This window comes from Oreochromis niloticus, linkage group LG1 (genome assembly GCF_001858045.2).
Source record: "Oreochromis niloticus isolate F11D_XX linkage group LG1, O_niloticus_UMD_NMBU, whole genome shotgun sequence".
In the NCBI taxonomy this organism is placed as follows: domain Eukaryota; kingdom Metazoa; phylum Chordata; class Actinopteri; order Cichliformes; family Cichlidae; genus Oreochromis; species Oreochromis niloticus.
In genome coordinates, this window is record NC_031965.2 from 10,769,495 (window position 1) to 10,835,206 (window position 65,712).

Sequence of the window (65,712 nt, forward strand, 5' to 3'; positions counted from 1 at the left end):
TCCTGCAGCTTATCACACATCTGATTTCCATGTGTGCAAGTGTCCAGAGTGAGGACAGACCGAGGGACCCACTGCTGCACATCATCTGTGAGGCTTTGCACCCCTGATGATCCACCAGGACAAACTCAGCAGTGTGTGAGGAAGAGGAGGAGGAAGAGCCAGCAGCAGCTGACAGATGGAGAGAATAGACAGACTGTTCCCTGTTTGTGAAGGACTGCTAGGAAAGTTTAACATAACTAATTGTCTGTCCTGAATCAGTCTTATTAGGTAATGTTCAAATAATTTTATCATCCCAGTGTTTTCAGTGTGGGAGAAAGTACTCAGGGCCTTCAGGTTACACACTATGAAAGGCAGCAACAAGTTTAATATTCAGAAACCTAAAGTATGTATCAGCAGCAGAATGGAGCTAAAAATAAATGTTTGTTTCAGTTCTATGAAGCTTTGAGTATTTTGGATTAGTAGTACTGCTGTGTTTGTTGTATCATGTTGCTGTAATTGTTTATATGCTTTATATATTCTGAGGTAAGTTGATCTATAGTGTTACATCATATTCTATAAGGATGTTATGTGTTTGTATACTTTCTGCCCAGTTTGACCCATTTAGCAGAAGTCAGCCTGTTCAAGGCTCTGATATCTATTCTGTATGACTTAAAGCAGTTATGACATGGTCTGATTTTCTCACCTAATAAAGGAATATTTAATATATCAGTCTACTCTTCTATCAGAAACAGTTAGCACAGCTCGTACATTTTCTTTTTATACATATATGTAAGCATTGAGCCAAATTTAGTAATGCCAACATAATAAAAGAACAATATTTGTTTCATATATATCATACATCTATATATACACTGTCAAAGATACTTGCCATTGAGTGAAGATTTAAGGTGATAGGAAATATAAATAACTGCAACTTGAATCTTTACTGAAGCTCAGCATTTGACACAGAGTTCAAGTTCACTGCTGTAATAACTAATCATGATTAATATAATACTAACTTTAATATTGGCCATATTATATTTAGATCACCAAAGTGAGATGGCTTTAGTCTCATGAACAACATTAGCTAATTGTTATCTACTAACTAATCTTAAAATGACTGTTCAGTACAGAAATGAAGCCCAGCAGTCATGTTTTACAGTGCCGTGGTCTCAGTCCCAGATACTTATCAAATCAAACAAAGCTCATACAAATACAAAAACAAATGAACAAAAGATTTTCTCCTTCATTTCTGTCAACCAATGCTGTATGAAACGTTTCCAGTGGTTGGTGTCATGGTTGCTAGGCAACCTGAGCAGCGCGACGGAGGCTAGAGCGTCCCATTTCACAGGCCTCGCACTTCCGGCCTTAGCGGTCTTTGAGTGCGCGGCCCTTGTGGACTGTTAAGGCTGCAGACCTTGAATTGGAATACAGCCTTTCTGTGTGGAGTTTGCATGTTCTCGTGTTTGCGTGGGTTCTTCCCGGGTACTCCAGCTTCCTCCCACAGTCCAAAGACATGCAATTAGTGGGATTAGGTTAACTGATCAATCTAAATTACCCATAGGTGTGAATATGAGTACGAATGGTTGTCTGTCGGCCCTGCGACAGACTGGCGACCTGTCCATGGTGTACCCTGCCTCTTGCCCTATGACAGCTGGGCTAGGCTCCAGCACCACTCGCAACCCTGAAAAGTATAAGTGGAAGGGAATGGATGGATGTTGGTCATTTGTACAAGGCCAAGCTAGGGGCTGGTTTCCTGATGCAGGCAGGCTTCAAACACCAGCCATGAATGCTCTCCCCCCCCCTTCTTTAAAACCATGGCATTGCATCTGCAGTACAGATCACTTTAATTACACCAACTACTTTGTGTGATTTGACTCAGCCCAGTGAAATTACATTATTACCAAATGTTTTCATTTGTTTAGTAGAAACCTCAAGTCTACTCAAGGTTTCGAGTATTAAAGTTTTTAAAATCAGATTTTCCTTGGCCAATATTTCCATTAACAATTCAGTGTATGCTTAATGCTGTGTAGAAAAATCGGTTGCAATATGTATGATGTAAAAGAGGCTATAGAACTAAAATTTATAAAGTAGAACTTCATTTAAATGTTAACTTGGTTACTTTTACTTGCAAACACTGCTTTAGAAGCACCTGATTCAGTTAATACCACTGCCCAACTATTGAAGCAGAATAGTGTTATGCGAGTACTTCAAATTCATACTTGAGTACTTAAAAGTACCATCGGCATACTGTGGATTCCCATGATGCAATGAGCCTCTTCTCTATTCATTTACCACTACCCATCCAAAGCGCTTCTATTGGCTTTCTCAGTAAGAGCAGTTTGGCTGATGAAAATGTGCACTCCTTAATGTTCATGTATGTTTTAGGAAAGATCAAAGAGGCTTTAAATTGAACATTTTTTAACAACTGTCTTTATTCAGAAGCTATTAAACATGATTTTAAAGTCCTCGTGGCGTCTTGAAGTTCATCCCGATGGATGGCTGAGTGACTTGAAGATTGGAAAGGCCACCAAAGTCCTACAAGAAGAAAGTTTTAGTGATTTAAATGACCAAGTTAAAAGCTTTGACACGACAGTTCAGCTAGCAATGACACCACAGACTAAATAAAAACTAATGATAAACATTAAACTGAAATAACTCAATTTTTCAACAAGTGACTTTGTTGCTCAGACTATTTCTCATTTTTACTCCGACTGGATTACAGGTGGATGCAGCCATTGTGATGCCAGTCAGTGTTTAGTAAAGTCCAATTATGAAGCCTCTAGATGAACATTTCCATCATCATGTTAGCGTTTTCCACAGGATGTAACATGTCCAGGACATTTTTCTGAGCCCATAAACTCAGAAAAATGTTTACAGAAGTCGCAGAAAAAGGAGAAGACATGCCAGTGTTTTCTGTTTCTATATTTGTTTTCTCTGCTTATTAATGTATTGGATTCTTAATTTTGCTCACCCTGCTCTAACCACACACCAGAGCTCATCAGCCTAAATGGACGCATGACATATAAATATGGGTGTACTTTAACTCTGTTCAAAAACTCAGTCAGTTGTCAGTTAAAAATGTAAATGTCAGTTAAAGAACAGGTGATTGCTCCACCCTTTTAATGCACTCATTTAATGTGTGTAGAACTACTTCCTTCCCACGCCCACTAAACACACTGGTACTTAAATGGCCATTATTGATAAATTACATGTGGCAATTTCTTTGCAATGTGTCCATTATGTTCTTTATCAAAATATTAAGTGTTACTAAAGGAAATCATATGTCAGGGTTCTGCTGCAAATTCAGGACTTTCAATTATGTGGCAACCAAGTAAATCAGCAAATAACATCTGACACTCACCAACATCTTGAGCATTTCTTTTGTGTCTGGATCCACCTCAATGATCTCCTGGTCCAGAGCAGAAATCTACAGGATGAGAGACACAAATGAGCCACCTGAACTGTCCTTTCACCTCCATGTTTACTCCAGCAACAGCTGGAGAGAAATGTTCAGTGACAACAAAGATGCTTAAGGAAACCCGTGGACACTCGAGCGGCAGCAGCTCAATGTAGCCCGACACAAGGTGTGCAACCTAAGGCACGGGGAGGACAGAAGACAGTGAACTGACCTCTGGGACGTAGTTGTCCCTCCTCTCTCTCTCCTCCTCCTGCAGCTTGATTGAGATTCCTCTGACTGGACCACGCTGGATACGCTTCATCAGATGTGTCACATACCTGAGACACAAGTGAGCAAACACACAATTAGAAACCTACAGCAGATTAGTACACATCATTTTTTTCTGACTGTAAGCAGTTCACATTTCTATGTACTCCAAACCTCCAGCAGCAAAATAAAAATGTTTCTCAGTTTATAACAGAACAACTTTTATGATTTAACTTTTGTTCAGCATGTCTGAAGTTTTAGCTAATTCAGACCAAACACATAAAATATTCAAAACAGTAATGGTGGAGTTTAAATGAGTGGCTACTGTGCACCAGCTCTCAGGTTCATAACAGAAGCACATCACACACACAGAATCTAACAATCTGAGAAAAACGACTTCAGCTAAAAACAACCACTTCACATGAATCGTCTTCCAAGCTCATCAACTCGTTTCACCTGCAGAAACATGGTTTCACTCATACCAGCTGAGTATTTTTTTTGCTTTTTTTTTTTTTTTTTTTTTTTTTTTTTTTTTTTTTTAAATTAACCAACTAACCAAAAATCCCCCAAAACAACCTCCCCCCGAATCACATCAGGCTGACAGGCAGGGTACACCATGGACAGGTCAGCAGTCTGTCACAGGGCTCATTCCCACTCACATGCACACTTAACTGCATGCCTTTTGAGTGCGAGAGGAAGCGGGAGTACCCGGAGAGAACATGCGAACTGCCTAACAGCAGACTTGAACCAGACCTCGCTGTAAAGCAAATGCACTGTCCCTAACCTGAATCACATTTAAACTTTATTGCCAATCTGGTTCTTCACCGCCTTCATTCAAGAGACACAAAGAAGATATATCTTATAAACAGAGCTGGGCGATAGAAAGATAACGATATGTATTGCGAAATAACTTTTTCTCGATAGAAAAATTAAACTATTGCGATAGACATCTCTCTTGTCCTCTTAAAAAAAAGAAAGAAAAAAAGAACAGCCAATCCAAATTAAGTAGCGCAGAGCCGAACCAATCACAGCCACAGCGTCACGTCACGTGACTTGTTACGTGCAGCACAAGTGTCAAGGCGCACATGTGTATTTGTTTGGGAAGCAGCCAGCCGGGCTGCCCAGGTAATGAAGGAAGTGAGTGTGCTGACTAGAGAAAAATCAACCGAGGGCGTGAGCGAAGGTTACCGAAGAAAAAACGATGATGGTTCCAATGCCGGAGAGCTTGTCGAACAGAAGGGCCATAGAAGTTCCGTAGTGTGAAGGTATTTCGGCTATTTCAAGTCTGACAAAAAACAGTAGCGCGCACTGTAAATTGTGCCGAAAGCAAGTCTGGAAATACAATAAAGCGGTGCATGCTCAGTCTCTGACTGAAAGCGTCATTCGGCTTTTGTCAGACTAAAGTAACTGTTAAAACTGTTTGAAAAGCTAAGCTATACAACAAGGAGAGATTGAGAATTTCCTTTTAGTTATCAGTTTATTTGATATTGACAAAAGTTAGTCAATTTTGTCTGTTCTTCTGTAAAACAAACTAAGATTTATTTTTAGAATTAAAATTTTGTTTCTTATTTTGAAACTTAAACGCTTTAGCGGCTGCGTTTTGTGTAGTTTGCAATATTTGCCTTTATTTATCCGAAACTGAAGTCTCATGTTCCTTAAGTACATCTACCCTGTTGAACTTATTATGGGAAATAAATATTTAAATTAAAACAAGCTGCTAATTATTTCACATTTTACTTGTGAGCAACGGCACATTTAAATCTTACAAATGTAGTTATTTGGCTTATATCGTGATATATATCGTTATCGCCTGAAATGAAAAAACACATCGTGATATGAAAAAGTCTTATATCGCCCAGCTCTACTTATAAATCATGTGTCACCTTTTTCTCAAAAAAATGAGAAAACCCAAAAAGCAACCCCCCAAATAATAATAATAATAATAATAATAATAATGATTAAAAAAAAAAAATAGTAGATGCCACTCATGTAAAACACAACATATCAATCTCATTCAATATCAAAAAACAAACCTGCACAAATGAAGACAAAGCCTGAATTCAAGAATAAAACAGCATTCATGTTTCATTGACATGACGAGCTGCAGGAAATCAGAGGGAGGAATTCTCAGAGGTTCTGACTTTGAGTGCACCATCTCTGCACCCCAAACATGCAACAGCTGATTGGAAAACTTCATTTTTTTTTTTCCCCCAACAGCTCCACCACAGATTTGCTGCTTTGCAGTCCTTCAAAATCCTTACTTAACATCACTGGAAACTGATGACATAAGCATTTGCCTAATTCTGATTGGCTGACAAGGGGCACAGATTCGGGAAGTTTGTTTTCACCATGAAAAACAACTTCAGAGATACGGCATGAAAAGCATAGACAGTGTACATTTTTCACTGTTTTTAAACAATCTGCTTCACTTCAGCTCTTTGTTTGTTCCAACTTCACTCTTCTCCATGGCCAATGGGCCACCAGTAGACAAGTAAGAGTGGCCCACAGACCGGTTATACCACATACTTTGTACACTGCCTCCATCTGACAACAAAGCTCACTGCAGGTAGACGGGCCATCACTGGACTGCCAGCGAACTGCAAACACCCTACCCCTGCGGTCAGACTGAGGTCAGATAAAGTTCAACATAAATTAACCACTAGAGTTTTTGTTTTTTTACATCCGTTTTGAGCCACTTTAGCACAAAGGAACCACACCAAGGGGAAAACCAAGCCAGAGTTTGATTTAAAGCTACACTTGGAAAAAATTACTACCATCTACAAGTCAGCTAGCTAAACGCTTGGCCCCACCAGACCTCAAATACATCTATGTGGGCTGCTCTGACATTCTCCTGTGCGGTGTGCTCTGAAAGGGACAGAGGTTCATAAATAATGTTTGATCTCTCAGGATAGTGAAGCTGTGCTGAAGAAATAACAGCATGCTGTATCTGAAATCCTCTGCCTTAAATCTGTGCTTAACAAATCATGATCTCAGGCTAAAGCAGGAGTGCACACAGCTGAAACCCCACTCACCCTGCAATCTTGTTACGCAGAGGTTTGCTAGGGATGATGGCGATCTCCTCGCACACCCTCTTGTTGGTGTGGAAGTCATTGCCCAGTCGTGTGTAGTACTTCTCGATGATCACCCTGGCGGCCTTCTTGACCGTCTTGGTCCTGACTCGACCCTGAAGGAGGAGGAGGGGGCACACAGACTTTTTAGATTTCACCTGTATGAATTGCTGAAGAAGGCATTTCAAATATCTTCACTGATTCCCCCCAATAACACTGTCTGCAGTTTAAAAACTTTGGCATAAGAGAAAAGGTATGACAGCTTTTAGTGGCAAAGTGTGTCACGCTTGACTACATGTTAAAATCACGTAGTGACAGATTATATGACGGAATGTCAAGTGAGTTTAAACGTCTATAAATCACATTTAACGGCTTATTTAACAGACGAAACTTATATATTTAGACATTAATGGCCAATAAACGTTAAAACATATTTTGAGTACACTGAACACAAGCTCATCACCATCCTCAAGTCACCGAGCAGCTAGACCCCGTGCAAAACATTACCACGGTAAAGACGGCTAAAGACTGAAGTCAAGTTGTCCTTATGAACAAACTTTCCTCCAACAACTAACAGACACAAACTCGGTATGAGAAGCATACAAACACGAGCGGAGCCAAACTGTTGCCGACTGCCCGTAAAGGTGCACCGCGAACCTGCGGCTTGGTGCCCGGTTACTTCGGGAGCAGTCAGTCTGTGTTTACATGGTTAACGCCACCAAAGTGCGTCGAAAACCCGCTTTTATAAATCTTCGTGTCGCCTGTGTGCAGACTGACGGTAGTAGCCGCTCGGTGACGGGACAGCCAGTGAGGATTGTGAAGGATTGTGGAGGACGACAAGATGAAATGCTTTCCGGGGACCCACCATGTTGACTCGGACCGGTGGAAAAGGGTTAACGAACGCTCACACCGGAAGTTTATAGTTTAGAGGCAGCGCTGCTACAGCGTAGCGAGCAGTGTCGCCGCCCAGCGGTGGGAGGAGAAAACTTCACGTTACTGTGAACTATTTTTGTGTTACGCACACAAATCAAGATTTGGATTTCTATCTCAAAATTTCAACTTAATAAATCAACATTAGAATTAGGATTAGTGTCAGGGTCATGGTTAGTGTTGAGCTGAGCCTTAAAAACTCAAAATGCTGAGAAAATAACTCAAACTGACACACACACACAAAAATTAAATCAACATTTTGAGATTTGAACCTCATTTTGTAATTTTGTCTTACAGATGACAAGTTGTTTTAACAGCACAAACATTCGTTCATATGCATACACTACTTTGCAGCAATACAAAAATTGAGAAATAACCAGTTACATTTTTTTAAATTACAGTCACCTTTTTATGTTTTTAACTAATTAGACTGATACAGTAAATTAAAACCTGGAGTGCACTGCTCAGAGGTTTAACATTTTGCCACAATATGAAATTATTTATTTTCAAATATTTTCTGTGCAAAGCAGCCCCATGGGACTAAGAGTGTCTCAGTCCAAGATGGATTTGGGGAAATTTGATTTTAGAGCATGAAATATATTTCAATTTTTTAAGTGACAGTTTTCAAGCTGTCTAGAGCAGCAAGATATAAATCTTAGGATTATAAATATATTCATATATATATAAATAAATAAATTTAAAAAAAAGAAATCTGACCTGTCTTTGTTAAAACCATTTCACAACTTACATGATGCTGTAGCTGCTGAATTAGCATTTAAAACTACGTGCAGTGCCTTATTGATTGTGACAGATGCAAAACAAAGCTTTTGTACCTCCAGCACCAGTTTGTTTTGAAATGGTCCGTTTACATTGGCCGGCCATAATGGCATTAAAAATCTTTAAAGAGCAAAATTTGAGTTTGTTATAAAATTCCAATTCTAACTCAAAACCTGCAGATTGACCTTTCCACATCTTAATTCAAGTGAGCTTATTTGTGTATTTTCTTTCCTCAGCTATTTGATGGTAAAAGCTTTATTTTTAATGAGCCACATTCTTGTTTTGGCTGCTGTGACACAAATGTCCATTTTTATCAACCCATCCAACTTATTTGCAAGCCTAATATTAGACATTTGCCAGTCTATAGGTATCAGCATTAATATCAACCAATACAATTAAGAAAAAGATGGGAGAAACACCCTTCAACCTTGTAAGAGCTGGTGTTGCACTGTTTGTCCACCAGAGGGCAGTATAAAACTTCCACGTAAGGAAAAAAATATTGGCTGATATATTGGAATATCAAAATTTTAAAATCTCTAAAATATTGGTATTGGTCTCCTCTATCAAACTCTAAAACAAACTATAACTTGTCTTTAAACAGCTGAACTGATAGAAAGCGTCAGAGATCCTTATGCAGACACTGAGCTGAAAACAGTTTCCTGTTTTTGAATATGAAGGTCCAAATCTGCTGGGTTCATAAGTTACACACATTAAAAACTTGATCAAAGTCAAAACATTTCCTGAAGCAGACAGTACAAAAATCACGTCACAAGAGACATGCCCACAAGGTGGAGAGATCTTTTATTTTACATAAAAAAGGGTGCAAATTGGAGTTTTCCCTTTAGGTGTGGAGGGAATAAAAAGTGATTTTTATAAGGTTCATGTGTGACACATTGTATTATATGAATCCAAGGAGAAAAACAAAAAACAAAATAAAACATAGGCATCTCAGATAAAAAGGACCTTTACCTTTCTGCAAATCAAAAATATGAAACCATAAAAAGAAATGTGGGTCCTTCATTCTTGAAGCCCTTGACTAACTCATTCAAATACATTTTTGAAGTGACATTCATATTTCAGCACAATAATATCTATTTACAGTTTTAAGATTCCTCTTAATCATAGGCTCTAAAAAAAACAAAAACAACAACAACAAAAAAAAAAAACTGCCGAGGGAGGAGGATAAACTCTGGAGCTGTACAATTTGATTTTCCACAGTCAGGGAAAAAAAAAGAAGAAAAAAAAAAAAAGGAAAAAATGATCAGAGAATGCGATTTTATATGGATTCCCAACAGAAAACAGACTACAATTGTGAACTCTGTACAATTTACAGTTCAAATAATCATCACAATATTGTAGCAAATGTCACCCAAGGCCTCTCCCTCAACAACAACAACAACAAAAAAAAAAAAAAAAAAAAAAAAATACAGTAAATCCAACACACAGTAAGTCTACAGTACAGCAACGAGGAAAAAGTGCCAGAGAACCCAAAGAGACCGAAGCCGTTCATTCACACTTCACACCGTCCTCTGCTTTGACTAAGTTACACACATCCAAAGTCTGACTGAAGTGAACTGTGTAAGAAATAATGGCCGCTGAAAAGGAACGAAGACATGAAAATGTTTGATGTATTTTACATGAGGCCTGGAAGCCAAAACTGACTCACTGACCCAACAGTATACGAGCCCTACAGGTGAGGAAATTTGCTGGAGACAGAGAGAGAGAGAGAGAGATCGTCTCCAGGTAAGCCATGCAGATACAAATCACACAGAGCACTCCTATACCACTCTGCATGAGGCCAACAGCAAGAAAAGCGGATACATCAGAGTAACATATCGAGCATTTCAGCCGGGAGCTGAAGAGCTGGACAACCCGCAAGCTTTAACGGAAGAAGAAAATGTCGCAAAGATGATCAGTCACAACATCCGACTCGGGAATAATAAACCTGGTGTCCGGTTTCTCTCCAGTGACATCGTGAATGAAAGAAACCAATGGGAACGACTCTTGAAACACTTTCACTGCAACGCTTTGCTGCGCTGAGCCACGTTTGCTGGAGGATTCTTCCCAAAAATGACAGCGGACCCCTTCAAGGACACAAGGTGGAATGCGATGATCCAAAGACAGAAAAAACTAAAATAATAAAACATTCAACTTCATATTTTCCTGGCACAGGTAAAAGGCATGGGCTAGTAGTAGTCTCAGGAAATGGCACTCAGGGAAATCCATGGGGGGGGAAAGACTGAAGGCTACAGTCTGGATATCCATATCAGAATACTTTGAGTTTTTTCCTCAGGCAGCTGGAATGAAATGGCCAAGCCGCTGCTGATGAAAGCAGGGGCAATCGCAGGCAGCTGACATCACGTGTTTGTCTGGGGAAAAAAATAAACTTTAAGAGGCATTAAGACATATCAGAGACATGAATACCTGTCATTCAGATAGCCTGGTTTTCCCACCGTTCCCCTCAAATCCTATGTGTGGAATTACTATGGTAACGCCCGAGAAAAGAAAAGGGGTAAAAAAAGAAAAGAAGAAAAGGTCCCGTAGATTTTCAAATTCAAGTACTTTCAATAACACAATAACTTAGACCCCAGAGTAACCAACGTGTCAGGGGTTAAAAAAAATAAAATAAACTGGAAGCTATACAGTGTAAATACATATAACAAGCAGGTTTACATACTGATTCATTGAGAAAAATCTGCAACATCTACAACATCATATTTCTAAAGATGATGGAGACAAACCTGAAACTCCACTCATCTTGGTCTTGGATGAATGAGTGTGTGTGTGTGTGTGGACAGAGGGAAATGGAGTGAATGGAAGCTGTCATGGCACACACACACACACAAACAAAAAAGTGGGTGGGGCAAAAAACAGAAGAGAGTGTGTGTGTGTGTGTGTGTATTCCCTGCACCCTATAGGGAAGGCCTAGCACACGAGGCAGCTACAATTAAAGTAATAAGCACATTTAAAGTACAGTATTAAGAAGGCAGGGTCTCGTCAGGGAAAGCCGGGGTCAACAAATGTAGTGCAGTCATGGTCTCAAGCTTGTTTTTTGTTTGTTTAACCTCTCTTTCCCCATAAAAACATGGCTATTTGGAATGGGAAAAAGAAAAAAAATTGCATTCAACAAATTCACATTAGCATAAGATGTAAAATTTAAAAGAAAAAGAACACACATATGGTAATTCATTCTGTTAGGAGGATAGGCAAGGTGACGTACTGAGGATTTTGTTTCAAGGCAGTCCTCCGTGACACTAAATAAAGATTGAGAATGGTACAGACAGGTTCACTTCTCCGCCCTCTCTTTTTTCTCCTCTCCCCGTGCTGACAAGGAGAAGGGGGTTCAGCAGTCGTCCAAATGTCACACACCACTTTGCAGCACGTGGGGTCTTCACACTGGTACGCACAAGGGTGACTGGGGGGCGGGGGGGACATCTGTAACACCGTTACACATCATTACACCAAAACGTTCCATTTGGCATCACTTTCTTGGGAATACATCTTCAGTGTGTCAACAAAGGGGAAGTCATTAACTGCTCTCACACTAGCTGGGAACAGTCTGCAACTCTTTATTACACAGGATACCCAAAAGGGGAGGGGACGGAAAAAAGAAAAAAAAAAAGACACTGAAATCTCACATTAACTATGCCGCCAACGTGTCATCCAACTGGTGATGTGACTGCGGTCGGTTGGTCGGTCAGTAGGTTGGTCGGGGGGTTAAGGCATTGGACAGAAGCGTTTCAGAGGCTGTGATTCTCCAAAAGCGCCTCACATCACTTTTTCCTCATGTTATTCCAAAGCATCCCCCAATGTCTACAAGATCAACAACATTTCAGACCCTCCCACCTAGTTTTGGTCACCTTTTTTTTTTTCTTTTTCTTTTTTTTTTAAACATTGGTCTCAACTCCCCAACTGCAATTTCTTTCCTGTGCACGTGACAGATTATATAAATGCTTTAAAGTCATTTATTTTACTGTCCATACATTCAGTGCGTATGTGTAAGAATTAGTAGGAAAAACTGGTGGAAACCGAGATAAATAGCATAAATAGCATTTGTTTTCCCACTCCCCTGCATCTACAAGTGTCATGTTGCTGCTCAGCGAAGGGTAGGAGCAAAAACTGCAGGAGAGTCCAAAGAGACTGTAGTGTGTTTTGACAGCAGCGAGGTTAAGGGGAGCGCTTTAACCAAGCAGCATGAGCAGAAATCATCCTCAGAGAACACTGTACACGAGGTGTCTCTGTTGTCTGATGTCTCAGGCCCCGGTCCCAGTCCCAGGGTTGACCTCTTTGGAGGACAGGGGGAAAAGAAAACAACAACAACAAAAAAAACGTGCAGAGGCCAAATGGCAGACTGATGCTCTTTGTGCCTGTATGTGACGATAGGCGGTTACACTCTTGGCTCTTCTTGTGTTACATTCAGTTCCTACATCAGGAATCATCATAAAGGGCTTTGTGTCATAATGAGTTTGCAAACTGAGGGCGGGATGCATTTAGGAGATTAGAAGGGAACTGAAGTTAATGATCTTATGAGTCAAGCAGGACTCGTAATGAACCAAGTTTCCACAGGAGGTGCCATCTCTTCCTCTTCAGGAGAAAAAAGAGAAAAAAAAAAATACTGATGTTGGGAGTCTTGGGGGAGGAAGGAAAAAAAAAAAAAAGAGAGATTATCCTCTGCAAAATTCCATCAGAAAGGTTTTTCCCATTTGGCCGACTGACCTGCAACACAACCCGGCACAGCTTGACAGAGGGGTGGAGGGCGAAGAAGAAGGACGAAAAAAAAAAAAATCCCACGAGAAGACACAAGCATCTTGTACATCTCAGCAAACCGTTTTTAAACTTGTCCAAAAAACGGAGAACAATTCAATCAAGATCTCTCAGATGACTCCCTCTTCTATTCTGAACGGGACCTTACTGATTTCTAATAAAATCACAATCGACTGAGCCGAACAGTTGGAACGTTTCAGGCTGGTGCTGCGTGATCATTTGTGCCGTGGCGTGTTCTTCTTCCGTTTCCGCTTGAAGAAACAGCAACACCTGCAGAAAGACGTGGACGTTAAATGAGCGCGTGGATGAGAGAAGCGTCAGATGGAGCACGAGAAAGAACAAACACGGCAGTGTGTTAAATATCACAGGAGCCTCATCGGAGTCTTATTTCTTTGTCTTTTAAAGCAGAACAGTAAGAACTCAGTAACACCTTAACATGGACACGATGGATGTACTCCCATCCACCAAGCGTTTGCGTATTCACCTCCCACCATTTTAACAGACAAATGGCAGAGGAACAAAAACTACAAACTGACTCTGAAGGTAATACTTCTCCTAGGCAAAATCTTTAAAAATAAATAAAAAAAGAAGCAGTGAACACAAAAGTCACAGGACACGGTGAGCCTCAACGGTTAATAAGAACATACAAAGACAAGAAAAAAGCAGATTAAGACATAGGACAGTGACTGGGTACCCTCAGATTCATTTAATATCTAACAAATAGTGGTGTTCCATGCAAAAAGGCTGTAACCTAAAGTCAAATGTTTAGTTATAAAGGAGCCATAATTAAAAAGACTTTTCTCAAGCACTGAGTTTTTCTTTCTGGCCTGATATTATGTATTAATGTTTGTCAGGCAGCAAGGTTTAATAAATGCAGAAAACGGGCAGAAACTTGGCAGTAAACACAGCTGACAGTGTTTGTGGGCACTATATAATATGCACCAGTGAGAGTCTGGTTACATTTTGTAAATAACTCCACTGGGCCCAGCCTAGGCTGGTCCACTCCCTGTCCCATGAGTCTGATGTGGACGAGCAGAGAGGGACTCACCACAGGTTGAGCATTTTCACGCAGCTACAGAAGGAGAAGGAGGAGGAGGAGGAGCAGGAGGAGGAGAGAGGGAGGAGTGTAAAGAGAAAAGAAAGATAGATTAATACAGCGAGACCGAGATGATGGGGCTGGGAACATGCCACACAAACATGCACACCCACGCACCAACAGGACACAGGTGGACACAGAGACAGAAAGTTAAGAGAGGTTAAAAGAGAGAAGGTCACAGAGAAGGTCACAGAACATCCCTGCAGCTTATTATGTCTCCTAGAATTCCCGGGAACGGGGATGATACGGCATCACATTTTGAGCATGTTTCTAAAATGTTAGCGTAGGCAAAAAAATCCTTTAACAAAAGCTGTTTGGTGTGTAGATCATTTTCTCCTTATACTTGCTGTATTTTGTTTTTCTCTGAATATTTCATTTAATATGTTAAACACAATCGACCACAAGAGTTGACATTTAAGTGCTCACTTAAAAAACTGGCAAAAAGTGCACTGTGGGTGGCTAGACTTTTTAATGCTACGACAAGTACTAAGATAATGTAGTTTAACTATTCTTGTTTAGTAAAACAATTAAGTAACTACATTTGTTCTATCCCATAAATAGGTGAAAATATTAATGCAAAAAACCCCCGAACATGCAGGTATTCAGTCGCGTGACCACTAATCATGTGACGTTAACTTGTCTCCTATTTTGGACACAGGATGCTGTAGAGTCTAATGGATCAGTCTCTAGGCCCACAGGCCTGGTTCCACTACAGCTCACAATGTTTGCAGACAAGTTAGTTTCATGCAAACTACAAGTGACTGTGTCAGTCCATTAGCGCCCAAGCCGAGGTTTTCACTGCAACACACTCTTTGTGACTACTTTCAAATGGAAAAAGCCGGCAACAGCCAGCAACCACTTGCCAATAAAGTTGGGGAGAATAGACATTTTTCCCTAGCAACCTGTGTTTGCCAGACGGTCACCAACCAGTCTCTAGGGCTGTGCAACTGAGGCTTAACATTTTAAACTGGTCCTATAAAGACAGCTGCTTGTCTTTTTTAGATTCAGTCCATGATTGTGAATAAAAATGTCGTATTATTTCAGCTTAATTACACCAAATATTTCCTTTAAGGCCAATTTTAAATAAATTTGCCATCATTATGTCATTAAAAAAATAAAAATAAAATAAAATTCTTGTTTGATGGGGCATCAAAGAGATGGGCACAAAACACACCAATCATCATATCACGCAATCGTGTGAAAGGAGACAACAGCAGCAAGGCCGGCCATCTGGGCAGAGACAGAAATGAATGCACATTAAAAAGAACACGCAGCTCGGAGATTCAGGAGGAGACTCGCAAAAAGGAAACAATTTATAAACACTGTTGTTAAAGACGGTTCATGGTTAATCGCTTCAGCATTAAATTTTCCCAGACAGCTGAACTGAAGCTTATCTAAAACAAGTTCATAGGTAATTATATGTAAAGCATACTAGAATGTAGTATGCAATAAGTGATTTTTTCCTGGGGTGTTTGGGGGTTTAATAGCGCGCAATAAGCTCTGAGGTGCGCTCGCTCTCATTTTGATGTTGTCAGACATGTTACTAGAACACCAGTGTGTACATAAACTACATGAAGTAAGAGCATAAAATGGACCAGCAATTCAGCAAGGTGTTCTGTTAAACACTTAGTATTTATTTATATATACACTGTTAAAGTTTGTCAGGGACGTGCTATGAAGTTGAGTGCTCACGATGTTTTAGCTGTCGAGCAGCTGCCCGAAGGCTGCTGCCAGAAATGTCTTAAAATCATCAAAACAATTTTGTTTTTGGGTTAACTACTTCATTTTTAAGGCTCTTACTGATTCTGAGGTTACTTACTCAGTGGGGTGGTTATTAAAAATTGATTTTAATTGAAGAAATTTGTGAATAATTGAAAGTAAAAAGTAAATAATTGATTATCCTCTGCTCTAATTTTCTCAAATTTTGTTTATTTGCATGTAAAATTAAAAGTTACGCACAATCTAATCTAATTTGCTTACTTATATTTCTTTTCTTTCTTTCTTTTTTTTTTTTTTTTAAATTCCTCTATTTTTATTGGTCTTATTTGACTTTGTTTGATGTTTGGACTTTGTTATTTTAATGTAAAGCACATGGAGCTGAAAGCGCTGTATGAAATGGGCCCAGCATCATAAATCTTTCCAGCGCTGAAGTTAAATTGGAATGGCTGCCTCCCTCAATCAAAGCAGTCATATAAAATAACTAGCTTATATCATAAAGCATGGTGGATAAAGAAAATGTGTTTAAAGCTGATTCCTACATTTCTGTTATTAATTCCGTTTCAAACTACGCATCTCCTCATTATTATACATTGTTTTGTCTGAGAGCTGTGTGAATCCTAAGAGCTGCCCTCACTTCTTGTCAGTCAGACGAACCGATCTTCAGCTTGCACAGCAGTTTTTTCAGTCGCTGGCCAGCCATGCAGAGTGGCACCATTCCAGCTGCTGATGCTTAAGACTGGCACCATTTACCGGTTAGTTCCTGCTACCAGCTCAAACCAGTGCTAACACTAATTTAAATGATTTTTACACTGCTTGTGTGCTGTAGAGATTGTAGTTTATGTTAATGGTTGATCGGCTGGGCACAGGCATGAGGGGGTGCATTAGTTAATCTACAGTACTGTGCCAAAGTCTTGAGGCAACCCTTCATTTCTGTATTTTTTGCTGCCATGGAGCCAGGATTTCCTGTAATTTTTTTAAGAGCTCTTGAGCAATAGTTCTCCAGGCATTCTGTCGGCCAGTGGCTGCTTTTTTTCTTCAGTATGTTAAACCACTTAACACTGACCTATGAATTACTCAAGGATAAAATGGCACCTAATTCAAACGATGAACTAGCATCGTGTCTACACATAAACAACTTTGCAAAGAACTTTAGGCATATTGTTACTAGCAGCCCATCGTTAAAACAAAACTTGTTTCCATTTTTAAGTTGAATCTAGGAAAAATCTTAAAGATAACATAGTTTGATAGATATAAAATAATAGTTTTGTATTTTTGCTCCACCGGGGTGATTTCCAAAGAGCTATTAAAGAAATGAGGGCTGGCTTTTACTTTTGCACATTACTGTAGAATGGCTTTTTTTTTCTTTTTACAGAAAAGGAAAATTCACAGAGGGATATAGAGACTGGTTGCAGATCGTAAACCCACACACCCAGACAGATAAGAGGGGCAGGTGGAAGATGACAGCTGGTGGCTGGAGCTGTCACAATTCCAGACTATAGCAAAAGGAGACAGAGGGAGGGAAAGAGGGAAAGAGAGGAAGCGACAGATGGACATGGAAGAGAGTCGTGGTGGCTATATGACACATACTTGGCCTCGTCGGGCGGATGCTCCTCTGGCGGAGCTGTAATTGGGGCGTTGGAATGAACAGCCAGCGGATCGTCTGCATTCAGTTCCCCGTTGGTTGAGCTTACCACCTGTGACACAGACTGGTGTTAGTTCAGTTAAACCACTTATGTGTGTCTCAGTGCACACAACAGATACCAGACACCAGACACTGCTGTGACAGAAAGTTTACCTGGTTAACAAAGAACAAGTTAACGCAAATACCCTAGTTCATTTAGTTTTGGGAGAAACTAGTTTCGTGGCAGCAAAACCCCCCCCCCCCCCAAAAAAACACCACAACATGAAGAAAAACCTGGCTTGCAGTCTGTGAATGGTGTTGCTACTTTTTTTTTTTTCACTATTTTGTAGCTTTAAGTCATACAAGCATAGTCTTGTTGTGTGTATCGATATTTGCCCCAAAACAGCAACGACTCACCAAAGTTAGAATGTTGAAATGCTCCAGAGAGAAAAAAATAAAAGACCTTCAAGAGTCAAAACTTAATCCCAAAAGACAGCACAGGTTGGGAGGGAGGCAAGCAAATTTCAGATTGCAGTAATTACAATATCACGTAAATACAGGGCTGTAGTCCAGTTTAGCTTTCCATCAACAAACACACTGTGTTCCTCCAGTATATAAGGGCTAGGTCTCACCAGTGACCACACCTGAAACTAAAGTAAAGACTTCACCAAACATGGAGAATTACAACTACATGTAGAAAACTCATTTTAATAGATTTGTATAGAGCAGGGGAGGGCAACTGATTTTCCCCAAAGGGCCACATGAGAAACTGGTACTACTGAGAAGGGCTGCACTGGTAAGCTAACAAAGAAACAGTTAATATTGAGCAGAACTGAGTTCAGCTTATTGGTGCAGTCCTCAACAGTTTTGGTTTATCATGTGACCCCTTGGGAAAATCAATTGCCCAACCCTGGTATAAAGCGAAACTGCACCAACATCTTTCTGTTGCTTGTGGAATCCATTCAGCAAACCTATAGACTCATTACTTAAAAATAAAAGGACTTCTTAAACACACATAAGAGGATTGGGGCCACTGAAGAAAAAAAAAAAAAATTATTATTTTTATTATTTATATAGTCAAAATTCTTAGTTATTAAAATTCAAGCAGGAATTCTGGGGAGGAAAAAAAACAAAAAAGTCATACCCCTTGTGACCTTAATCCTGCTCTGTAAAAACATGTTTAGATGAAGGACAAATCATAAAATCAAGATGCCACTAGCAAGAATGTATTCTTGAACTTATGAGCCTGTAAAAAGAAGCAATGTTTTTATCTGTCACAAAAATGGGTTTGTGTGCCCACATGCACTCATGAGTACATATAGTTTGTGAAAAATAGAGTAAAGTGGATTTGTTGGCTTTTTGGACATATTTAGGAAAGCAAACATATCTTCTTTGAAGATACCACAATGAAAATTCTCAATATTCCTGTCTAGAAGAAGTAAGTAATCACTTGGTTTCAAGCTAGTATTGCGATGTTAAGCATAAATAATAATTTCTTGTATGCATTCTTGAATGCTACTGTCCAGACATATTTCATATCTGAAATGTGACTATTGTAGCCAATCTCATAACCCTCCATGTGTTCTTGCTCGGCCTTGGTGGATTTGCTGTGTGCTTACAATCATTACACTGTTAAAAGGTGACCTCCAGGATTAATAGTTCAATCGATTAGCTTTCTAGTCCCTGGGGAAGAAACCCCAAACCATATCTACTAACATGCTTCACACTGTGTGTGTGGGTCTTCTCCCGAAAAGCTCTTTGGTCTGTGCCAAACACATCTACTCCTACTGTGGCCAAAAAACTCTGTCTTTGATTGGCCCAGGGCTTCATAGGTACAAAAAGACACCTGAATGAGGCATAGCCATTTACTACCCAAATGTTTGAATTTATAAGAATCCTGACAGCAGAATATGCAAAGGATAGGACAGGACAGATAGGATAAGACAAACTAGCAGTGCAGATGGTGGGGTAGTAAAGTGTAGCCAGACTGTAAAAAATTAAATGTGACTGTACGTCTACTCACACATTTAATTTCATTTCACATCACGCACTTGTTGTGGATCCACTTTATCATACGCAATCAGTCAGCAGCGTTGCTCACACATGTGAGCCAAGGCACCATAGAGACGAGTAAAATCAAATCTCAACTTGAATTCCACTCAGTGTGTCTCGGTTTCCCAGAAAGGCACATCCCAGATGTCTGAACGAGTGTCTAATTACGAGCACACCTATTCAGTCTTTTTTTTTTTTTTTTTTACCTTAACTGAACCGAGAGAGAATTCCTGAGCTGTATAATGGCTTTTAAGGAAACATTTCATGCTAAAAAAGATATTATTAACTTGGCTTCCTTTTGTTTTGTCATGGTACAGGAAGAAAAAAAAAGAAAAAAAACCCCCAAAGTCCCTGCCTGCCTCTTTAAAAGCCGAGCCTGTCTTGCTGATATGCCCACTTTTTCCCCCCAACACACAAAAAAAGAAAAAAAATCTGTGTTTATCTGTAAACTTCCAGGTTTACTTGCCCAAATATATGAAAAAAAGCCAACAACTTCCCCTTACATTTTCACTTGATTGAATATGTACGCATCAGTAGATCTCAGGATAATACACCTGACTGTGTACGAAATGTTGGAAAAAAAAAAAAGAACATTTAAAAAAAAAAAAAGCTTTCTGTAACAGTGTAGCAGTTATTCTGACAGACATAAGTTGTGTTTGCATTAAAGGACAAGAGAGATTTCGCTCTTTGATGATCTATACTTTAATGAGTTAAATAACTGATTCTGATGTGTAATATAATAAAGCCTGAAAAAGCCAAGTCCGATGACCACGTTGGTCACAGCACCCTTTTCTCCACACTGTGTTCACAGAGTGCCACGTTTCTACCAATGGCACTCCAGGAAATGATCGGTTTCACAATATATCTATAAAAAATGTTTACATTTTCAAACTATTTTCACGAGAATGCCATTTAATAAAAGGAATCCCCAGAAGCAAAAGAAACCCTGTTGAAGACAGAGACGATCTCTGGAATGGGCTAGGAGACAAAATTACACCAATATGTTCCTTTAAGCATAAAGGCCTGTAATGGTTTAGAAGCATGCAATTAGCTAGCTATGCCAGGTCGTTCTGCCATGCAGAAGGCTTCTTGATCTTGCAAAGAATGTCCAAGCATCATGAAGAGTTGTAGGACTGGAGATCAAAATGCCCCAAGAAGGGCTGCTGTTTATAAAGCTAAATCACACTTTCACCATCTGGGGTGGGTAGCACCAGATGACATGCATATGGTGGAGCAGAAAATTAACATTTCCCAGCCAGGGGCAAAAGGGTTGGAGGGGAGGAGGTATATGGTTGTAGATCTGTCTCACACATGAGGCTAAAACACTAAATAAATGCAATTCATGTCTGGCATAAAGCATTAGTTACTATATCAGGGTTTTGTGATTAATTATGAGCTTTTAGATAATGAAGATGAATAAAAATGCCAGTTTAGTAGCAGAATTTTTTGCAAAATAATATGAATTAAATGCTTGAGTACTTTGCTCAACACGAGTTTCCTAAGTATTCATAGTTGTTTAACTTGCAAATAAAACTTTTGTCTCAAAATAAGACTAATCCCTTCAAAACATATCGTTTCCCAAGGGGGGGGGGGGATTGTGTCACACAAAATGCCTTTGCGCCTTTCCCTTCCATTTACAAGCCATATTTATGAGTGTATTTATCTTTGTTTGGATTATTGAGACAGATCTGACTCCATAGAGATTGGGTGGGGGCTGCCGGTTGATCAGGTGAGGGGTGTATACCTGCACTGAGCCCCCGTGCCTGTCCGCTGTCAGGTGGGAGGTCAGATAGGAGGAGTTTGCTTGGCGTGCGGGCTGCACCTCCCATGCTCCTCGTCGATCTGAGGCTGCTGTCTGCTTAGGAATCGGGGGTGGCGTCGGTGATGTGAAGGGAAGTGGGTTTGAAAGTGCAATGGGAAGGGGAGGGGGGTGAAGGAAAGATGGATATTTGGGTGTGCGAGGCAAGGTAACCATGCAAAGCAGCATGAGAAATGGAGAAGAAAAAAATAAATAAATGAACAAAATTGAAAAAAAAAAAAAAAAAAAAAAAGTGAATCAAAATCATAGCAAGGCTTCAGCCATAAAACTGAATCAGAAACTAATGAGCCTGAAGCCAAATGGAGCCAAGCTCACAGGTCTTAAACTTTGGCCTCAATCTCATTACACCTGAATAACAAAAAATAAGCATAAACCACTAACAACTAACCTATTTAAATGCTCAGAGCTTTATAAAGCCAGCCATTTATTTTACAGCTCATCTTCATACCAGCAATTAATTAAATTGCAATCAAAGCAAATGTGTTTACACACACAAAATTGGAGATCAAATTCAACCAGACTAACTAACAGCTATTGAAATCCTTCATTTGTAGCATAGACTGTGACAATTCAACCCTGGCTCTGAAATTTGCATTTAAAGCACCCAAGTAGCAGTGAGAAGCAGGTGCACCGACAACTTGGGCACAACACCCATATATACCCAAAAAAGTTCTCCCTAAGTGCATCTTTTCTACACTGTAGAGTATGTGAATGATTACAAAGCTTTATTTCAGTCAGCCTTCATCTTTGTGGGCTGCTGTTAATTAGTTTAATTTAATTTACGGTCTTAAACACTTGCCAAAAGTTTATCTACAATATCTAAAGCGCACAGTAAATCCAAAAACACGAAGGCAAAGATGACTGGGATAAATTTGCCCTGATGCCTTAAAACTAATTTTCCAGCATTTAAATATACACAGATGTTCAAAAGAATACTTGCATAGCACATCCTATTGTCACTGCATGCACATAAGCTTTGCTTGGCAAAGAGATCATCATACAGAGAGTAAAGGGAGTTTCAGGCTGTAATGCACCATGGGTCCACCCACTGGACCACAGCATGGCAAGAAGCAGTCTGGTCCCCATTGCTCAACCGGACGTACCTGGTTTCTGATTGGTGGGTGCTGTGAGGGTCGGTCTCTGTGAGGATGGCTCTCTCTCGTGACTGCAGATGCTCCAGAGTCTATATGGACAGACCCCACCGGTGTGGGCTGAGGGGAATAACAATGAATTCAGCTCTGCAGTCAAACAGGTGAAATTACTAACATGTAAAATGTGATCCGTTACTCACAATCTGCCTGCCAACCCAGTCGTAGGTGTAGTCAAAGGTGTATCCTTTTCTCTCGAACAGTTCCGTGAACAAAGTCCTCAAATATTCATAGTCTGGCTTTTCAAAGAAGTCCAACCGCCTCACATATCGCAAGTAGGTGGCCATCTCCTCTGTATTACACAGAACCAACAAGAATGTTTTCACCTTTCATGAGGATAAATCCGTACGAATTGTGTAGTGGGACGACATTTAGATCATTTTATCTGAAAAATCAGGTTACATCTCAGCCAGTATTCACACTATCAAGGCTCTCAATAGCATACCTGGAAAGTTCTCACAGAGGACCTCGATGGGAGTGTTTCGTTTTGTGTCTCCAATCTTCTGGTATCGTTCTTTCAGTGTGTCAGCCTGAAAAAGATTCAAAGCAAAGTGTTTTTTCTTGTTTAAAATGTCTGAAGCAAACGCTCTCTCTGAAAAATCAACTGAGCTTCCATGAGTGTAGTATTGTGTGTTTCACAAAGACAGTTACAGCAAGATACTACTGATCACTTTATTGCCATCAAGACCATTTAAGGTTTCTTGTTGCATGTTCAATCCAAGTAAGGAAATCCCAGAAAGCTGATTCTGTTCATCTGGACGTAGCGTTTTCAGTGGGAGAAACGTTTTGTCAAGTGATGAACAGAATCAACTTTCTGGGAGATTTTCAGGTGGTTAAGCAGACAGGATTCAGAGTAGTAAGCAAAGAGGAAGAGGAAGCTTACTGCTTCAATTAACAACCAACTGTGCCACTCTGGTCACATTAGCCTGAAGAAAAGTTTCTAAAGACTTTGAATTTTGAACTGTGAGCACAAAATGACAGCTGGTTCATTTTCAACTGTAACTTTTGTTTAGCCTTATTTTTTAATATTCGTTAAGAAAGACTTAAATGTGCCGATGGAGAGATAAACACAATGAAAGCTGAAGTCTTCAGAAGTACATTTTCTCAGTCAGTTATTTTGAACAGACTTTCAGCACATGCCGAAGCTACTCATGGGTAAATAATATAAATTACACAGCAACTCGGAGTGTGTTAGAATTTAGGGTTATACAACGATGAGAGTCCTGATGAAAGAATCTCGGAAACTGTCCATATACTTTACATACCTTTAGCCCTTGCCAAGGTAGACTCCCACGAAGAAAATACATGAACATGTGGCCCAGAGCCTCCAGGTCATCTCGCCGACTTTGCTCTGCATCAACAGATATGATAACATCTCACTGACACAATTCAACAACTATGTGCCAAAGCATCTGTTTTACAAACAGACATCCCAGAACAACAACAACAATGAAATCACTCTTACCTTTGCCTAAGTGTGTATTGATGGACATATATCGTGCAGTACCAGTCAAGCTCTTGTGCTCCCGGTAGGGAATGTGTTTTTTGGTCTCGGGGTCGATGTACTCTTTGGCCAGGCCAAAGTCAATGATGTGAATGATGTGTTCCTTTTTATTTCCTTGCCGTCCAATGAGAAAGTTTTCGGGCTTTACATCTCTATAGATAAGATTTTTAGAGTGCACATACTCCATTCGTGAAATCTGGTGATGAAGAACACATCAGTCATGGTAAATGAACAAAATTCCTTAAATTGGTCACTAAATCAGAGTCACAGTTTTTGAAAATGGGTTTTTCTGCTGAGCCAAGTTGACATTATTTTCTCAGTTATAATTAATTTCAGCATTATGGTTTATTAAAGAAGCACGACAACTTTTAACACTTAAGTTTAACTTGTTGCACTTAGAGTGGAATCACGGTCTTTTTAGGGAAAAAATTAAAGATGAGCAACATAGTAAATTCATAATGTGGGGTGGATGTGATGCAGTCTTTAGGAAACCTCTGTGCTGAGCTTCTATGTAGGTCTTTACATTTTTTCAGAGGATATCTATATTACAAGAGCACTGCAGTTTTTGTGCTGACAAAATAAAACGTCAGAAATTTTGATGTGCATAAGGCGCCTCAAAGACTGGGTTATTACACCCTCAGAGCTGCTCAGACTTGATGTGAATCAGTGGTGGCTTTGCTCTTCACAACAGCTTCCAGTCTACCCAAATCTGCCCAAAAGAATGCATATACTAACAGATTGCTAATCTGCATACTAGGTAATAGGAGACTCACTCTCCACAAGCTCCAAGAACCTCAGGTATTCAGGCAAGACTTGTAAAATCAGCTATATGGACAGTTTATTCAATATGAATCATTTTGTGCTGGAAATTCTGGAACATAATATAAAATGTAAAGGCTTGGTGGATTAAGCCTCTGAAATATCCAGCCAGGATAGGTTTTGAAACAAGGGTTCATTCCTATAGTATGAAAATGGATTGTACTGAAAATATGTAATGAACTGGAAATGTAAATTGTGCTTGACTTGCCATGCAAATTATTAAACTACAGTAAATATTTTATTATATTAAGTAGCAAATAGTTTGTGCCATTTCTGCATGTAGGTAGATGGTGATTTGAACCATTTCATAGAAATTTCACAGAGTTTTTATGTTCAATGTATTTGATTTCATCAGCCATAGTAAGTGAGTAGAAGACTGTTTTTGTGATGGTGTCATACAAAGCTCCAAACCCACCAGCTGAATTGCTATCATTAACACGGTCTTCAGTGAAAAGGTCCGGTCGCACAGGTCAAAGAGGTCTTCGAGACTTGGGCCGAGCAGCTCCAGTACCATGGCATTGTACTTCCCACAGGGCCCAAAGTAAAACACCTGAGGCACACCTTCTGCTAAAATACAAGGGGGAAAGAAACAAAAATTACAAGGCGACACAAACCCAGTAGCTGTCTTTATATATGTTATATATTTTCAAGTATCTAAAAGTAATCCAAGACAACTCTCAAAAGCTGGGTATGTCGTGTTTGGGGTAGTAAACACGACACACAGAAAAAAGCTCAGTGTTTTTCATTTGTATACAGTATTTAAAATCCTCTGTTTATTATTCCCGTCTCCCTTGACTAATGACATTTCCAACTTGGGTCCAAGGTCAACCATAAGAGGCCCTCAAATGGACCGATAGGAGGAGGAGCACTACGAGGTCGTTGAGGACAGAACAGAGAAAGCTGCTTGGTAAACATTAACCCTGAGGTGAAATACTGTGTCATTCTGCCTCTGCAAGCTGAAAACTAATCTTTTCTCTGCCTCATATCACAACCTCCCAGCTGAATTATGATCTGTCTGCTCTACTCACTCTCACTGCTCAAAAATCCTGTCCATCTGTCAACTCGGCTCTTATTTTACCTCTTGCCACAGTGTAATTTAGTCTTGGGTGATCAGTCCGATGTCACTGGAACTTGCAGAAAGGCTAGTGCTCTTTTACTTCTTTGTAAAATCTGGGAATGAAAGCTCCTTCTAACTGTTAAACTTGAAAAAAAGAGCAACATGTGCATTGATTTCCTCCTGCAGTTTTAATTGCAATTATGGGCACAAAAAGGCTGCACATCACAGAATCTAAATATATATTCAATCTGCAGGATTTACAGTTATATGCACATGCAATTCATAGTTATTTTTTAATCATAATTGGTGGTACATTTGTATTCTTTGTTGTTATCCTGACCACCGCCTGAACTTTAGTTTCAAAGAACAGGAAATCAGGTCAAACTGTTAACTGCCTTCAGGGAAGTATGACTCAAAGTTTGGCCCTACTTACTTCTAGTCAGAGTCCTATTAAAAAAGTCCTCTCAAGAAACTTCAAAGGGAGATCCAATCATAAGGACCTTGCTATAATAGAACAATAAAGCTATACTCAGTCCTCGGACATACAGTATAATTGCAAAGTTTAAAAAAAAAGAAGGATCCTAAAGTCAGTCTTTTTATTATCAATGCATGCATTATTAAAACTCCACTCAGCCAAACAACCTCTAAGCAAATAATTTTATAGTGAAATCTAACAAAGCTCTAATAATCCCTTTAAACACAACACTGAAATGTAAATTTGCATCTCTCTTTCAATGGACAAGCTTGAACAGAAAAGAAAAAAAAAAGTTATGGACAGGATGTCAGTCCCCATTATACTGGTTTGGTGTATTATTATATGTTCTATGAAGGTAGAGTTGGTTAAAAAAAAAAAAAGTTAAGTGACCACACTGTTTGTTTGTTTGTCAAAATAATGGCAAAACAAACAAACAAAAAGCTAAATACAAATAATACTCCCAAATTTTGTGCACTGATGTATTTATATTAAACATGTTGCTGAAGACATTTGGCTTGCCAGCTGGGTAATGGGAAATGCACTGCAGTATGAAAGGTGGCATAAATGCTGTCAGCAAGCATATGGGCATGTAGGAGTCATGCTGCGCTCCATCCTGTGCTTCTGGACACCATTATGTAGTTCTGTGGGTTGTTAATTGTACCATAGGAATGAGTGGCTTGAAACCCTGTGTGCCTGTGGGAGGCCTAAAAATGTGTCAGATTGGAGATGTGCTGTAAATAAGTTGATAAACAGTTTAAAACAATATGGATCTAGCTTTTAACTAGCAACAGGGATGGTCAAACCACCGTTGTCTACAGCACAAAAGTTAAACAAACATTAAAGACTGAACCTTTTTGTCCACAACCACACACTGCAATTCCACAGGAAACCTCAAACGCCGTTGGAAGCTACCAATTTTGCAGGTACCACTTCTCTCTTTCAATTTTTGTAAACATAAAGATTGCAGTGCCTGCTCTGTGTGCTCACCTGGTCTGTAAGAGATTCTTCAGTATTTGCACAGGGCACAGACAAAGTCTGTATTTTCAACAAAGTGGATAGGATGCAATAGTGACTGAATACGGAGAACAGCACCGAGGGATTGCCTTTATAAGAGCAATATATTGTGAAGGAAATATGCACCTAAAACCTGCATGAATCTACACATTGCTCGTGAATGCATGATAAATGAACACAGCTCATCTTAGCCCAGACACACTCCCCCAGTTATGCACAGGTTGTGACACTGAAATCTGTATGTGCAATTTTTCAACCCGAAGTCAAGGATCAAGTCTTCCACAGGACCAAAATGCCACATAACTGTCATTTCTTTGGTAGACATGTAGACCAGATTGTACGACAAGAGTGCTGAAACGTATCACAGAAAGACTTTGTAATCAGGTTAGAAGAAAATGAATATCTGTAAATATCTTACAGAAATTAATTTTGGATTAGTGTGTGACGCTTTCTGTGTAAAGATCGCATGTTCTCCTCATGCACGCGTGGGTTTCCTCCCACAGTCTAATATAATGCAGGTTTGGCGAATTCGTGACTCTAAATTGACTGTAGGCGTGAACGCCCTTTTCTCACTATGCTGTGTGTGTGTGTCAGTGTTGTGAGAGACTTTATTTGTCCAAGACTGTACTGCGCTACTCGTCAGCCACTGTAAGCTAGGAGAGACTCCAGCCCGCCATAACAGGATAAGCAAATCAAAGACTGGTGGACAGATTTTTCCACTGTATATTACTAATGGGTGGGTTTTACTGAGAAAATTGTGAGCAGGCTCCTCGTGATGGTTCTACAGCAGCTCTACACCAAACTCCTGGAATACAGCCAGCTCCTGCCTGATGCAAGATTTTGCACATCGTGCAGATCTGCCTTTGATTGGCTGCCTGCACTACTGCTATAGCCTGCGATTGGTTGCTCAGCTCTACCCTCAAATCAACATCAAGCTGGCCCCTTTCAATTTCTAACAGACGTATTTGCTGGCTTGCTTCTGTTGTTCAGTGGCTGCTTTCCCTAAACCTGTGCAGATGACTGTCAATGTGCTCATTTGCTGGACCAATTATTTGACTACTCTGGCATTTTCTTACACATATTTGCATTTCACCTGTAAAAGCTCAACAACCAGCATTTAGTTTTTGCCGTTTTATTAATTAATTTGAAATAAAATCTGAATTCTTTTAACGGTTTCGTGAAATAAATATCATTGTTAACAAAAAAACAAACAAACACCAACACTAACATGCTTTTCCATATTTTCAGTCTACATACTGTTAAAAATTGATGTGGACATATTTACCAGTAAGCATGTATGCAGTAAGCATATATGAGAGTAATGCTTGAACTCTGTTAACTCTCTCAAAGCCATTTTTTTCTGCTCTTAGTTCTGTCTGATGTCATAAAGAGTAAAGAGCCTTAACACTGATCTCTCAGGCACACAGAGAGGCAGCCAGTCATAAGAATGGAAAACAGGGAGGGTGGTCTTAAAGATGAAGGAACTAAAATGGGTTGTTTCAGTGAGAATGAAGTAATGGTCTGCACTCAGGTCCAGTACAAGATAAACAAGGGTAATTTTGAACTGAGAATTGTGCAAAGCTACTCTAGGAGTTTAAATGAGCATAATGAATCCCCTTGAAAATGCTGTGCTTCCTGGAAGTGACAAGAAATCAACATCTGTAATTATACAGCAACTATGGTGTTAAAAACAAACATTATACTCTATCATTCTATGCAAAAATAAAAGCTGCAGGAAAATCCTGTGGTTCTTTTCAATCTTTAAGTCTCCCTTTAAACGCACTCAAGAACATTGGGCTCTTTAATTTCTAAAAGCATACAAAAACACCACTTTATGGTTTCTCCAATCCCTCATTTTCTCTAATTATTTTCACTCAAATCTAACTGTGTAATGAAAGAAGCTACATTTTCGTCAACATATATCTATGATTTCCCATAAGTGGACACACACACACACACACACACACACACACACACACACGATAAAACCTTTGGCCTTTTCTTTACATGTCGGTAAAATCTATTAAACTGTGTCACCATTGGAAATGTTTACTCGTTGGGCCATGCAGTGCTTACAGAGATGGTGTAGTGTTTCATGACGAGGCCAATACCTTTAACAGCTCAACAATCTCCACCCACCCCTGAACAACCCCTCACGCTCTTAGAAACATTTTTTTACCTCCTCACAATGCTGTGTCATAATCTCACTGTCTTGTAAAACCAAAGCGAAGATGCACCCGTGACTGTAATGGCAAATATTAACTGCAAGATGATGCTTGATTTTTAATTGAATCATCCTCGTTAATATCCAGCGACAGTTGGTTATGCATCAGATAACAACACCTGACAGAGCAGCTGAGTCAAACTACATTAATTCATAAAGACCCCATCATGCAGACATTGTGATAACCACATTGGCTGAGAGGAATGTAGCACAGTACACAGCCAAGAAGAAATGAGGTCACGTTATCCCATCTGGAAGAAGAGGACAGAGGCAGGTTAGTACTAAGAGAGGCAGACCCACTCTCTAAATATTTAATGAGTTTCCGCACAGTTGGCCTTTTCCAGCCCTTGCCTTTGCAAAACAATAGCCATTATACTCCCTGTCGGGTTATCACATATGCATGTAGAGCTCCAAAAAAGCACATCAAAGATCACCCACGACACAAAAAAGGCTTTTATTTTCCATGACAAACTGTTACTGGGGTCATCCCTAAACACTGTAACATCCCTTTGTTGTAAAGAGCACATTAGGTAACAAATTAAAACCAAACAAAAACAAAATGACCTCAAACAGCTCCTGTTTGGGTCAATATATCTGATATGTATCCATTATTATTGTACCCATTTTACCAAGACAACTGTGGATACTGTTTAAAGAAAAAAAAGATTTTTCTATTGTTCCATTGTTTCTAGCCTTCACACCCATTTCCTTTAGTACCAACACTTTAAAAAAATGCCTTAATTTCATTCTCTGTGGTGCTCATTTGATCCTGCCAACATTCTTGCTAGTGGTTGCTGTAACAGTGATGCGTCAGCAAATCCTGACTAATCTTTTATGACAAACTGAGAAGTTGGCAGTTATTACTTTGCATTTCATTCTGAAAGCTAGATAATAAGATTTGTTGGACATCTGGATAATCTGGAAAAATAAAAATGGCTGGCAGTGTGGGTACCATTAAAACTAAAATCGCTGTTTGATACTACGAATCAAACGGTGCATGGGAAAAATTGTAGGCATTATGAGTGAATAATAATAATAATATTAATAATAAAATGTGTATCAGGCTGTGGGGTATGTGGTCACATTTCAAATAAGAAAGTAAATTGTTTTTTTTTAGTTCCTTAAAGTTTTTAAGTTAAGTCCATGACTAACTGGTCTAACTGGTAGGAATAGGAGAACATTTACAACCTTAAGATTCACATTTCCCTATGAAGCTGAGAAACATCAAGACAGGTCGAAAAACAGGCACAAAGATCGAGACTTAGACTGGCCAGATTTTTGAAAGTACAGGTCTGAATGAATGTTTATGCCGCTTTGCCGAATATGTAAATAACCAACTCATTGCTAAAAATTCACCATGTCAGCTTAATCAAACAATGCAAGCGTTTCCACAGTTTTCAACTGCACAAGCTACTTAGAAAAAAGGAAAGAAAAAAAAACAACGAAATATATAATAAGACTTGATAATATAGATAAATATATTAAAAAAATATAGCCTCAAAATTATATCATGATTTAATGGTGCGATGGAGAAAGAATAAAATAGTGGAACAAGACAAAGATGAAGACTAGTTTGAGACCATTTCAAACAAAAGAAAAGCAAAACTTTTTCAGATGCCAGTAAAAATATACTATACCAGTAAAACTAAGCCACTGTTGGACAATGAATTATTTATAATGTCCTTTTCAGTAAGTCACAATGTTGTATGCAAAAAACTATGTTCAGACAGCTGCACCATGTTCAGCTGAGCATGCTGCAGACTTGCATTTTGAACACTTAGTGGTGGAAGACAAAGGCCTTCTGAATATAATTTCCACTTTCATTCCCAGGTACACAGTTCCTTCAAGAACTTACTTCCTGAAAGTAAACTATGAAGACGTCAAAAAAAGATGACGACTACCCTTTATGCTTGTTTTACACTTGAGCAGGGGTAGGGCAAAGGCAGTTCGCAGGCAGTTATGGACTGACAGTCCACCAGCACAGGGGGTTTGTTGTCATACAGCCAGTCTGTGGGCTACTCTTACTCGTGCTGTTGTTGGTCCATCAGCCAGCCACAGAGAAGAGCAAAGTTACAACATACAAAGAGCTTTAAAACAATGTATTTCTGATCTTTGATTTATTTTTTTTCCCCCCATGCTTCTCCCACTGTCACTCCCTTCTCTATTTGAGCCAACTCGTCTGACGATTAGGTCAGTCAAATCCTGATTGATTAGGACATGCAGCAGAGATTTTGGAGGACTGCACTAGAATATGTTTGTGGTGGGTGTTAACCCCTAACTGACACTTTTGTGGGACCATAATTTAAGCTTGCAGGAGACTGAGCCTTGCACTCCTAGCACTCCCTAGCTTGAGCCTTGCTACAGAGGCGTATCTAGAGGTGATGTTTCACATTATTCGTAAGGATTGGCGAATAGAGACGCACAGACTGATAACAATGCTTCTGACGAGAGACACGCTGCATATATTGGAGATTGGCTTGAGGACGGTCTTGTGAAATTTGACATTCCACCACAGAAAGAAAAAGCTGTTGTCCATGACAATGGTGCTAATGTTGTAGCAGCTGTAAAGATTTTGGTAGAAAAGCATGGACGGGCATCAGCGCTGCACTTAGCTGGCATTCACTGAGCTAAAGGATAAGCAGCTGCAATTGAGCACACCACAGCACATGCTTCAAGATGTAAGTACTCACTGGAATAGTATTTATCAGGTTACCCAGGCTTCTGGAACAAAGATGGCTTGTGACTGTCTGCTGTCTGACCCAGCAGTGGCTCCACGAGGAAAACAACACTATCTTGATCTGAAGCCTAAACAGTAGAACCTGACTAAGGAACTGAGCCAAGCCCTTGAGCCAGTTGAAAGGGCTACAGTAATCCTGAGTGGGAAACACTGTGTTACACTCTGTGCTTCAACAACTTGCCCAAAACCTTAAGACGTCCATAAAGAGTTGAGTTTTGCGACTTCACAAGCGAGGTCCGTTCAGGCTCATGTGCCTGAACCGATCACAGCAAAATACCAAAACTACTTTTCTGTTTCAACCTGAATCTCCAAACAAGTTCTTGCCACCTAATGAAGCATTATAGGTCCAAAGAACAGAACAGACTCTGGCACTCACTGCCAAACAGAAGCAAAGCAGCCCAATGAAAGCGAAAATGGAAACCACCTTTTATAGTGAACTGCACCTCTGGCAATACTATTTTCACCCAAGGTCACTGTTCAATATGCTTTCTATGCACGTAGGCATTCATCCAGTCATATACACACACTCCCAGAGATTAAAGTCAGCTTAATTTCAATATGTAACCTGAGAAGAGTAATCGCTTGTTGTGGAAATGATGCAATCTTTAGGTCGATCTTCCAAAACAGTCAAATCACTATCATGAAGTCACATAAAACCACCAGATGGGAGTAGCAAACAAATCTGTGACCTTACCTGCAGTTCCCAGTGTTTTGTAGAACCGGTACTCTAAATGCAGCTGTGGTGCCCTCGACTTCACTGGTTCCTGAATGGTAAACACATCAGACCAGTGGTCAGTAAAGCGGACATAAACACTGGAATAAATGCAGTTTTAATGCTATGAATTTCACCTTGCAAATGTTTGTGCATGAGCCAATACTCAGAGCAACACTTCAACAAAACATCACATTTGAGCTAAAGAAAAATAGTTTGAATACATCTAAAAACAGTCACTTTGCTGTGCCCCCAAATTCTAAACTTTATTTCCAGTTAACTGTTCTGAGCTTTCAAACTCAACACAACAAACTTTTTTTTTTTTTCAGCTCAAGTGTCAGCACACCATACAACAGAGCGAGTAGCTAAAAGCCATTTGGTTGGTAAGCTTAATACGTTGATTCTGTAGCAAATTACAACTCTCTGGTGAGCAATAATAAGGGCATGAGTCAGGAGCCATGATTTCCAGTCCAGCAGCCACTGGAGAGACACGCCTAGCTGAGCATCTACACCTCACTCACATTTCTCCTCAAGAACAGTTACATACAACACTACGATTGCACCACTGCAAATTGCAGTCAAAATAGCCCATCTTAATTTCACTTTAATATCAACACCTAATACTGAACACAGAGGAAAGAATAACAGTGGCATCTGTTTTATCCTGTTTTCAATGTGCTAATCATCTAGTTCAGTTTCTCATTATCACTGACTGTTATATTCAAGCAATTACAAACCATGCTTTCAGTGTTTTCTGTACCAACATTACTGATCCTGATTTAAACTCACTATTACTAATTTCCGTATTGGACCTTTTTCACATAATGAAGCGCTTTAAAAGTAATGACTTTCGCATTAAAATTGATTCTAAAAATCATCTGCAGATGTGAGAAGTCAAGCAGTAAAAGCAAGAGTGCACTTACCAGTTTAATAGCTACATACTCATTTGTGTAGAGATTTTTTCCTGGAATAAGACAGGAGAGCAAAAGCATGGTTCAGATGTTTTAAAAATAAATTAAACTATTTTAGAGAAAAGATAACGCCGTAATAGATTAGATGACACATTTCCAGCAACCTTTGCAGCATCCATGTCTGCTAGCAAATCATGTCATGCATAAATATTTTAACACTTGATTGAGATTCAGCTTACCAAGCTTCAATTCGCCAAAGTTTCCACAACCGATCTTCTTGCCCACACGAAAATTTGGCCCCACCATGAGAACCCCAGAGGAGCTGGAGGAGCCAGATGGCCGCGACGGGTGTCCGCTGCGGCCTCCCTGGGACACTTTAGCGCTCCTTTGTCGGTCGCCATACTTGTCTCTTTGCTGATCCATGGTGAGAGCAGCACAGGTCAGCGGGAGCCTGGAGTGATGTACAAAAAGGCCTCCTGGGCCGGGCCCACCACAGCCACAGCCCTGGTCACTGGAGGTGCCTGGATGGTACAGTCACTCTCATGGGACAAAACTTGATGCAGCTGACCGACACTCCGACCTGGCCTCACCCTCACCTCTAAGAGATGTTAGGCCTCGACATTTGTCACAGGAAGGAGAAGGTGAAAGACCTGTAACAAACAGCATATGGCAATACATAAGACATTACCCTTCAATAAAGAACATTTTACCCTGCTTAAACTCTTAAAAACCTCATTGCCTCAAAAAGAATACAGATGATCACAGATTAAAATGAACCAGAAAATGAAACTCAAATGTTTAGGTGTTAGATATTAATTTTTTTACGTTTTCTCTACTGCTATTATTAGATAAAAAATCTGAAAAATAAAAAAAAGAGAAAAACACTTTACTTCATGGGGTTATAATACAAAAGGTTTTTTTAATGACAAAATGAAAAATGCAGACTACCTGTTAGGTCATAAAATTTCACTGATTGTGATTCCTCAACAACAACACATAATCTAACTTCCCCATAAGAGACCAGGTTTAACTCATCTTTGAAGGTCGTTTACAGGCTGTTAAAAAAGAGAAACGAAAAAAAACTACTGTGTTTACAAGTACACAGTGCTAAACAAGGACAAATGGCTCACTCTAACAGGCTGCTGGGTGAAGAGATAGTAATCAGGTCACAGTGGTCATAGAAAACACAGCAGCTAGTTTGAGCATCAACACAAAAACCTTAAGTCATAGTTTGTGTTTCTGAAGGCATCTCACCACCCACAGCTAAACCCCACCAGACAAAGTCAGAGGAGAATATTATGTAAACAATTATATAAAGCCATGTCGGCTGGCAAGGGCACCAAAGCTCAATTTGATGGACACTGATCCGATTGTTTTGAGCACTCAGTAGAATCCTTTTTGGTTTCAACTTCTTTCCTTACATGCATACATTAAATTATGAGAATTCAGAAAATAAAAGCAGTTAATATGCATTTGCACAATTACTTATGGCATATGCTTTTTATCAACTGCAAGCCTCTTGGGGAAATCCCATTCTGTTAACCATTCTCAGCAAATTATAACACTGCTGAAGCAAGACAAAACGTTGTCTGTTAATTAGGCCGATTGACTATTCTGCTAATTATTTACTCAAAATACCTCTTCAATACTGAAAACAACTTTTCATGTTTTCAGGAAAAACATCAGCTACTACTGTTTTCATGACAATGCTGTAATTCCTGAGCATGGAAAAACTGCTGCTGAAAGTATTTGTGTGTGGGCTTCTGGATGACTCACGCTCAGTATTGCCTGCACAGATCTCAGCATCAAAGACAGCTAGTTTGCTCTCGAGGGCAACTGTGCAGTGTTACTATTACATAAAACCAGGAACAGCGCAACATAGCTATAAAACAAGCTTGCAGCAAGGCCCAATGGTGAGCATTTTCCATTGTGCAAATAAACATTTTTAGGCCACACTAATCCAGCATGCACCAGGGTTTACACCAGCTAAGCTAATGCGAGCTACTTAGCTGTACCTCTCAACTGCATCTGTTATATTGGTCACTTTTACAGTGTTTGTAATGAAATGATCTAACAGATCATTTTCCTTTATTGTTAACTGCACAAAATGCTTGTAACTCCAGTTTAGTTGAATTAAACTGTAGTATTTCATTTCTGTCTATAATTATCACTAATTCGCTGGTGTCTGTAGATCCATTTTGCATCCACATATGGCCACTTCTGGCTCCATGAACAATAATATAAAGTCCTAAGTATTTAAGGCAGGATTTCACAACAGTTGATGAGGGTAGGTCCATCTTTTATATACAGAGTGTCTGTTCATGCGAAAACAGCTGCACTTTACTACTTTATGTAAAATCACAGATAACTACAAAACTATACTTGGCCTGAGCTAAACTGAGCTTTGACCATTCAAACCTTTTATACCAAGCTTTAATTACAGTAAGCTAAACTGTATTCAAGTATAGCATGCTGTCCAAGTAAGAGAGACACATTTTCACTTGTTTTTAAATCAGTTTATATGAGGGTTTTCAAAACTAAATTTCCAGAAAATATAAAATCTACAAAAATTAACCACATAACAACATTTGAATTCAATTTTTTAAAAGACATGGGTGGCTATGTGAATAATACACGCTACACTGATGAAACCAAATTCAGCTGGTCTCATCAGTCTGTCAGTCTAGAAGGACAGCAGTCTGTATAAAACTTGAATATAATTTGATCCTCACTGAGTAAGTTTGTTAGTTTTTTCCTTTCCTTTTGTTTCATTTTTTTGGAGATAAAACATAAATGTGGTCTGTTTCATAAATGTCTAATTTATTTTAGCCAGGTGCACTAGACTACCATAGATCATCTATGCTATAAACATGCCCTGGCATGCCTAACCTGAGGATTACCATGTAGAAACATCAAAGGAAGGCACAAAATAATTCATGCTGCAAAAAAGACTTTCAACCTTTAACAGCAAAGATGCACAGCATCTGTAATACTGTAATAATTAGCATTTAGTTTGGTTTATTTACTGTACTGCTTGTTGATGTGTTTTAATTAAAGAATAGGTCACATTATTACAGAGGTATCTCTTGTGGGTCTAAAAGGACCTACAAAACAAATATTTTTGAGCGATATTGGTATTTATTATACTGGACACATTCAATCTGTGTAGATGAATTTTAGTCAATCCCTAATTAATAAAGAGGAGAACAAAGTCAGGGAATCCACTGGATTGTGGGAAACCATAGAGAATCAACTACTGTGAAGACCTGCGGTCTGAATAAACGGAGTCTTTAGTTGTGATGTAAGGATGGGAATCCCCTGCCTTTATCCTGCTGGAGGCACAGTGTCTGCTGATAAATGAAGCTATGTTTGAGGATACACACCTTCTGGCATCCTATAAAAGTAAATGTGCTTCTGAGAAATAGATGAAAGGAAAGGAGTTTATAATATCAAATCCCAGATTACTGATTGAACTGTAGCAGTCAAATATGTCATGTATTGAAAATAAATAAAAAAGTATAGGTTGCTGGTGCATTTTCAAATGTATTCTTCTAATACATAAATGAATGATTTGAAAATAAATCTCCTGTCTACAATAGTTACCGTCTCGTGTCTCATGGTTCTTGGCCGAGATTAATAAAAGGAACAGATATTTTCAGACCTAGGTGACTAACAGAAACCAGTCAAATCTGAAACACTCTTAATGAGAACTGATTCTTGTTTCCCAAACATTTCTGGCAAGATGAGAGAACTACTGAACTACAGTGTACCTGTAATATTATGGATGTATATGTTACATGTGAACTACATACATACAATATAACAATTAGCACTCAGTTGTTTGGCTAGCCGATGCGGAGCAGCCTGTATGGGAAAGTCAGGCCTTTTGTTACAGGTATTGATAAGCTTTTATTGGTAGCAGTGCCGTTATCAATTCTGTTTACAGCTTAGGTTCCTCATCAATGACCTTGTTGATTCCTGATCTTTGTGCAGTAAAAAGTAGACCTAAAGGAGTTTTCAATGACAAAGCTACTGGGTTTTTTTTTTTCCTGTTGCTTTTTTAAAATCTCTTAAGCTGAAGAGAGTAGAAAAAAAAATGTGACCTGGGTGTATAAAAGCTTCCCTGTCATGACTTTCACATCAGCATTTTTGCTTCTCTTATTTTTGCATAAATGTGTCTTGTTGCAATTGATTTTTTAAATGTAAGATATCATTAAAATAATAAATACTGGCAACCTGTCCAGGGTGTAGACCATAGAGTCTTGCCCTAAAGTAGCTAGCAAGCAAATCTGTATAAAGTTGCATAACCAAAAATCATTCACTCTATGTAGCTTTACCCCAAGATCAACAATCAGGCCTTGTGATCACACAAACGCAATTATTAACTGGATAAGTAAACACAGAGGTTCCCAGTCTAATATGAAACACATTCTTTTAAAGTGGTATTGCTGAGTATGACCAATCAGAAACATTGATAAGTCTAATGAAAAGAAGCAAATAATTTTACACAGGAAAATAAAATTCTATTATTAAAACAATAATAATTAAGAATTTCAACACACGGTTCTGGGCAGAGAACCATGTGAAAACAATACAACTATGCCCCCAAACCAGGGGACCAAGTGTACATGAAAGGAGTAGTTTAACATTAAAGGCAATGTATGAACATGGGGGCGTTAAGCTTTGCTCTGAATTGAAAAACATCTACAACATCAATAAATTTAGACTATCTGAAACAAGAAGGAAAGCTGGCAAAAATGAAGACTGTAAGTTAACACACTTATCAACATTAAATCTTTTTCATTATTATAGAAGAAGCAGTCAGATTACAATTGTTATTCCATTAAATTAATCTTTAGCCTCACTCTTTCAGCTGCAGCCTTCATGGTGTTTAACAGTCTGAGAGCAAGTCAAGAATAACTATAATTCAAATGTGGGCTTAGTCTACATGAGAATTTAATATAAGGTTAATAAGTACAGATAGGTGTCTGGCATTAGGGTCATTAATTTAAGGCATAGAGTACAAAATTATTTAAATGTTTTAGGCCTAAGAGGAAAAAAAAAAAAGCAGGTCACTTCTTAGAATCTGTATTTCTTACTGAAGCACTACTGAAGACAAAGACTTATCAAAAACCTTTCTATCTGCGCAAGAAGGTGGTCTGAGATATCATCCATTTGTGGTGACACCATGTTCTGGAGAACTCAGACTTCTTAGCTGTTAATCTCTTATCTCAAGTAAAAGATCAGGTTAGGAGGCGAACTGCCTTGGAAACAGTGAAAAACCAGGTTAAACCTAAAAGCTGTATCACTATGCCACTAATGTTGCATCATAGTACCGTCACCTGCCAGGTTGTTAGGCCCTGACTGATCCTGAGACCAAGGTAGGCGGCAGCCTTCAACACACAGGTTTACCTCTAAAAACCCTGTAAGGTTTTCTTCCTGTGGCTGGAGCTGGTTAATAGGCGGCTCTCTTTCAGTAATTTCAGCTGGAGCTAAATTAGGGAGCATGAGCTTTTAGTCAGCAAACCATTGAAAAAAGGAAGGGGGGTGCAATTGATTTGTAGCACAAAAGAGTAAAACAAAAACAGCTCCTTATCATAAACGAATGCAAAACAAGTAATTGATTACCCCAAATATTTTGTTCTCAGTTATTGGATGCTAAAAATAAATAACGTTTTTTTTTTTTTTTTTAAATCATTAAGCAAATTTAGGAACTCCGCATCCATCTTGAAACAAATCAGGTGCTTACTTTGAACCACCTACCTACTGAAATGAACCTTAATTTCCATGGTTATTGAGATGGGACATTCACATGTATATAATGATAAGTAAAATCCTTAAAAAAACAAAAACCCATACACTTGCAACATCTCTGTAGATAGCATGACGCACTGGGGCAATGTTACACTAATTCACATTATGGCGACAGTAAGCCAAGAAAAAGGAAAAACAGCACACTATACTAAATATTTACTACCACAATGAATAGAGAGCTATACCTGACACCACACAGCTGAAACAGTCATGTGGTGGCCTGTCTTGCTGCTTGGGTAGATGGATCATCCCAACACCCTGACTGGCTAATATGTTTTGTATTTAGACTGCTGAATTGCTCTTGATAAGCTTGGAGAAACACAATAACAGTGGACTTAATGTCCCTCTGGACCTAATGTACAACTTCTTTCGCAAACAGAATAGTGGCGAAAGGTCTAACGTAACATGTCAAAAGAAGCGCCAAAGTAATGACAATACGAAGCGCAAGATGTAGTCTGAACATCTGAGAGAACACTTGATGCTAATCATATGATCACCTGAGTTCAACTACATATATGGAGAAAATTATGATTTTGATTGATCATCAATCAGTACTATTTTTTGACCAGATGGCCCAACTCCAGCAGATGCTATATTTAGTTTTGTCCTGGACTAGAACAGATTAGCAGTAAATACAGCCTCCCTCCTTATGATGGTATTGACTTTGTCATGGCACAGCCTATGTTTTATGATGTGCTCATTTGTACAATGGTATTTCATTAGACTGCATTAAAGCTAAGTCAATATTGTAATTACTGTGCTCTAATTATTGGGTTCAATAAGAAAATTTTTAAAAAAAACCTCAAATATTTTGGATTTTTATACACCAATGTACAAATTAGATTGCCACTTCCTTTTTAGCTGAAAATAAATAACTGCAGTCACTTTGTAACCGCTAAACTAAATCTCAGGATACGAGACTTACAAACGATCCATTTAATGCACTTAAACCTTTGCATATTTTGAATACTTAAAATGCTACTCTGTTCAGGTAAAGCAGACTGTCTCCACAACGGGGATATCCTAAATCTTTACAACTTTGAATGACGCTCACTATGCATCAACAGGAAATGTGTCATATTACTGGAGATGCTTTCAGAGTTGAGTTGTTGTTGCTGATCTCACATATCTGTCACATCACTGATATTCTCTCATCTGAAAATGTGCATCGAGGCATTTTATTTTCTAGTTCTAATCCAGAAATGATGAAGGAGGAATGTGGCATTTGCAGAAATATCTAAGTAATGTATTATGACGGCATGTTTTCAAAGCCGCTGAAATACTGAAATGTGGAGAGAATCAAAAACAAATTTGTCTGCAGTCAAATCAGAGGCACAAGAGTTTATTGGATTACCATTTACTGGAAATCAAAAGTTTAGGAAACTTGATGCAATTGGTTAATAGTCAGCTTTAACACTCAGAACTATTCAAGAGTACTTTTCCTTCAGTATCACAGTCAGAAGGCACTGAAAATATATTTGAAAAACCTTGATGACAGTGCACAAATGTGCCTGTCAAAATACTACGAGAAACCGAAAGATGCTTTAAGCTGATTAGCATCTATTAAAAATGACTAATCTGTTGACATTTTTTAACCATTTTTTATGGAAACATAAAGGCTCTCAGTGCAGTAATTAACCTTCAGTGGAAAGATCAGCTTGAGAGGGGGGCTTGCCAACAGTGCAGACTCCTACTGTGGCCGTGCCAGCTAAAGGCTGCTGTTTCTCTCCTTAAACGGAGCAGCTCTTATGAACTAGAATTGAATTTTTATAGTCCAAGCTCTTCCTCCTCTGAAAATTCACACAGTAATAACAACAATAAATAAACACATAAAAATAAATCATAAGCATGGCAATGTGCTATTTTTTCCTTAGGTTTGAACTAATGATTGTGCAAATACTGCATGATCATCAAGAGTGTATCATACAATTGTAAATTCAGCCAGTTTGAACAAACATGTTCCAGATACAAAAACAAGTTTTTAAAAAAAATAGCTAATCTATTTGCACTTTGCTTAAATGCGGACCTTCCTAAGCTGTGCAAACAGTGAGCCTGAGCTCCACACAAACTATTTCACATCATTTATCATGTGCTCACGATGACTTATACTAGACAATTGTTTAACTACTAATATATCAATAAAATGTGACCTTCAGAGGTGCTTTACGGAGCATGACACGCCGTTATTATATTGCAAAATACCGATCACAAGTCATCCCATATTGATTCAGTAGCAAGACACTTTACTTTAAGACGGTCCACGTGTATTAAAATATGACTAGTAGCAAAGAAAATGTACACTGGAGCTACACACAGAAGTAAAATTTAAACTGACTTTAAGCCCGAGCGTGCGCATCTGGGACGACCAGACCAGATCCACTCCAACATTTACAACTGTGCCGACGACGAGCAGGCTGACAGGGGGGGCCTGGGTTCAACCTTTCCTATTGTGAGCATCCCTCACCTTGTAGTAAGCAGTCAAGACACTAGGTTTTCTATGTGAGGAAGTGCTGGGTAAAGGCAGCTGAGGCTGATCGATCCTTTACCAGCAGGCCTAAGGTTAAATCAAAACAAGGAAGAGAGGTGGCAGCTGCACGTCAGCGTTTCAAAGCCAGCCGTATCATTAGTGTCGGTCACGTCGAGCAGTAGGTAAACGAACCATCAGCTCAGTAAAATTACCTTCACGCCACCGTCAAACCAGACTGACCAGCCATAAAGCTAACGTTAGCAAACATTACTTAGCCACAATGGTTGGACTGGCTCAAAATATGGTGTGAGAAAAATCACAGGATGGACATTTTCATGTTAATTATGAAAACCGAGTAGTTTTAAAGAGCAGCAAATGCAGCAGCCCCTCTCTCTGCCTGGTGTCAACGCCTTAGCTAGCACCTACTGATGGCTAGGTGACAGCTGGACCGAGTGCAACAAGGAAATTAGCTCCGTTAGCAGCGAAAACATTAGCCAAGAACCAAAAGCCTCCAACTAAATGCTGCTTGGCTAGCAAACCCCTCAGGCTCACCTTCACTGTGGGAAATCCAGACAGTCGGGACACAGCTTGTTGTTTTTCGCGACGAAAAACGCAGACAAAAACGCCGACTGTGATGGGGAGATTTTCTGTGCTGCCCGTTGTTGCTGTTGTCTCAAGCTAGAACAGCCGAGCGGCTCTCTCCATTCTTCGTCTGCCTTCGCTGCTCGTGAGAGGTTCGAGCATACCGGATGTAGAAAGACGGCACCGCCCGCTTCACCACGCACACTTCCAGGTCACACTGAGACTGGCTAATTAGCGACGAGACCATTGACTGTAAAATCAGTCATTGGTCATCTTTATCTAATGCACAAGTACATACTTCTATAGTTGTATACCCTTAATATTTGCACATGTTCTACAGAGAAAAGAAAGTTTAATAGTTTGAAAAGAGGGGCACCTCAATTTAAACCATATATATAATTTGTGCTATATACTGGGATATTTATAATTAACCTATTTACGTATAAGTATTTTATTAGATTTTGTAAGTTAGTAATATTTAATTAAATTTAGTCAGTTACAGTTCTTACTGTCTGGGAGCAGCTGTGACCACATAATTTCCTCATGGATTAATAAAGTATTTTGATTATTTTATACAGTCATTGTGTAATACATTACTGTTTTTAGTGATGGGCTTGCACAAATTCTGGTGCTTGCGCTTCCACAATATGTGAAATATAGAGCAATTTCAATTAAATTCGATTTGATTCACTTTCATTTTCAATAGCACCAAATCACAATAACAGTCACCCCAAAGTAAAAACACTACAATAACACACAAAACCCCCCAAAACAAAATAAAAAAACAAAACGATCAGACCGTCCCCAATGAGAAAGCACTTGGTGACAGTGGGAAGAAACCTCTGGCAGAACCAGGCTTAGGGAGGGGCAGCCTTCTGCTGTGACAGGTTAGGGTTTAGGGGAGGAATACGGGACAAAAGTCATGTTGTGAAAAAGAGCCAGAGATTAATAAGATTGACAGACACACAACAAACTTACCCATGAAATCTGCAAATCCATTATTTTTGTAAGTCTAAACAAATCCAGCATAAAAAAATTGTGTTGGTACTTTTGTCAATCAGGGAACTCCAGGTTGTTTTATTCCTTGAAGGGATGTAAGTTGTCTTATTACAAGGATGCTAAAGAGGGTGGTGTCAAAATATTGTGGCACTGCTTATATGTAATTTCTGTGTATTTTACATTCAACTAATTTTAACCCCGTGCCATAACCTTCTACGTAACCTGATATGCACCTCTCAAGAAATTTAACTACATGTCAGGTTGATGCATACCACAACGACTTGAATGACATGGTTAGGATGAAGATTTCCAGCACAAGTCTAAATCAAGCTTTACAAGTTAAGACTGGAGCCTGGGGCAAACTTATTATACAGACTAGCCCGACTCTGACACCAGCCCATTGGTAATTTTTATTATGCTGTATTGCCCAATCAAATCTCTTAACACAACCCTCCCTTACCTCGCCTGTGCACCTTGTAGAATTTGTTTTAGTGTGGAAGAAGTGGCTGATAAAGATGGAAACAAAAGCAAAAAGGTGGAGCTGAAAAGCTAAAAGAGCACATTAAAGCATATGTAGAGCACATGTTTTACAGAATATGATGCTGGACATTAAATAAAATATAGAGTACTTAAAATGAGCTCAATCTGAAACATATGAAGCAGTAATATTAATTACTTTAACATCAATTGGGAATGTTTTTCTGCAGAATAATTACTTTCACTTTTGATATCTTATGCAAAATTTTCCAATAATGCAATTCTATGTCTATTGAGGTGTTTTCATTGTGGCTTATTGCATCTTTTCTTAAAGGAATGATTTGAAAAGTTACCAAAACACTAGGTGTTTTCGGTTAATAATAAATAATTTTGGTAACATAGTAGATATTTATTCAACTAAAAAAATTATTAATATTTTGTAATTCTTCAGCCAGGAAGAAGTGCGGAAAGTTGAAGATGTCCATATCCAGTTTCACTTGTTAAATTGCTAAATAGGGCAGGAAGATGTTATGTGTGTGTGTGAGAGAGAGCGTGAGCGGGGCAGGAGAGGGGGTCATCTTTGCGATCTATCTATCCATCTATCCATCCATCCATAATTGGATCTTCTACAGTCACTGTATCAAGACTCCAACATGTCTCAGAGAAAACACCACAAAAAAAAAGTTTCCCCCGACTCTCCTCTCTGGGGTGACCAGTTAAATTCCCCAGATGACGTATTATCCATCTGAAGGGCATTAGCTGAAAGTAGGAAAGAAAACCACAATCTAGAGAACAGGGTTCAACAAATGCAAGCAGAGAAAATTAAACTAGAGGAGAAGTGCAGACAAATGGAGCCCCAAAATAAACACTTGGAAGAAACGCACAATGAATTTCTCATGAACCGACAAGACCAACAAATTAACAATACACAATAACAGCCCAACATTCAGATTTTAAATGAAGGCTGGGGAATAATATTTGGATAAGTATGGCAGCAGATTATAGACCTGAGAACAAGAAATAAGAACAAGAGAAAACACATAAAGACCTACAGTGTATGCTTCAAAAAACAGGAGAAATCAGGAGTTAGAAGACATGTACAAGCAAGTACAACGGAGGAATACAGACACGAGGCAAAGCTAGTACAGGAGGCAAAATAAAAAAGAACTGAAAGAAAAGCTTGAAGAAAAACAAGCAAAATTAGAAGAACTGGAGAAAAGATGCAAGAAAGTTGAGGGGGGGAAACGCAGAAGTAATCGATGACATAAACAAACTCATCCTTCAGAAAAAAGAGCTCCACGAACAGTGTCTGAAAAAGAAGAAACAACGCTTCCGCTTTCTCAAAAGGAGGGACTCTCCTGCTTTCTCACTTGATCATGAGGAGGTGTAGTCTCATCTTCCTCCACCTTTCCTCTCCCCCTTCCTCTCCGATCATCTCTCTATCGGTCTTCACTCCCTCTTCATCATTTTTCTTTTTTCACCCTCACACCCCAACCAGTCACGGCAGTTGACTGTCCCTTCCTGAGCCCGGTTCTGTCAGAGATTTCTTCCTATTTAAAGGGAATTGTTGGGGGTTTTCTCTCCTATCTCTTTCCTCCTTCCTGTTTTTTCATCTCCCCTCTCCATCAAGCTTCCTTTTTTCTCCCCTTTTGACATCCCTTTTTGTTTCCACCCTACTTTTTCCTCTTGCACCTTTCCTTTACCCTGTTCTTTCACACTCATCTCCCTACCCTGTGTTCACTTTTGAGAACACAGGGTAGGGCAATAGGAGGAAACAACAAAGACAAATTAATCTTTTTTTTTTTTCCTTACATGCATCAAATTAATGTCTTCATTCGAGAATAATTTAAGGACACAATGGAAAAATAACATATCTACAAGTCTTAAAGATAATCCTAAACCAAATAGAAACAGCTCTGCACTGGACTACACCCCCTGTAACTAGGGCCCCTGAAAATAAGCCACTATGACTAGTCTCCATCATGACACACTAGTCCTTGAAAGCAGTTGAAATTGCTGACTAAATAGCCAGTAGCTCCCCCCACTCCTTTACTATTAACTAAGTTAATAGCAATGCTTAATCTGTCATTCAAATGTAATGATAAGTTAACAGTGGGAACATTAGCACAAATACTGAAAATGGCCAATTGTGTACATGTTTAAAATGAATAGATTATTTAAGTCTACAAAGCACATTCCCTCCTAGGAACTTGACCATAAAAGGAGGCCAAAAAGACCCAGACTGGTTTTGGCAGTTCCTGGGTGTTGCCAGATGGAGGCCAGGTGCAGTCTGAAGTAGAGGTAAGAAAAAGATTAGATGCAAATCTTAAAACCTTAAGTAACTCTCTTCATGATTTTAAAAGTAATGTGGCAACCATATACACACGTTAGATTAAAGCCACTGCAATGTGCTTAGAAGTCACAGGCCTCCCCGTGACACTGCTCCTGTCCTTTCTGTTGTGTTTCAGAGTAGTTTTGCCCTGGTCTCCACCCTCACTACGTCACACACGAGAAGCATCACTGATTACACATCTAGGCTGCAGTTGGGCTAGTTAAGATGGAGACATCCCCTCATTTGATGCTAGATTATTGTGCCTCCTGTGGGCGAGTAACCAAAGAAATTGTTGATTTGGCCTTGACCAGTTTTTCTGTGTGCAGATGTCCACTGCTGAAAAGGAGAGCTGCAGCTAGACAGAGAATTACTGGAGAGAGAGAGATTCTAGAAGGTTTGAGCTGCATACCAGATACTACTCACCAGTCCCACCATATTAAACTCTGCGGCTTCACTCACAAAAGACGGGCTACATCTGCCAAAACATGCAATAAACGTTCTGAACTTTTTGTGTGTTCTGCACTTGTGTCCACGTCCAGCCTTCTTGCACGACAGATTCTTTAGTGCTTTTGCAGGTATGAGGTTAGATAGAAATGATTTTTAGACAGTTGTTCCATCACACTTCAGCAATAGGAAAACATCAGTTAATCTCAATTTCCATAATCTAGAAATTTGAAGTCACTACTCAAGAAATCTCTGTATCACAATCTCTTTATGACTGTGCATGGATAAAGGAAGATAGTCTAGGTGTAGCATAGACACCATGAGCTAGAAAATGAATAAAGTAATTAAGTTGATCTTATTCAAGTAAGAGCAACCTTTTTAAAGGGAAAATTCAACTTGATAAAAACTTCAGCGTATAGGGATGTGCATTTTTTTTTTTTTTTTTTTGCAGAAGTCAAAAGCTGTGTACCTTATACTGTAACCTACATGTACAGTATAAGTCTAGAAGATCACAATTTATCTCAGTTCCCCAGTGAAATGGAAAATCCCACCAAACACATAAAAGTGTCCCAAAGCTGAACTAATGATTTATTTTGTACATCTACATGTACAGCATTTCCAGGAAAATGTGTGTACTAATGCAAAGTGGTTACAAAAATAAAGCACATTCTTACGTAAATATGACATGACAGAAAAACTACACTTACAAATGCTGATTAAGAAAATAAAGGATCATCTCACTTGAATGTCTTTCTGTCATTGTTAGACCAGTTTCTCAAAACAAAAAAGTATGATTAGCAATCTGCACAAGTTCTGTTCAGTGCTTTATATGTGCACACTTGTAGATGTCAGACACTTACATGGTTCTAGACAAATCTCTGTAGCAGTTCCCAGTGGTTTCGTTTAGGCCTCCACGTCTGACAAAATAGGACCAAATATATACTCTTGAAGAAACTGACATAAACGTAACTATCATATGTGTCACTGTAGAAAATACTACCAAAGCAGAGATTACATTTTCACACCCTGCACTCACTGTAACAACTTATATCATTTTGTAACACCTCTGACAAGCTTGTAACCTTGTCAAATCTGCCTCTATCATCTAATACGTAATCTATGATATACTGTTTGAATGTGCTAATACTCCTGGTACATGGCCCCAGGTATCAATAGTGTTTGTTTGATAATATAAAAAAAAAACCTCTTGAAATAGTACAATTCATTTTAGTGCATCAAAACATTATCTGACATGCATCAATCTGTTAGTGTGGAATGACTCACATATGCCTATCTTCTAATGTAAACTGTAGGCAATGCTACCTTGGGACAGTACCTCCATGTTAAAATAAACAAGAGACATAAATATATATCCCACTGACAGGACGGTGGGTTTTACAGACACTCATGGCCCTGTTAATCTCTGCTGGACTCTTGCTTTATACCATCTTAGATCAGGAACATAAACAAGGCAATATACCAGAGAAATGCTGTGGAAATGTGGCAGCTTATCATATCGAAGTACTGTACAAGATAAGAGAAGACGATATCATTAAAAAAACAAAAGAAAAAAAAAATGGACGGAAGTTTCTTGTGTGTTTCAAAATTGTCCTCTCAGTTCCTGCTTATAGAGGTAAAGTGTTCAAAAAGGCAGTCGGGGTCTTTAAAGAGTCTCCCTCTTCATCAAGCTATGGCTTTCGCCTCAGGCAGGAATGCCTCCCAAAACTTTATGAGCTGGAAAACAATCAGAGTGAGAAGAAGATAAAAAGACTATTAAAACATTTTTTTAACAGTAAGATGTTAATCGTTACCGAAGTTTAACAGCCATGTTCGTTATCCTCACAAATACTGGTACATGTTGGATATGATCCTTAATATAGTTAAGTGATTACCCGCTGTTGAGACTGCAGCATTGCTTCCAGGTATTTGATTATCTGGCTCTTGAAGTCCTTGGCTTTCTCTTTCTGAAAAGACAAGAGTTGTCACATCTAAGGTTCAAGCCAGCTGTAGGAATTTCTGGCAGAACTTCCCCTGCTTCCGAGGTCAAAAGGTTAAAAATCACAAGAGCTGAAATCCACCAACTTTATTGTGAAGAACAATCCACTGTAGCTTTTGGCTTTCATCAGCTTTCACAGTCCCCTAACATTATTTATTATTACCTGCTCTGTTCTCACATTCATGTGAATCAGTGCAATCTGAAGCACTGAATCTGAGGAATGTCAAGAAAAGTGCATGTTTGAAATCAACTATCTTGAGTTCACAATGAAGTTGCTTGTGCTACTGGAAAAACCGTAAGTGTTCACCAGGTCAAATATATACAGTGGCACTCTTAAAATTCGAGCAGTGACAAAATGAGACACAATTATTTTACTTTGATGCTAACTTTTGGTGAGACATTAAAAGAAACCTTTCCCAACATACCTCAAACCTGAGAACCTCCTTGCGTACAGTCATGCCAATTCTGTCAAAATCTCTCTCGTACTGAGTAACCCTCGCCTCCCACTGACGACACACAAAGGGAGAAAAAGAAACAAATCACCACAACTTGCAAAAGATTACAAAACACAAGCTGATAAATACAGAGAGACTACAGATGACTGTCGACATTGACGGAAAAGAATGAAATCCACTCCTCGTAGTGAAATCAAAGAGGTGATTGAAGTGTAGCCTTTCAGCTTTAATTCAAGGTATTACGCAATAATATTGCTGTAAGAGTTTATACTGGCTCAAAAGCAGTTGCTGGTTTCCTTTGTAAGTTCGAGTTCATGACAAATTGAGGAAAGGTCAGGAATTTGATATCAGTGTTGATGATGCGAGTGAAGGATGCCATCAACAACAGCTTAGTGGGATGGTAACTGTAGGAGTGGAAAAATAACCAATTCAATACTTTCCAAAACAGAATGAATAACCTGGCGAGCTACCAGCACCAAAAGAATATGACACACAAAGTGAATTTACACACTAAACTGCTTCACAACATTGGGCCAAGCAAACAACACTGTAATGGAAAAATCAAACAAAAAAACAAAACGAAACAAGCCAAAAAAAAAAAAACCCTGATGTATTTTCTAAGGGGTCAATGCAACAACTTGTTAAACCCAAGTGTAGCTGACAACCCACACTTCAAATTAAATTCCTTCAGTGTCACACTGATGTGAAACCAATTCCACTAACCACAATACTCTAACAGATACCAAACTATACTAGTGTTGGTGCAGTTTAATATTAACCAATGTCAGAAATTGGTGAAAAAGCAGCTTCACAGTCCCATCTTACAAAATAATCTAGAACCATACGGCAACTTGTTACATGGATTTTCGGTTTGCAGCTTTTTTTGTAATCTTGACAAAAAGAACTAAATAAATGAACAAAATTACTCTTACATCTCAATTTGATAAGAAGCTGATCATTTAATAAAAGCAAAGAAAAAAAATGTTTATATATTTGAAGAAGTTGACATGTTGGTAATGGGAGTGTCTCCTAAATCAGAATAAGATGACAAAATATTTTAAATGAAACACTTTTTTTGTTTGGGTTACTGTAACCCGCTTGTCAAACTGGCCTGATCAACAATCTGCTGCAGGAGAAATTTTAAAAAGAAAAGAAAAACCTTTAAAGTGCATTTTGGTGTAAACTGAAGACTTTCAGTGCTGCATTAACTGTGTGGTCACTGCCACTGTTACCTCAGTGATCTCTTCTTTGGCCTGCTGCAGTTTGTCAGGTTTGTTGGCCCACAAGAGCTTGGCCTCGGCCTCTCTCTTCTTTTGGAGTGTACTCTGAGCCTCCTGCCACCTCTGCCACGCCCGCATGCGCTGGTCAAAGCAGCCCTGTGGACATCCATTTTTAGATCAGACAGTGGTAGTAGCAACACCTGATCTTTCCACGAAACGGAACAGACAGCTTGTCTGCAGTAAAAGTGTGACCTTGCACCATGTTGGAGGTTGGCTACAGATCTAAGGAGAGCCCTTATTGATGTTGTTGTTACCTTCTCAAGTGGTGCGATTCAAACATAAAGCTGTGCGTATCGCATCACTGACTTGCACAACATTAAATGGCCCTATTCACACACTTGATTGTACATGTATAGATTCTTTTGGACAAGATTTTTATCTAAATAACTTTTAATTTATTTAGTTTTACGAGAGAATGGCAACATAAATACTCAAATTAAATTACCAACATCAGGAAATCCTCAAATGTTCCTTTCTCTGGCATGTCACCCTCATCTCCCTCAAGAAATATATTTCATCTATATATCTACCCTATCCTATCCTATTCTATCCACCATCCTAGCAGTACAAGTAGAAGGCTTACCCGCACAGCACCCAGCAGGCGGATGTAGTCGCCAAGCAGTTCTGCAAAGATGAAGAAGTCACTGGCTGCCTGCTCTTGATGCAGCTGCTCCATCTTGTCCTCCACCTCTGCCAGCTGCGAGAGGGCCCGTGACAGAGCTGTATTGTCCTCAGAGTTCCCGAGCATGGCCAAACTTTTGGCAAACACTGCTGTGTTCCCACATAGCTCTGGTATTAAAGGCGGAAGCAGAAAATATATTCAGATTACTTGTTTCACCCTGAAAGAACTGAAAGAAAGCTGGGCTGAAATGTTTTCTTTCCCTACATTAATTTGATAAATGATGCAAAGAAAAGCTCAAGTCAATAAAAAAAGAGGGGGAGCTCACCTTTCCTGTGATTGACAAGGGAGTCGACCACGACATGAAGCTTCCTGAGCTGTTGCTCCTCATTCTCCACCTCCTGGAACTTGTCCTCGAACCACTGAGAGACACAGAATAAACATCAGCAACCTCTTCATCGTGTTTAGAAAGGCAGATCTGTTTGATGCCTTCTGCTGGCTCCACAGATCTATCAGGGTCTGTTCCTACTCATCCTTACTCAAATTTACATTTGGAGGCCACATGTGGAACGCTATGTAAAAACTAAACACTTCAGCCCTCTTTTCAGCCCTTACAGTGTCAGACTCGTTCATCTTGATGGTCATCTTGTTGACAGCGTCTGATGCCTTATTGATCATTTTGAGGAAACCCGCTCCACTCAATGCTTGGGTGTTCACGGCTCTGGGCAACTGCACATAAAGCATTTCAAGAATTATACATTTAAAATTCAGCAATGGCCTGTCAAGTATTTGTCCCATTCCTACTTTTTATATCTTGAAATACTCACATCTTCTCTTTCCAAGAACTCACGCACGTCAGGATCCTGTAGTAAAGATGGGTGAGACACTACTCTCTGAAGATACCTGCATAAAGCACAGTAGTATCAGGGATGAAGTGTGTGAAGCAGAAAATGTATTTAAAAAACAACAACAACAACAAAAACTAGATATGACATTAATAATGTCACTGTGTAAATCATATATGGATCCACACCTCTCCAGAGCTGCTCTTCTCCTCTCCACAAACTCTACTGATGATGGATCATCCATTCCCACCTTCACTTTGGTCATTCCTGTTGGACCAAATGACACGTGTCACACAGAAGGGACCGAAAAAAAAAGGGCAGAAACAAAGAACAAAACAAAAGGCCTGGCACCCACCTACGACACTTTTCTCTGGTGGTGGTGGAATGATGCATCCATGGAGTGACTGCTTGACTGACAGCTTTTCATAAAGGCCCAAGAAGTCACTAAAGCGCCTCCTCACAGAGAAGACCTTACTCCTAAACATGGGCAAGGAAGTCTGGTGGAAGATATAGCAACAGGACATGAGAAAGGCACAACAGCAAAAGCTAGTAAAAGCCATGAATTAACACAAGCTGGATTACATACCCTGGTGGATACTTTGTAGGCCACATATGCATTCATGCCATCCCCTAAAGAGGACAAAAACATCACACAATTAGCTACTTTATAATTAATAACATTAGTTTAATCTATAAAATGTAGAAGGTTGTATGATGAAAAAAAAGAGACTGACCAACTTTCTCTGGGTTTGTGACAGCAACATCCACATCAAAACTGTCCTTGGCCTCTTCCTCTTCCAGCTACAACCAATAAGAAGACAGCAACACAACTCATACCTTGAACACAAACAGTTCAAAGATTTGGGTGCATCAGACATACACCTTCGTGTTTGCAGCGCAGGCATTAGAAAAGTATTCATGCTACTGAGATTCTCACAAGTTTTTAGAGGGTTCGGCTCAGCCGTGGCCTGTACCTGCTCCAAGGAGGTGGGCTGCATGGCTGCAGGGCTCGGAGTGAATGAGGAGGCATGTCGAGGACCAGAGGGCTCCTTCCGAGCGGAGCTGCCGGACTTGTCTGTGCTCAGTTCCACGTTTGCATCTGCAGAAAGAAAGCCTTTTCATTCATCTTCCAGACTTTTTACAGACTGGCTGTCATTTCTTGCTGCAAAAAGTTTCATAAATTCAAATTCAGATTTATTGTGGAACTTTTTGGTGACCAGCAGCATCTACAACCGGCCTTAAGCCTCTTCTGATGACTGACAGCTTATATCTACTCATAACTGGATTTTCATTTCAATTTTTTGTGCAGTGTGGTTTGGAGGAAAGGTAACAGATACTATATGAAACTACCCAGAACAAGATTTCTCAGAAAAAAAAATCTCAGGAAAAAGGCAGACATCTCCCAAACTGGGGTCATAGGTGCATGAAAATGGTCAGCTAGTAAGCTGTGGTGTTTAAACAGTGCTCAATTGCGGAGGTGGGAAGTAACGAAGTACAAATACTTTATTACTGTAATTAAGTAGAATTTTCAGGTATCTCGACTTTACTTGAGTAGTTTTTCCCTGACTACTTTTTTACCTTTACGCCTTACATTTTCAAAACACACTCATTTGGGTCGAGTTATTATTTCATCACTGCGAAGCTCCAAACATCAAACTGATTTGAGCCTAAACAGAAACACGTGGAAGGCAACCCTGTTCGTTTATTCATCACCAGAGGATGGAAGAGACGAAAGAGGCAAAACTGTGTGCTTTAGTCTGGGGTTAAAGTGGGTCAGGGTTTTTTTTGTTTGTGTTTTTTTGCCACAACACCGGAAAGACTGCAGGTGTCAGTGAGTTGCAATTGCAGTACTTCGACATCTAGCTAGCCCTACTGAAGGTGAGCGAGCATAAAGGGAAAAACAAACAAACATCAGCAAACACACAAACTGTTTGCGTGCAGTTTGTTGCACAGTGTATTGCTAGCTGAAAGTCCAGCTGCTGTATTTCAAAGGGAGAGAAAAGAAAGCTAACTTCACTCAGATGAAAGAAAGGTTGCATAAAAATCCTTTGCAGGTTAGTGCATTATAAACACGTTAGTTTGCTGTACTGTGATAATTTAAAGTAAAGAACAGTGTGTGACAGTGGTCAGAGTTAGGTACATCAAGGGTAGCAGGGAAGAATCTGAAGTTAAACTGATGATGCTTCAGTCACTGAATTCCACCTTCATTCCACCTGTACAGTGTCTAATATAACGACAGCATAAACAGTCTACTGTCAGTGTAGAGGATGGAAATGAGCCAGAACAACTCATAAACTTAAACAACTGTTAAATTTAGGCGTGTAAATCCACAAAGAGCAGTACACCTCAGCAGCAGGAGTTATACAGTTCACCTGATCACAGCCTGCATATTAAGAACATCTACTGGAGCTCTCAATAGAAATTATTTTGAGTTGTGTTTCCTTTCCCCATATTAAGTCACTGCAACTGATTTTAGAGTTCCTCTACCTGCTGAATCCACTTTAACCTCTTGCCTACTCCCAAAAATTTATGTTCATCTAGACCACAGGTGTCGAACTCCAGGCCTCGAGGGCCAGTGTCCTGCAGGTTTTAAATGTGTCCTTAATCCAACACAGCTGATTCAAATGGCTAAATTACCTCCTCAACGTGTCTTGCAGTTATCCAGAAGCCTGGTAATGAACTAATCATTTGATTCAGGTGTGTTGACCCAGGGTGTTATCTAAAACCTGCAGGACACCGGCCCTCGAGGCCTGGAGTTCGACACCCCTGATCTAGACGTAGCATTTTCAGTATGAGAAACGTTTCCTCACTCATCCAAGTGACGTGCAGTCAGCTTAGACTGAAGAAGTCACTTGGATGAGTGACAAAACCTTTCTCCTGCTAAAAACGCTACGTGCAGATGAACAGAATCAACTTTTCGGGATTTCCTTACCTGGATGATTGAGCATGCATCAGACTCTTCGCTACTCATTTTCCTGTTTAGAGTCAAATTCATCCTCTATAATTTCCCCTTCTCTTCATTGAGCTACTTTTATTTTCTTACTTTGAGTACATTTCATTCCCTGTACTTTATTACTTTTTCACTTCTACTTGAGTAAAGAAGTTGAATCGGTACGTCATCTTTTGCTGGCGTGTTTTCTAACAATAGTATCTACTGCTGTAGTCCATCTGCTTCGAGGTCTTATGTGTTGTGCATGCAGAGATGCTCTTCTGCACACCTTGGCTGTAATGAGTGATTATTTGACTTGTTATTGCCTTCCTATCAATATGCAGCAGGGCCATTTTCCTCTGATCCAGTCGGATCTGCAGTTTTTGAAATACTCTAAACTTTCTGGCACCAACTACTATGCCACATTCACTTAAATCATCAACATTTATCTTTTTTCTTGACCTGGTTTCAAATCTGAATCATATTTTCCATGTTATCTTTTCACAACTGAGTGTATTCGTATGATCTCAATTATTATTATTATTACTTGATTACATGCTATCTGATGTGCATACTTTTAGTTATCGGAGACTACTGTTTGCATAATCTTGAGTTGAGTAAAGCAAGCTGTCACCATCCTTGTTTTTGTTGTTGTTGTTGTAGTATTATGTTATCTGTGCAAGATCGCCATGAAAAATGATACAGCCAAGAGCAAGAAGCTGTGGATGCTGCAGAGTCACGAGTGAACTGGCAGATGTTGTTAGCGGGAAGTGTGTCCTCACCAGCAAACAGGTCGTTGTCATCGTCGGAGTGAACTCCGTTGGCCTTGGCCGCTGTGCTGCTGGCCGCCTCCTCCTCCTCGCTGAACAGATCTGAAGGCTCCTCGGTGACGCGGTCGGGCTGAGAAACTCCTCGGCTCACAGACACGGGGTTACTCTGCAGACAACCACCACAGAGACGAGCTGTCATTACAGTTTGCAGACCGTTAGGACAGGGGCTGATAAGCAGGGTGGAGTAATGTGACTAACGGAGCCCACCAACTTTTTATTTATTAATTCTGCTAAAACGATAAGTAAGAGGGGCTCGACTGTGAACGAAGCCAGCGTTTTAATTAACAATTAACCAACGGGAACAGGCCGAACAAGACAAAAGCAGTGATAAAACCTATTACTTGGTAATAAAGAGAGGCCAATTTTAACTCTCAGCCAACTCCGGACACCTTTCAAATCACTTTCGCTGCTTCCAAAGAAAACCTTCCCATATTTCGCGACTGTCCGTCAAAGCTTCAACGTTTCGGGATGCCCTGAATGCAGGTCAGTTGAGATTAAAAAAAAAAAAAAATGCAGGCTTTCTGACTCTGACTTAATGCAAACCTAAAAACACACGTCAATTTGTTACTGGTGTCACCGAAGCGGGAACCTACGTTACTAACGAAGATGTCCTCGCCGTCATCGCTGTCCGCGTCTGCCATGTCACACAATCCCGGCTCTGACTCCTCTGCTGTGGGGAAAGGAGGAGGGTTCCGATCCGAGCTGGCCGCCATATTCCCTGTTGTGAGCACAACTGGCGTCCCGGAAGTGAAGGGGGGGCGGGTGGTTGAGCGGCTGCAGCGACACCTGCCGGTGTTGTGCCAAAAAGTGATTGCCTGCCAAAAACTGATTTCCAATGTTTCCGTGTATTTTTTATGTGTAATATCTTTACGTGTGTTGGTAAATAGACTTCGGTGAACAGCTTTTACAAAGGGGTTATATATAGAATTAAAAAAATTATCTGCTTTTTCAAGTATCTTTACAAGTCTGTGTTATTGTACTTACATTATAACCAATCCGGTCCTTTATCCCCACTTAAAATATTTTTACAAAACTATTGTAATATTTGCTGCCATTTCTGCTGTCCTCTTGGCCAACTTACTCTTACAAAATACATTTTTAATGTTAATGACATTTTTTTAACTGCATAAATAAAGGTTATATAAAAGTCGCTGCCAAAAACTGATTGCGCCTTCTACCTTGTTACACAAACGTTGTTTGTGGCTCAGTATGACTTTGTGTCATCCATGAGGGATGCATTTGACATATGTTTCACATGTTATAGCCCAACAAGTTACTTACAGCAGTTTAAAATCAGTTTTTGGCAGGCAATCAGTTTTTGGCACAACACCTGGTCATTTTGCCACATTACAGCCTCTGAAACACCACTGCCACGTTGTAACCCAAGAGAAACTGCGTTTTACCAAGTGTCTTTGATTTCAGATTGCAGATTTTTGCTGACAGTGTGCTTCTTAGACAAATATCTAAAAAAACAAAACAAAACAAAAAAACAACCCAAAAAATAAAACAAACAAAACTTCCAAACTGTTTGCTTATTTGGCACCCTGAACAATGTCTAGAGCACATATGTCAAAATATGTCATTTTATGTTCCTCGCAAAAGTTTGTGCATGACCGTCTCAAAGTTTACTTAAAGTTTACTGTATGCGGCTTAAAAGCGCATGTTGACCGTAAACTACATCTCCCGCAATGCATTTCGATTGTTTGAACCTCAATGCCCATGGTACCGGGAGCGAGAGGGACGTGAGGTACCGCCAGATCTGTTATTTAATTATAGACATGTGTGGTAATTTCAACGACCACCAAAAAAGCAAAAACAGCAAACGATTAACAAGCAGCTAAACAGATTCTGCAAAAAGATGTAAACACAAAGCCCGGATCCCACCTACAGGACATGCTCATAGGGTGCGAAAAACCGACATCTCACAGATTCCGAAACTGCAGGTTTCATCACCCTCCAACGAAAATTCACTGAGCCAGCAACAAACAATACCACTACACTACACTTCACGTCACGTTTGAAAAACATTGTAATGAATTTCCATTTACTTTGCCTGCCTTGTTTCCACCCATAAAATCGCACTTCATTCACAGCCCAATCTCTCAGTGTGCTTCAAGATTATAGTTTCCCAAGAAAATTCTCTATTTTCTGCCTTATTTGCTTGCTTATTACGCACCAGTCTACCATTGTGTACAGTGTTGTCGGTCACTGCCCTCACCACCACCGCCACACACACAAAAATTATATCTGACAAGAAAGCCTAATTTCTGCAATTCAGCACCAAAGAAATTTCAACTTTCATAATTTATACCAAATTGCAAAACGCTTAGCTATGGCTGTAATAAAATCTCTGTAACATTGTGAAAAACGGAAGTTTGTTTTTCCACTTTCTACTATAGAAATCTGTTTTTTTATGACTACAGTTTAAAAACAACAACAACCACAAAACAAGGAGAGTCTGGGCAATGAGCTACCAGAACTTCTCTTGTAATTGTACACATTTATTTCTTACAATTTAAGTCCAAAGAGTCATGCTAACAGAGTTCTTTGTCACAGCAGCTTTTTCTTTAACATGTAGAAAAACAGTTAAATGTGTGACTTCTTTATATTGACAGAAAGGGCAGTTTCACTGGTCCAGCCGCTTAAGATCTTTTCTGTATGTGGCTCGCAATGTAAAATGAGTTTGACACTCCTGGTCTACAGATTCAGGTGACATTGAGTTTACCTGTTCAAAGGTGTAATTTCCATAGGAGTGCACTTACCACGTGACCGCTGATGATCAAATGTCAGTTTTATGTGGCTAGATCAGAGGGCAAAAACTGAACTTATTAACCTGAAGGTTGGGTGTTCATACAGAACTGTTGCATTAGACTGTTTTAATATTAGTGAAGCAGAGACTGTCAGGCACATGGTGGTGTTGTGCAATTCAGAGCACTTTGTTTCTTAAATGTCTAGAACAGGGATGTAAAACTCATTTTACATTATGGGCCACATGCAACCCACTTTCATGTTAAGTGGGCTGGACATGTTAAACTCACCTTTGTGTCAGCTCAGTTTTTATACATGATAAAGAAAAGTTACTGCACAGACAGCTCATTGCACAGACTTTTCTGTAATTATAAAACAAAGCTTTTGTTAATATACAGGAAATAACCTGTTTGTTTTTTCTTTTACCTTAGTGTAGTATGAATGCTCATGGGCAAGGTCTTCATTCGCAGCAATGCTATAAAAACTATGAAAATACAGTTAAAAGTCCAAAACCTACGCCGTCCTTCACTTGTTCCAAAGCTATACAGTGGGTTGAACCCGAGCCTTTGCTGGGCCGATTTTGGCCCCCACCCTTATGTTTGACATCCTGGTCTAGACTGTATATTATTTATCTGGTCTGAGACGATCATGGACAAGATATCACAGTTTACAACACTTTGAATAAAGTATTTTTAGCCTATATATTTTCTTTTTAGCAGGTCATTTTTCTATATATTTCTTTGCCAGATCTTAATATTTCCCAATACCTAGTTTATGCACTCTGACAAATGCTTTTTATACTGGCTTTGCATGCTTGGACTGTTCTCTCAGTGGAGATCAAAACAAGTAGTTTTATTTTGCTTTTTTTGTTGTTGTTGTTGCTGCAAATGCTGCAGAAAACACAGCAAAAAGCATGACTAATAGACATTTGTTTTTTAGTAAAAGCCACAGCTTTAAAAATGTAAAAATAGAGAAATTTCATAACTGCACTGACTGAAAAAATGACTTTCCATCAGCTGACCTCACATACAGGATGTTGTCACGTCTATAGATGGCAGAATTTCTGTCACGTGTACACAGATTCAGGTTCACACTGTGAATAAAACCCAAATGTTTTTCCCTATCATGTGAGTTGAACCCATCTCATAATAACCACACGACAGAGTACAAACTGACATAGACAATCCTCTTCTATGGATTGTTAAATTCAGCAGGTGAAATGACAGCTGCCCTGGAGTGCTTTTTTTAATGAAGGATTTTAATGTTGTAAATCAAGCCTGAATAACAATCTTTGACCTGTACTTTTACCAAAAGATTTTTATCCCCCCCCAAAATGTAAAGCCCAACGTTAGAGACTCTTCGCTGTTCACTCATCTCTGAAGTATGCATACCAATGTTACCTGTCGGGCGTCATGGCTGATGAAAAGAAGACGAGCAGACACGGTTACTTTGTTAGTATTCATAATTGTTTGTATACACAATGTATAGGAGCACCAATAAAAAAAACATCTTTTTTTTTTCCTCTTTTTTTTTGTCCAAACATTTTTTCTGACATTTTTTAAAAAGCCACAGATTTTTTTTCTCCATTTCTACAGAAAGCAAAGAAAGCTCTGTACATGAACAAGCAACAACAGAATTCCTCATCGTGAGCTGCAGAGTATAAACCGCCTGGCCGCTCAATCCATATCATCTCTGAAGCAAAAAACAAAAATAATAATAATAAACATTAAAAAAAAAAGAAAAAAAAAAGAAGACCAGCTGCCTGCTGCTTACCTAGGACACTACGTTACACAAACAGCTTTCGATATTTAAAACACAAGATATGTAAGAAATGTACTTTCCAAAAATTGTGAAAAAGTGCAATACAGGTTCAACTGTTTACAACTCAATAGATTATTTCCCAAATGGAGTCCGCTCCTCTTTCTCCCGCTTTTGTCCGTCACCCCCCCCTACCCCCGTCCCGCCCGACGTGCCGCCCCACAAAAACTTGTTCCTTGTTTGTATCCATAGTTAAAATCTCTTACAGTTATATTGACATTCATGACGATGTACATGTATGAGAAACATGGTATTCACAAAAGTAGAGCAAATTACTATGATCGCAAATGACAAGTTTCTTTGGGTAAGAGGGTAATGAAAAACTAGTTGTTTTTTTTCCTTTTTTTAAATATTGGATTTGTGTATAGAACAAGCTTCTTTTTTTTCTTCATACAAAACCTATCATGTAAAAAAACAAAACAAATTGGGAGTCCCCTTCAAAAAGGCCAACATCTTTGCATCTGATAACATTTGTAGAAGAACCACGGTGATGGGAAAACAGCAAACACACTCCTGCGCTGCCGGGGGGCGGGGCTGGGGGATGCACGCACACACACACGCACACACACGTGGTTCAGCAGTACAGATGCTTGAAACCAAATATTGGTTTTTTGGAAAACAACACACACATTCGACTTAACTTCTGGTATAAAACACAACTCAACTGTTGCTGTAGATGTTTTTTTGTAATTTAGGTGGGGTGGGGGATCAGCGCCCTGAGTCCTCGGTACCCCTGACCTGCGAGGAGATCCTGTCAAGTCCCACTGAACAATGAAGGAGCAGCTGCCGATGGTGACAGCTGAGCGACGCCACCTGCGCAGAGCAGTCGTTTCCATGGCGCCGACATACCTGCACGTTGGTAAGGCTTTTTTTTTTCCTTTTTTTTTCTTTTTTTTTTTTAACGGAGCTCCCGTGACAAACCAAAAACTGGAAAACACTTTCATGTACAAAGGGTGGCAACGCGACGCCAGAGAAGAATGTACTGTAGAAACGCACCAGGTCTCTCTCTCCTCTGCTGATATGAAAAACTGAGCTTCAGGACTCATTCGTTATCCCACTTCCATCCCAAATAATAATAACAATAATAATAATAATAATAATAATAATGAAATGATGGGAAACATTAAAAAACAACAACAAACAAACAACAAAAAAACATATGTACATGTTTATAAGGATATTTATGTAAAAAATAATACAATAACATAAAAAAAACAATGAAAAGTCATATGACACATGGGTAAAAGACAAAAGAAAAGTTGATGAATAATGTAGGCTTGGTAAAGAGGAGGAGGAGGCTGAAATCCAACGTTCACTTCACTGAAACTGTCCAATAGATATACAAAATGCACAAAGAAAACACTAATCAAACAAACACTGTGTGTAGACTGTGCCGCATGAGCACCATACATCAAAAACCAGCATATTTTTTGGACTTGACACTGAATCGACCGTCTCAAGCGAGAGTGTTCGGCACCAAAAAACAAACAAACAAACAAACAAACAAACAAAAAAACAAAGACTACCATTTTTGCTGAGGAAAAAAAAATTCACAATCTTCCGGTTGAAAGCGACCAATGTTTGTTTGTTTTTATTTTTCCTTTTTAAAAGTTCATAGTCTCTGAGAATGGTTCTTCATATAAAGATGAAGTTGTCTCACTTTTTCTTCCCTCTCATGGCAATCTCCTTCCTGAGACTGAGCAAGGTAAGCCGGGGAAAAAAGGAAAAAGTAATTCCTACGTTTCAGTCTGGAAGTTTTGTTTTTTCTCTGCAGGGGGAGACGCGAGAGTTTTTTCTTCTTTTTCGTGGGGACGAGAAGCCATTTTGTGTCCAGCAGCCTCTGGCTCCGAAGGTTTTTTTGATTTGTTTTGTATTGTTTGGTTGTGTTTTTTCTTTAGGGTGTGTGACTTCCTGTATGTGTGTGTGTGGGGTGACAGAGAGTGTGTGGTTGTGTGTGTGTCTGTCTGTGTGTGGTGTTTTGGTGTGAGTGCATGCTCATGGCGCTGTGGTGATGGCGTTCAGGTCCTTCATCAGGCCCTCGAGGTGGGCCATCTCCTCGGTCAGCTCGTCGGGCTCGTAGCTCTGGGGGAGAGGAACAGGGTTACTGCGGGGGCGGGGGAGGGGCAGGGGGGGAGGGAGGCAAGCACCTGGAAGGAGGGAAGGAAGAGAGCAGAGGAAAGGAGAGGAGAGGATCAGTCAGGGATCTTTCACAGAGGACAGGGAGGAGTTTGGCAGAGGGGGAGGATGGGTGAGGTGAGGCGAGCTGGGAGGGGGGCTGGGTGGATCAATGAAACTGAAGGGTCGGAAAAGGACAAAAACAGAGAGAGGCAGCAGACGAAAGCACAACGGCGAGGAAAAAAATAAAAACAAAGAGAAGCCGACACCAACACACGGTCAACAGCCAATCAAGGAAGAGAGAAGGTTCAATGGCAAAAAATTAAAAATCATTCCAGTTATGGGTTTGTTTTTTGTTTTTTTTGTTAAGATCGGTAGTTAACGGTTAAATGAAATGACCAAAGGAGAGCCGACAACGCCACAAAAAAAGAAAAGTAAAAACATGGTGAGATTGAATTTGGAAAGAATACAAAAAAGAAAAACAGAGAGAGAGAGAACAAACAGAAAATGTGGTTAAAACCAATGTTCAGCTGAAAGTAACTGTATCATCCAGTGCCCAAAGAAAACCTGACATGGATTTGGAAGGAATGTGAGATTGGTATCATTTAAAAAACAAAACAAAAGAAGCAGCAAAAATAATATCAAATATTCACCACCATCATTAGGCCTACCAAAAAAAAAAAAAAAAAAAAAAAATCAGACTGCCTTACTACAAGCAGCCAGTGTGGGGCGCTGTACTCACGCTGTCTACATCTTCTAGCATCTTGCTGGTCTCTGGTACATCGGGGGCGTTGGGCACAGTGACCACCATCGGTGTTCGTGTCCTTCCTAGTGTTCCGATGGAGGCTGTTTTCACAACATGCGGGTGAGTGGGAGGCCCTGAGTGAAGGAAGGTCGCACAAAAATACTACACTCAGTGAACGCAACACACACCAGTGTTTTAAAACATTTTTTAGCTCGCAAAGAGCTGGTTAGAAAAATTCTGATTCAACTCTGTTTAGCTTGGTGGGTGTCTAGGATATGAGGGCTCACCGGTCTGAGTGAGCAGGGGAGTGCTGGGCAAGGCGGGAGACTCATAGGATGGGTGGCTGGAGGCTGGGATTGCAGGTACAGCGAAGCTCTTGAGCGGGTGGGCGTGGGCATGCGGGTGAGCTGAGCGGAGTGGGGGTAGGTTGCTGGAGTAGCTAGGCTCCTCCTCTGTGGTGGTGGAGCCGTGGTAGCTACCCTCTGGGTCAGCCAGGATCTCTGAGGGGCAGGAGGCTTGGGAGGAGGCGGTGGCGGGAGGGGCGGGCTCAGAGCTGGGAGTGTTCCTCACAGACTCTGGAGAGGAGGCAGCAGGTGGGGACAATGAGAATGCGGGTTTGCAGGATTAAAACACTTATCGGCATGCCAGTGCCTGCCAACCGGCTTGTAGAAAGTTACCAAGAAAATGTCATAATTAATAATTAAAGCTGGAATTTGAGGCTTTGGTTTTGGGTTTTGCTGTCTACATTATCAATATCTGTCATTCGATTTTCTATTTGTAAGTCTGTACACGAGAAGATGAGAAACCTGTAAATATACATATGAACATTACATCATTCAGGTTTCAGTTCATCTTCTGGTCTTTTCTAGAAGAGAGGGAAACCTGAATACAGTGTTTACATCTCACAGTATCCCAGTTTCTATAGCAATAACATATCCAGGCTCCTCAAAACAAGAATAAGAGCATGCAAACATCTTTCTTTTAAAAACTGAAAGTAAACTTAAACAAATATATAAAATAAAAAGAAAGTAGGAAAAAAATTGTAAAGCTCAGTAGCAATAAAAAGCAAACACATCTTAACATTTCTGAAGCTGCAACTTGTGATCTACCTTTATAAATGACTTCAGGTCAGTTGAACACCAGTTCAGCCTTCTATTTTTCTTCCACTATAACTAGTTATTTGTGCATTATACTGCCAAAAGTATTCACTCTCACATCCAAATCAGTTCAGGTGTTCCAATCACTTCGATGGTCACAGGTGTATAAAATCAAGCACCTATGCATGCAGACTGCTTCTACACACATTCGTGAAAGAGTGGGCAGCTCTCAGGAGCAGGATGCCACCTGTGCAAGTCCAATCGTGAAATTTCATCGCTGCAAAATATTCAACAGTCAACTGTGCTACTATAACAAAATGCAAATGATTAGACATGCTACAGACCCCCAAACCTGACCTCCTTCATGTGACCTTCAGATTAGCTCAAGAACAGTGTGTAGAGAGCTTCATGGAATGGGTTTCCATGGCCAGGAGAATGGCACTTGTCAGACTGCATTGTGCCAAGTGTAAAGTTTGGTGGAGTGGGGATTATGGTGTGGGGTTGTTTTTTTAGGAGTTGGGCTCAGCCCCTCAGTTCCAGTGAAAGGAACTCTTAATACTTCAGCATACAAAGCTATTTTGTACCATTTCATACTCCTGACTTTTTTGGAACAGTTTGGGGACGGCCCCTTCCTGTTCCAACATGACTGCGCACTAGCGCATAAAGTCCAAAAAGACATGGATGAGAACTTGACTGCCCTGCACAGAGTCCTGACCTCAACCCCACAGAACACCTTTAGGATGAATAAGAGCGGAGACTGCAAGTCAGGTCTTCTCATATAACAGTGTCCGACCTCACAAATGTACTTCTGGAAGAATGGTCAAAAATTCCCATAAACACTCCTGAACCTTTTGGAAAGCCTTCCCAGAAGAGTTGAAGCTGCAATAGGGTGGACCAACAATATATTAAACCCTATGAATTAAGAAGTTCATATCCATGTGAAGGCAGACGCGTGAATACTTTTGGCAATATAGTGTATCCGATGGCATTCCCTTGTTTATCTTGGTAAAGAGCACAGCCAATATAT

General features: G+C 39.6%; 4 protein-coding genes across 21 annotated transcripts in view; all 4 read right to left on the minus strand.

The window, feature by feature from the left end:
• Positions 1 to 2,389: 2,389 nt before the first annotated feature.
• LOC100699764 (40S ribosomal protein S17) lies at positions 2,390 to 7,671 on the minus strand. The gene is made up of 5 exons (XM_003450784.3): positions 7,580 to 7,671; positions 6,679 to 6,830; positions 3,612 to 3,717; positions 3,344 to 3,409; positions 2,390 to 2,517 (listed from the first exon to the last, which is right to left on the minus strand). Exons 1-5 carry the CDS (start codon positions 7,580 to 7,582, stop codon positions 2,440 to 2,442), a joined length of 405 nt encoding a protein of 134 aa, XP_003450832.1. The 5' UTR covers positions 7,583 to 7,671; the 3' UTR covers positions 2,390 to 2,439.
• Positions 7,672 to 9,205: 1,534 nt separating this feature from the next.
• Positions 9,206 to 43,162, minus strand: csnk1g1 (casein kinase 1, gamma 1). Of its 8 annotated transcripts, none has more exons than XM_025901899.1 (14): positions 42,927 to 43,162; positions 34,333 to 34,743; positions 34,106 to 34,146; positions 33,165 to 33,234; positions 25,379 to 25,527; positions 24,106 to 24,340; positions 23,906 to 23,991; positions 23,086 to 23,170; positions 22,784 to 22,932; positions 22,596 to 22,703; positions 21,418 to 21,528; positions 17,588 to 17,694; positions 14,234 to 14,257; positions 9,206 to 13,455 (listed from the first exon to the last, which is right to left on the minus strand). In XM_025901899.1, the coding sequence occupies exons 2-14, from the start codon at positions 34,514 to 34,516 to the stop codon at positions 13,401 to 13,403; spliced, it is 1,404 nt and encodes a 467-aa protein (XP_025757684.1). In that variant the 5' UTR covers positions 34,517 to 34,743; positions 42,927 to 43,162; the 3' UTR covers positions 9,206 to 13,400. The 8 variants fall into 8 exon arrangements, with proteins under 8 accessions (XP_025757684.1, XP_019209031.1, XP_025757743.1 ...); XM_019353486.2 differs by having other exon boundaries at positions 25,379 to 25,530; positions 42,927 to 43,161; XM_025901958.1 differs by lacking the exon at positions 21,418 to 21,528 and having other exon boundaries at positions 42,927 to 43,161.
• Positions 43,163 to 47,775: 4,613 nt separating this feature from the next.
• Positions 47,776 to 56,912, minus strand: LOC100693631 (sorting nexin-1). The gene is made up of 15 exons (XM_005455691.4): positions 56,756 to 56,912; positions 56,115 to 56,268; positions 53,378 to 53,502; positions 53,138 to 53,204; positions 52,990 to 53,033; positions 52,759 to 52,900; positions 52,592 to 52,670; positions 52,386 to 52,461; positions 52,174 to 52,287; positions 51,887 to 51,980; positions 51,523 to 51,728; positions 50,892 to 51,035; positions 49,630 to 49,710; positions 49,101 to 49,172; positions 47,776 to 48,942 (listed from the first exon to the last, which is right to left on the minus strand). The coding sequence occupies exons 1-15, from the start codon at positions 56,873 to 56,875 to the stop codon at positions 48,892 to 48,894; spliced, it is 1,569 nt and encodes a 522-aa protein (XP_005455748.1). The 5' UTR covers positions 56,876 to 56,912; the 3' UTR covers positions 47,776 to 48,891.
• Positions 56,913 to 60,354: 3,442 nt separating this feature from the next.
• The window catches only part of neo1a (neogenin 1a), a 153,052-nt gene continuing 147,694 nt past the window's right edge, over positions 60,355 to 65,712 (minus strand). For 9 of the 11 annotated variants that reach the window (XM_019353991.2, XM_019353948.2, XM_019353932.2 and 6 more), the window contains 3 exons: positions 63,876 to 64,163; positions 63,586 to 63,722; positions 60,355 to 62,810 (listed from right to left, as the gene is read on the minus strand). In XM_019353991.2, the coding sequence (XP_019209536.1) occupies positions 62,724 to 62,810; positions 63,586 to 63,722; positions 63,876 to 64,163 (512 nt within the window). In that variant the 3' untranslated portion in view covers positions 60,355 to 62,723. The other 2 variants (XM_005455680.4, XM_005455688.4) reach the window with 2 other exon arrangements.

Excerpts from the sequence above, each read along its gene's own strand:
- LOC100699764 (XM_003450784.3), bottom strand. Across the intron at positions 3,718-6,678 it reads CTGCGTAACAAGATTGCAGG|GTATGTGACACATCTGATGA; the intron begins GTGAGTGGGGTT and ends CTTGTGTCTCAG. Across the intron at positions 2,518-3,343 it reads AAGAAATGCTCAAGATGTTG|GACTTTGGTGGCCTTTCCAA; the intron begins GTGAGTGTCAGA and ends TTCTTCTTGTAG.
- csnk1g1 (XM_019353486.2), bottom strand. The coding sequence starts at position 34,516 with ATGGATCAGCAAAGAGACAAGTATGGCGACCGACAAAGGAGCGCTAAA. Across the intron at positions 25,531-33,164 it reads CAAAACACTGGGAACTGCAG|CAGAAGGTGTGCCTCAGGTG; the intron begins GTAAGGTCACAG and ends CTTGTATTTTAG. Across the intron at positions 22,933-23,085 it reads CCTCTGTGAGAACTTTCCAG|AGGAGATGGCCACCTACTTG; the intron begins GTATGCTATTGA and ends TGTGTAATACAG.
- LOC100693631 (XM_005455691.4), bottom strand. The coding sequence starts at position 56,875 with ATGGCGGCCAGCTCGGATCGGAACCCTCCTCCTTTCCCCACAGCAGAG. Across the intron at positions 52,671-52,758 it reads ACCAGAGAAAAGTGTCGTAG|GAATGACCAAAGTGAAGGTG; the intron begins GTGGGTGCCAGG and ends TTGGTCCAACAG. Across the intron at positions 48,943-49,100 it reads TGCTGCAGTCTCAACAGCGG|CTCATAAAGTTTTGGGAGGC; the intron begins GTAATCACTTAA and ends ATTGTTTTCCAG.